Source organism: Rutidosis leptorrhynchoides, chromosome 3 (assembly GCF_046630445.1).
Source record: "Rutidosis leptorrhynchoides isolate AG116_Rl617_1_P2 chromosome 3, CSIRO_AGI_Rlap_v1, whole genome shotgun sequence".
Lineage (NCBI taxonomy): Eukaryota > Viridiplantae > Streptophyta > Magnoliopsida > Asterales > Asteraceae > Rutidosis > Rutidosis leptorrhynchoides.
Genome location: NC_092335.1, coordinates 54,984,688 through 55,056,776, shown reverse-complemented (window position 1 = coordinate 55,056,776; position 72,089 = coordinate 54,984,688). Strand labels below are relative to the sequence as shown.

Sequence of the window (72,089 nt, the reverse complement as noted above, 5' to 3'; positions counted from 1 at the left end):
TGATAGACCCAATAGCAGATGCGTATGGGACTTTCTTCATTCTCTCTTGTTCATCTTTCGTGGTAGGACACTGAGATGAACTGAGAATGGTTCCCTTTTGAATAGGTACCAAACCTTTCTTAGAGTTTTCCATCTTGAACCTTTTCAAGACTTTATCAATGTATGTACTTTGGCTTAAACCTATCAATCTCTTGGATCTATTCCTATAGATTCCAATCCCCAATATGTATTGTGCTTCTCCAAGATCCTTAATGGAGAAGCAACTCTTTAGCCAAGTTTTGACTTCTTGCATTGTGGTTATATCATTCCCAAATAATAATATATCATCCACATATAGCACAAGGAACATTATAGAGCTCCCACTAGCCTTCTTGTATACACAAGCTTCATCACCATTTTTAATGAAGCCAAATTTCTTTGCCTCTTCATTAAAACGATGATTCCACATTCTAGATGCTTGTTTCAATCCGTAGATCGATTTCTTTAACTTGCATACCTTTTTAGGATTTTTCGGATCGACAAAACCTTCAGGCTGTACCATATAGACATCTTCCTCAAGATATCCATTTAGGAAAGCAGTTTTGACATCCATTTGCCAAATTTCGTAATCATAATGAGCAGCGATGGCAAATAATATCCTAATAGACTTTAGCATTGCCACAGGCGAGAAAGTTTCATCATAGTCAACCCCTTGAGTTTGAGTGAAACCCTTTGCTACAAGTCTAGCTTTGTATGTATCCAAGTTTCCATGTATGTCGGTTTTCATTTTGAAAATCCACTTGCAATCAACTAGCTTAGAGCTAGGAGGTTGCTCAACAAGTTCCCAAACTTGGTTGTCATACATGGATTGCATCTCGGCGTTCATGGCTTCCTGCCATTTATCTTTATCAATCCTTGATAAAGCATCTTTGTAGTTTACCGGTTCATCCAAATCAACCGTATAGCAACCATCCACGAGAAAACCATATCTCTCAGGAGGATTACTAATCCTACTAGATCTTCGAACGTCTTGTGTACCTTGATCATCTACTTGATCATTTTTAACATCCTCATGTTGAGTGCTAGTGTCAACCAATTGTGTATCATCGGCTTGATCTTGTACCTCTACAAGATCTATTTTCCTTTCACCATCACCTTCCATAAGGAACTTGGTTTCAAGGAATTCCGCTTTCCGAGCAACAAATACCGTTTGCTCGAATGGATCATAGAAGTAATATCCCATGTCATCTTTGGGATATCCTATGAAGATACACTTTGTGGATCGAGCATGTAGCTTATTTGCTACATAACGCTTAGGATAAGCTTCACATCCCCATACTTTCAAGTATGAAAGAGAAGGAGGTTTTCCAAACCATATCTCATGAGGAGTTCGTTCCACTTTCTTGGTTGGGGCCATATTTAAAATACGAGCCGCGGAGCTTAGACAATAACCCCAAAATGATAGAGGTAACGAGCTTCTAGCCATCATAGATCGAACCATATCCATTAGGGTTCGGTTCCTCCTTTCGGAAACTCCATTAAGTTGGGGTGTTCCGGGTGGAGTAAGTTGCGAGATAATCCCACAACTCCTAAGATGATCTTGGAAAGCATCGCTTAGGTATTCACCTCCTCTATCGGTACGTAGTACCTTAATTGTCTTATTGAGTTGATTTTGTACTTCGTTTTGATATTCTTTGAATGCTTCAAACGTTTCGTCCTTGTGTCTTAATAAGTAGACATATCCGAAACGACTAAAGTCATCAATGAAAGTAACAAAGTATCTTTCACCATTCCTAGTCATGGGTTTAAAGGGTCCACATACATCCGAATGTATTAATCCCAATAAATCTTTAGCCCTTTCATAAGTCCCTTTGAAAGGTGCTTTAGTCATCTTGCCTTGTAAACAAGATTCACATACATCAAACGAATCCATTTCATTTGATTTCAAAAGTCCATTCTTTTGAAGTGTATGCATTCGGTTCTTGTTTATATGTCCAAGGCGACAATGCCATAAATAGGAATCACTCAAATCCCTTTTGAGTTTCTTGGTGCTAGTATGGTATATAGAGCTCGATGATGCGTCATCATGAACCAATTCATAAATTCCATTTGAAGGCGAAGCCTTGAAATAGAATACATTATCTTTAGAAAAATGGATATCATCATCAATAAAATTAACATTGAAACCACATTGTCTTAAGCGAGAAATAGAAATAATGTTTCGACATAAATCCGGTGCATACAAAACATTTTCTAAAATAAGCTTCAATCCACTTGGAAGCTTCAAAACAAATTCTCCTTGAGCTTTAACATGCACCTTTGCACCATTGCCCATATAGAGACTTGATGTTCCCGCTTTATGATCACTTCTTTTGAACCCCTGCAAAGTATTGCAAATATGAGTTCCACATCCCATGTCTAATACCCATGTATTAGAAGAAGTAATACTAAGCTCTATATATACCATGTATATATTACCTGAGGTTTGCCCTGCATCCCTCTTGTCCTTCAACTCTTTAAGATAGACCGGACAGTTTCGTTTCCAATGACCCATCTCACCGCAACCGAAACATGGGTCTTCCTTGGGGTTTGCCTTCTCGGCTACCTTTTGCTTCTTTGCCTTGTTGATGGTTGGGGTAACCATCTTCCCCTTCCCTTTGCCTTGATGGGCGGGTCCTTTTCTCTTAGTCACCTTTGGCTTAGAGGTGTTACCTTTAGACCCACCTTGATCGATTGCTAACACGGGTAAAGTCCTTTTACCCATGCTAGTTTCCACCGTCCTAAGCATACCATGAAGCTCACCTATGCTCTTATCCATCCCATTCATGTTGTAATTAATTACAAATTGATCAAACCTCTTTGATAGGGAGTTAAGGATAAGATCGGTGGCTAACTCATTAGATATGTTAAGGTTAAGACGGTTAGCACGATCGATAAGGCTCTTCATCTTAAGTACATAAGATGAAACCGATTGGGTATCGTCCATACGACAAGCATGAAGCGCCCGAACCGTTTCGAAACGCTCAACACGTGCTTGTTGGAGAAACATCTCCTTCAATTGTGTTATCATGTCGTATGCGCTATGATGCTCGAAATCCTTTTGGAGTTCGGGTATCATAGTCCCAAGCATTAAGCATGAGACTTGAAGGGAGTCGTGGCAATACTTATCGTAAGAGGCCATTGCCTCCACATCACTCTCATCCGGTTGATCAGGAATGGGGTCCTCAAGCACATACATTTTATCCTCTTGTTTGAGGACAATCCGAAGATTGCGGAACCAATCCATAAAATTTGTATGGTTGAGTTTGTCTTTCTCGAGGAGAGACCGTAATGATAGGTTGTTAAAGTTAAGTGGTGCATTGTTCATGTTGTTGTTGTTATTTGCGGCCATCTACAAAATTCAACAAAGTTCATTTAAGTATTGATTTAGATTTAATAGACAATACCCTTTAATTTGTTTTATTAAATGTTAGAATCCAACGGTAAATCAAATTTCGGTTAGGTGACCTTTATCCCGTCATTTGATTTAGCTAGGTAGTCGTAATGACAATTGCAATCCTTTTGCAACTTCTAATTTATGGGATCATGCAATCCTTTTGCATGGCATATTAATCCCATCAACGCCTATTCGTTCCTCATGCTTCGGTGACCCTAAGTTCATGATTCCCAAATCAAGTTGTCCTACTTGTGTAGACATGTAAACTTAACATGCAAGTGGTTAGGTGACCTTTATCCCACATGTATGCAAAGTGTACCTTATTCATGTTAGTTCACTCATGACGGTTAGGTGACCTTTATCCCATCAAGAGATTCCTAATATGTCTAAGTGTTTCCACAAAAGGATGGCGTTTAACTTGTTTACCTTGTTTTAGTTAAGGGATTTTAGGTTTTCTACATTCTAGTTTAGAAAACAAAGTGCTATACACCAACATGCATTTGGTGTGTAGTATGTTTATGAAAAACCCATTTTCATGTACCTTTTAGTAACCAATTACTAGTTTTAACCATTTCATTACCTTTTTAAATAAACCATTTTACTTAAGTCTAATAACCAATTATTAGTGTCATTTTGTTATGTTTTATTATAACCAATTATAATTTATCATGCAAGTTCATAACATGTGATGATCTTGTAGCAACCAAACATACAAACATACACAAACATGCATAACAAAGTGTTCACAATCAAGAGCCATTTTGGTGGACATTTGTTTAGCCAAAAAACAAATGTCACCTAAGAGGGTTAACCAAAGTAAGAGATTTTTACCAAAACCTCCCACTTAAACTTGTAACTTCATAAGCTTCATCTTGAATCTTCTTCATGAATCTTCACTTTCATTTTACAAAATCATATCCTAATACAATTTTTCTAGAAAATGAAATAACAACCTATTCTATTTTACAAACCAAAATAGAACAAATTACATACAAAATTACAAGATCAAATACAACTTTTACAAACCAAATTTACAAAATAATTACAACCATATGAATGAATATTACAAATCATGAATAACAACCAAATCATCCAAACATTCAACCACACGGTCTAGGCTCGATTGTGAACAACAACATAACAACAAACATGGCCAAACTTGAAATCCCAAACCCATTTTTGGGACTCAATAATTCGGCCATCACCTTACACCCCACCAAAACTCAATATTTTTTACATTCTACTTTCATGCATGTTGGTAGATTGTAAAGAAAGTGAGTTTACTAGCCAAAAACAAGAAGCATATTAACAAGACTTTGGCTCTAGATACCATTGATGGAATTCATGACATAAACAAAGTCACAAAACCCATTTTAAGTGTATGTAAATTCGTGTATATGTATACATAAAGCGGAAGCAATTTAAAGTTTATGCATGTATAGTTTAAGCCTTTTAAACTTGAATTCCATAAAAGATCTAGTCTTGAATAATACACTAAAATGTAAAATAGAGCTAGTAAGATGTTGTACCTACTCCAAAAGGAGGTGAAGAACAAGGATGAAGAAGATGATGTAGATGAAGAAATAAGCTCCTAACTTGAACCTTCAAGTAAGCAAAACCCTAGCCTTTGATTCACCAACAACACCCTTGAGCTTGCTAATGTTTAGGACCCTTAAACACCTTAAACACAAGCTTGAAACCTTCTTAAACTTGCTGGAAAATCAGCAGCAGTAAGCTTCAAATATGATGTTAAATGGAGCCTCAAAACAATGAGACCTCAAGAGGTTATACCCCAAGCTTGTACCCAACACCTAATACTATGGTTAGGATTTAATTATACTTGATTATCACTTGAAGAACCAAGCTTGAGAGCCCCCTTTTTCTGCCCAACAGTCACGACAGCAAGCCAGGAGGGAGCTGTATTTTTTTGGTTCTTTTCTATCACTTGAGAGAGTGTGTATGCATGTGCATTTAGTCTTTTGGTCAATGGACATTCTTATGTGTAAATGTACCATAGAAAGCAACAAGAACCTTGCACATTTTGTCCTCCTTGGAGACTTAAAATGCAGTCCACTAGGAGGTGGTATTAATTTTTTATAAAACTTGGTAGTTTTATAAAACTTTGTTAAAAGAAAATATGCATTTGTTACTTATATATTTTATAAACCAACTTATAAAATATAACACAATATAATTATTTAAACCTTTAAATAATTAAATATAAATTATCCAAATAATTTATCTCAAGTGATAATATTTTAGAAAACCGATTTTCTAAAGTCCAAGAGTCTATTTACTTAATGAACCAATCGTTAAGTTCAAGTACGTTTAAAGTGTCGGTAAGCTTGTTATTGGGTATGACCCGACTTGGATCATAACATGTTAGCCACGTTAATTTAATATGTCTCTCGGGTATATGAAATACCTTCACATGAGGTCCATGAACACAGATGGTGCGTTAGTCAATCCAAACGGCATAACCATAAACTCGTAATGACCGTGACGCGTCCTAAAAGTAGTCTTTGGAATATCATCCTCCTTCACCCGCATTTGATGATATCCAGAACGTAAATCGATCTTCGAATAAATAGAAGAGCCTTGTAGTTGATCAAATAATTCATTGATTCTCGGTAGTGGGTAGCGGTTCTTGATGATAAGTTTGTTCAACTCTCGGTAGTCGATACACAACCTGAATGTACCATCTTTCTTCTTGACAAACAAAACAGGAGCTCCCCATGGTGATGTGCTTGGTCGAATGAAACCACGCTCTAAAAGTTCCTGTAACTGACTTTGTAATTCTTTCATTTTGCTGGGTGCGAGTCTGTATGGAGCACGAGCTATTGGTGTAGCTCCTGGTACAAGGTCTATTTGAAATTCAACGGATCGATGTGGGGGTAATCCCAGTAATTCTTTCGGAAATACATCGGGAAATTCTTTTGCGACAGGAACATCACTGATGTTCTTTTCTTCAGGTTTAACTTCCTCGATGTGTGCTAGAATGACGTAACAACCTTTTCTTATTAGTTTTTGCGCCTTCAAACTACTAATAAGATTTAATTTCACGTTGTTCTTTTCTCCGTACACCATTAAAGGTTTTCCTTTTTCACGCATAATGCGAATCGCACTTTTGTAACAAACGACCTATGCTCTCACCTTTTTCAACCAGTCCATGCCAATTATTACATCAAAACTCCCTAACTTGACTGGCATTAAATCAATTTTAAACGTTTCATCCCCCAGTTTAATTTCTCTCTCCCGACATATATTATCTGCTGAAATTAATTTACCGTTTGCTAATTCGAGTAAAAATTTACTATCCAAAGGCGTCAATGGGCAACTTAATTTAGTACAAAATTCTCTACTCATATAGCTTCTATCCGCACCCGAATCAAATAAAACATAAGCAGATTTATCGTCAATAAGAAACGTACCCGTAACAAGCTCCGGGTCTTCCTGTGCTTCGGCCGCATTAATATTAAAAACTCTTCCACGGCCCTGCCCATTAGTATTCCCCTGATTCGGGCAATTTCTAATAACGTGGCCCATTTTTCCACATTTATAACAAACAACGTTGGTATTACTTGCTCCGACACTATTCGTTTCGGCATTACTTGTTCCGACATTATTTGTTCCTTTAGTTCTGTTAAACTTTGGTCCATAGACCTCACACTTTGTCGCGCTATGACCATTTCTTTTACACCTGTTGCAAAATGTCGTGCAAAACCCCTGAAGATTTTCTTCACACCTATGACATGGCTGTTTTTGGTTTTTGTTGCCGTTGTTGTTATTGAGGTTGTTGTTGGGATGTTTGTTGTAGTTATTGTTAGGATTGCGGTTATTTTTGCGATTGTTTTTGCGGTTGTTGGGATAGTTGTTGCGATTGTTGTTGTAATTGTTGTTGTTGTACTGGTGACTTTTGTCACCGTTTTCCTCCCACTTCCTCTTGAGTTGTTTCGTGTTGGCTTCTTCGGCCACCTGCTCTTTAATTCTTCCCTCAATCTAATTTATGAGTTTATGAGCCATTCGACTTGCCTTCTGTATAGAAGCGGGCTCGTGTGAACTCACATCTTCTTGAATCCTTACTGGTAACCCTTTTAAAAATGCGTCGATCTTCTCTTCTTCATCTTCGAATGCTCCCGGACACAATAGGCACAACTCTGTGAATCGTCGTTCATATGTGGTAACGTCGAACACTTGTGTTCGTAACTCTCTAAGTTCTGCCTTGAGTTTATTGACTTCGTTTCTAGGACGGTACTGCTCGTTCATCAATTGCTTGAATGCCGACCATGGTAGTGCGTAAGCAGCATTTTGTCCTACCTGTTCAAGATAGGTGTTCCACCACGTTAATGTAGTACCTGTGAAGGTATGCATAGCGTACTTAACTTTGTCCTCTTCAGTACACTTACTTATGGCAAACACCGATTCGACCTTCTCGGTCCACCGTTTCAATCCAATTGGTCCTTCGGTTCCATCAAATTCCAAAGGTTTGCAGGCAGTGAATTCTTTGTAGGTGCATCCTACACGATTTCTTGCGCCGTTAGCTGCATTGCTAGATTCAGAGTTATTGTTGGTATGTAGCGCAGCCTGTACTGCAGCTATGTTTCCAGCAAGAAAAGTACGAAATTCCTCTTCGCTCATATTCATGGTTTGTCGAGTAGTCGGTGCCATTTCCTTCAAAATAGTCAACTGAATAGAGTTAATCATACAGAATATTAAGAGTAGTCAATAGTATTTCGTAGCATAATATGAACTCATTTATAAAAGCTTTTTCTTCATATTAGCGTTTTATAATTTTAAATTCGGGTACTACCTACCTGTTAAGTTCATACTTAGTAGCTAATATACAATTCAACTACTACAATTCCATATGAAAAACTGATTATAATAATATATCACATACAAATATTCTTCAAACTTACAGCTTCGCTATATTACATTTAACATGAAATATATTACACTTTGATACAGGACAGTTTTGAAGATAAATCTAGTTAATATGCAAGTTGTTCAGCAAAGGAAATAAAGACACGTAATTCATAAGTCCAGAAACAAGTCATGCATTCCGGTTTTACTAAGACGACTTCCCATCCTTGGTCTTGTGGAAAATAACCGTTATGACCATTGGCTAGGCAGCATGTTGTAATGTCGTCAAAAAGATGAGGGTTTCGTAATGTCCAACAGCCCCGTAATAATCTAAAAACCTTGTTTCTCACCCCAACTACTGAATCCGTCACTTGTGGAAAGGTTTTATTTAAAAGTTGTAACCCAATATTCTTTTTCTCACTTTGGTAAGAAGCGAACATCACTAACCCGTAAGTATAACATGCTTCTTTATGTTGCATGTTAGAAGCTCTTTCTAACTCGCGAAATCCTATGTTGGGATATGTTGAGTCAAAATAGGTTCTTAACCCGTAGCGTAAAATTGCATTTGGGTTCCCCTCATTTAATGCTTTAAAGAAAACACGGCGTAACTTACGGTCTCCCCAATGTGATATACCCCACCTATCAAAGGAAAGCCTTTTATAAACTAAGGCATTTCTGGAAAGTCTTTCAAATGTTTGACAAGTTAATTTCGCCATAACTAAATGTGCTGATGAACTCTGACCGACTCTAGACAAGATTTCCTCAATCATATCCTCTGGTAGGTCTTCTAAAATATTCGGTTGTCTACCCTTAACGTCCATTTTGTTTTTATAATGTAAAATAGACAAGGATTAGATTCATAAAAGATAATTAACAAACAATACAAGCAATTTTTACATAGAACATAAAAGTACAAGCACACTATAATACATATAATACACAACATGATTACAACTCCCTAATCTGAATCACTGGTTTCTTCTTCTTCGGACTTGGTTCGCTTTCCTAATTTTCTAGGGATATATGGTGTTCCTCTAATACGAGCCGTCGTTTTCCACAATGGTTTAGAAAAACCTGGTGGTTTAGAGGTTCCCGAGTTATTGTTACACTTTAGGAAATACGGATGTTGCCGATACATATAAAACTCATCGGGGTTGGAATCAGGTTTCTCTATTTTTATACCTTTTCCCTTATTATTTTCTTTTGCTATATTAAATTGGGTCGAGGTGATTTCTATAACATCATCGGAATCGTCATCGGGATCCGATTCATCGGAAAATTGGTAATCTTCCCAATATTTTGCTTCCTCGGCAGAAACACCATTGACCATTTTTAACTTTGGTCCGTTGGTTGAGGATTTTCTTTTATTTGAACGATTTACTGTAGGTATCACTATTTCTTCCTCCGGAAACTCTTCTTCTTCTGGTTCCTCCTCTTCCGATTCATCCTCTTCTGGTTCCTCTTCTTCCGGTTCCTCCTCTTCCGGTTCCTCTTCGGAAATTTGTGAATCTTCCCAAAATATATTCGACTCTTCATTATTAATAGGTGAATCAATGGGATTTGTACTAGAGATAGACATCTATCACACAATATCAAACATATTAAGAGGTTAATATATCACATAATATTTACATGTTAATAATATATAGTTTCCAACAAAAGTGTTAAGCAATCGTTTTTAAAGAAAACATGGTCGAAGTCCAGACTCACTAATGTATCCTAACAAACTCGATAAGACACACTAATGCAAATTTCTGGTTCTCTAAGACCAACGCTCTGATACCAACTAAAATGTCCCGTTCATATTGATTATAAACTTTCCATATTAATTGATTTCGTCGCGAGGTTTTGACCTCTATATGAGACGTTTTTCAAAGACTGCATTCATTTTTAAAACAACCATAACCTTTATTTTATCTATAAAGGTTTAAAAAGCATTACGTAGATTATCAAATAATGATAATCTAAAATATACTGTTTACACACGACCATTACATAATGGTTTACAATAAGAATATATTACATCAAAAATAAGTTTCTTGAATGCAGTTTTTACACAATATCATACAAGCATGGACTCCAAATCTTGTCCTTATTTTAGTATGCAACAGCGGAAGCTCTTAATAGTCACCTGAGAATAAACATACTTAAAACGTCAACAAAAATGTTGGTGAGTTATAAGTTTAACCTATATATTTATCAAATCGTAATAATAGACCACAAGATTTCATATTTCAATATACATCCCATACATAGAGATAAAAATCATTCATATGGTGAACACCTGGTAACCGACATTAACAAGATGCATATAAGAATATCCCCTATCATTCCGGGAAATCCTTCTGACATGATAAAAACGAATTCGAAGTACTAAAGCATCCGGTACTTTGGATGGGGTTCGTTAGGCCCAATAGATCTATCTTTAGGATTCGCGTCAATTAGTAGATCGGTTTACTAATTCTTAGGTTACCAAGCAAAAGGGGCATATTCGGCTTCGATCATTCACCCATATAATGTAGTTTCATTTACTTGTGTCTATTTCGTAAAACATTTATAAAACTGCATGTATTCTCATCCCAAAATATTAGATTTTAAAAGTGGAACTATAACTCACTTTCACAGATTTTTACTTCGTCGAGAAGTAAGACTTACTGATCGATTCATGAACCTATACAAATATGTACATATATATCAAAGTACGTTCAAAATATATTTACAATATTTTTTAATACATTTTAATGTTTTAAGCTTATTAAGTCAGCTGTCCTCGTTAATAACCTACAACTAGTTGTCCATAGTTAGGTGTACAGAAATAAATAAATATAAATTATCTTGGATCAATCCACGACCCAGTGTATACAAGCCTCAGGCTAGATCAAAACTCAAACTATATATATTATTTTGGAATCAACCTCAACCCTGTATAGCTAACTCCAACATTACTGCATATAGAGTGTCTATGGTTGTTCCAAAATATATTATATAGATGGGTCGATATGATATGTCAAAACATTGTATACGTGTCTATGGTATCCCAAGATTACATAATATATATTAGAATACATGAATAATACAATATAAGTTTGTTAAGTTATGATTTGTATAGAATTGTTACAATATTTCCCGTAGCTACAACTGTAGCGACCCGACCAAATCATGTTTGACGGCGCCGACTACTTAGGTCCCGTTACGTGGTCATAAGTCTTTAACATGACGTTTTACCAAAATATGTCGCATTCATTTCATAAGTAAAAGGATGTTTCAAGTTTACAAAAGTAGTTCAAAGACTAGTTACATTACAATGTTTAACATACGAATGAAACCTATGCGACACAATTTAAAAGTTGTCAAAAGACACTCCAACTATGCATGTATACTCGACATCCAAGCAAGTATCCAAAAGAATGCGGAAGCATGTATCAAGTAGCGTTCAAGGACCTGAGAAAACATATAGAAAACTATCAACGAAAACGTTGGTGAAATCATAGGTGTTTTAGTAAACGTTGCATTTGAACCACAAGATTTAATATAATATGATTATCAAAATCATTTGCATTCCAAAGTTGTTATTTGTTTCGCGGGCACCCAACTATCAAACTTAACTGTTTTGCACCCTTTGCGTAGTGTTAGAACATACACTAGACCCGAAAATATATTTCATCCGCTAACGGTAGCGAACCGTCCGAATGAGGCTCGTCAAGCCCATGTGATCACATAATATAAGTTCACGTTTACACCCTGCAAGTGTAACTAATGATAACTGAATTGAGGATTTTTGTTCAAACCCGTACGTGAAATGTTCGTTTTCGTACTTGTGTTCAAAGTGTAAAAGCATGATACGTATATGTTTCTCATCCCATAGTTTAAAGCATAAAAGTTGTTTGAAAGATGGGACTATGATCTCACCTTGAGTGCACGTACGAAAAGTACTTCACAAAGTAACGTGTGCAAAGGACAATGCTAGTCTTGACCTAAACAAATAGGTCGTATCAATAACGGTAAACACGATAGGTCAAAGATGTTCAATTAGTCCTATGGCTCGTTACGACTCGATTATGTAGCATGTGAATCAAATTGTCAAGTTTCATGCAAGATACTAGTATAGAAACAAGTTAGAAAGATTGCACAATCATTTGGTTAAGTTTGACAAAAAGTCAAACTTTGGTCGGTCAAAGTCAACGAAAAAGTCAACACGTTCGGGTCGGGTCCCGAACTATTTTTCAGAGGTTTTTAATCATGTATAAGCATGTTAGAACAAGTTATATGTGAATCGGAGGTCCGTAGCATGACAAACATTTTTCATAATTTGACCAAATTGGACAGCCCACTTTGGCGCGCCGCGCGGGCATATGGTGCGCCGCGCCATTACCTGTGCAGAGAAATCTGGCAGTTTTCAAGTTTAATGCACGAACCTAACTTCAGACAATCACCATTTATGACCCGCAAACAACCAAAACATGTATCTTATATCATCGGAAAGGTATTTTGACAAGGAAAGCAACTAAACACATTTCATCAATCACATTTACTTTTACAACAACCAAATATTACATTCAAAGCTCCTCATTTAATGCATCCAAGTTCATAAATGCAATTTGATGATTCGGAAACCAATTTACATGAACGATATGCTGTTTCGAAGGTAATCAAGCATACAATACAACCTAACACTTACAAATAACATTTCATGTCATTCAAAGCATCAAAAGTTCATTTCAAGTTCATCAAACCCTAACCCAAATTCACCAAAATCACTAATCAAGTTTATGAAGTTTTCTAAAACAACCTACACATCAAATTGAAGCTAGTGATGTTAGGAACACATTTAATACATACATTTATAACATTTAACAACATTTAAGAAACCAAATCATCAATTAAACACACTAAACTTTCAAGTTCATGCTAGTTATCAAAAATAACGAGATCGAACATATAAATCATATATTCATGTTAGACTTGAGCCATAAACACTAATTAATAACTTTATAAGTTAAAAACATCAAGAACACAAAATCTAGTGATTTTAGAAAGTTACCCAAATGAGATGTAATTGGTATGGAATCGAAGAGGAAGTTGCAAGGAGTTCAAATATGTAATTTGTTTTGATTGAAGCTTTCTTGAACGAATTTAGATGATGATTCTTGGAGATGGAGTTTTAGAGATAGTTTGAAAGTGTTAAAAGAAAAGAGAAAAGAAATTGATAAAGTGAATGGAGGAGATGGAGTGTTGACCTTTGACCTAGTCAAAGGTTTGGCACTATGGCAAGTTTGGTCCCTCTAGTTTCATTCGGGTGCGGGAATTACCTAAACGAGATATTTTTAAAACGCGTATTAACGAGGGATGTCATAAACATATAACGGAATTTAAATAGTTAAACGAAAAAGTAAACGGAAAAAGGCGGGATGTTACATTACCTACTCCTTAAAAGAAATTTCGTCCCAAAATTTAAGTAGGCGTAGTAGTCGTTGTTTCTTCCTCGGAATCTTGCGTTTCCGGAACCGGAAAAAGATGAGGGTATTTCTTTTGCATTTGATCTTGTCTTTCCCAAGTAAACTCGGGTCCCCTTTTGGCGTTCCAACGGACTTTGACAATCGGGATTCAGCTTTGTTTCAACGTCTTGACGGAGGTGTCCACGATTTCAACCGGTTCCTCCACAAAATGAAGTTTGTCATCAATAGTAAGTTCTTCGAGAGGAATGACGATATCGGGTTCGGCAAGGCACTTTTTCAAGTTAGATACATGGAAGGTAGGATGAACTGAGCTCAATTGAGGTGGAAGATCTAAACGATAAGCAACGGTTCCAATACACCCCAAGATTTCGAAAGGACCAATATACCGCGAATTTAGCTTCCCGCGTTTCCCAAAACGGATTACACCTTTCCAAGGTGCGACTTTTAACATTACTCAGTCACCGAATTGAAATTCGAGGTCGTTACGTCGTTTGTCGGTATAGCTCTTTTGACGACTTCGGACCGTCCTAAGCCTATCTCGGATTTGAACGATTTTCTCGGTTGTTTCTTGAATGAGTTCCGGTCCGGTGATTTGTGTGTCGCCTACTTCGGCCCAACAAAGAGGTGAACGACATTTTCGGCCATATAAAGCTTCGAATGGTGCGGCGTTAATACTCGCGTGATAACTATTATTGTAGGAGAATTCGGCGAGAGGCAAGTGCTTATCCCAAGCTTTTCCAAAATCAACAACGCAAGCTCGTAACATGTCCTCCAAGGTTTGAATTGTTCGTTCGCTTTGCCCATCGGTTTGGGGATGATATGCGGTGCTCATGTCTAAACGCGTTCCCAAAGCTTCTTGCAAGGTACGCCAAAATCTAGAAACAAAACGGCCATCTCGGTCGGAGATAATCGATAAAGGTACACCGTATCGGGCTATGATCTCCTTGATGTAAAGTTGTGCAAGTTTCTCCATTTTGTCGGTCTCCTTCATGGCGAGAAAGTGTGCGGATTTGGTGAGACGGTCAACAATAACCCAAATGGTATCATAACTGCCCGTCGTTTTTGGTAGCTTGGTGATAAAATCCATTGTTATTCTTTCCCACTTCCATTGCGGGATTTCGGGTTGTTGAAGTAACCCGGACGGTCTTTGGTGTTCGGCTTTGACTTTGGAACATGTCAAACACTTGGCAACATAAGTAGCTACGTCCCTTTTGATGTTCGGCCACCAATATTGTTCTTTAAGGTCGTGGTACATCTTATTGGCACCGGGGTGAATCGAGTATCGTGACTTATGGGCTTCATCTAAAATAAGGCTTCACAAGTCCCCATAACTAGGTACCCAAATTCTTCCGGTGAAATATCGGAGTCCGGTTCCTTTAACTTTAAATCGAGAGGTGAGGACGTTCAAATGTTCGAGAGAGATGTTTTCGTCCTTGAGAGCCTCGTCTTGGGCTACACGAATTTGACTATTGAGGTTGGTGTGAATGGTGATGTTTAAAGCTCGGACGCGAAGAGGCACCGCTCTTTCCTTTCGACTTAAGGCATCGACTACTACGTTTGCCTTCCCGGGATGGTAAAGAAGCTCACAATCATAGTCGTTTAAAGTTTCAATCCACCGTCGTTGTCTCATGTTTAGTTGCTTTTGATCGAAGATGTATTGGAGGCTTTTGTGATCGGTGAAGATGGTACTTTTGGTTCCATAAAGATAGTGTCTCCACATTTTAAGTGCGAAGACAACGGCTCCGAGTTCGAGATCATGTGTCGTGTAGTTTCGTTCATGAATTTTGAGTTGTCGAGAAGCATAAGCAATGACTTTCGTTCGTTGCATCAACACACACCCAAAACCATGTTTCGAGGCGTCGCAATACACAACAAAATCATCGTTGCCTTCGGGAAGTGACAAGATAGGAGCGGTGGTTAGCTTCATTTTCAAGATTTGAAATGCGTATTCTTGTTCGGTTGCCCAAACGAATTTTCTTCCCTTATGAGTTAACGCGGTTAGAGGACGAGCGACCAAAGAGAAATCTTTGATGAATCTACGATAGTATCTGGCGAGACCCAAGAATTGACGAATGTGAGTAGGAGTAGTAGGAGTCTCCCATTTACTAATGGCATCGATTTTTGATGGATCGACTTTAATACCTTGGTCACTTACAACGTGACCAAGAAATTGAACTTCCTTCAACCAAAATTCACACTTGGAGAACTTAGCATAGAGTCGTTCTTGTCTTAAAAGTTCAAGCACAAGTCGGAGGTGTTCCTCGTGTTCTTCTTCGCTTTTAGAATAAACCAAGATATCATCGATGAACACGATAACGAATTTGTCAAGATACGGTTTGCACACGCGGTTCATAAGATCCATGAACATCGCCGGTGCATTAGTGAGACCAAATGGCATGACAAGGAATTCATAACTACCATAACGAGTTCGGAAGGCGGTTTTGGAGACATCTTCCCCCTTAACCCTTAATTGATGATAACCCGAGCGGAGATCGATTTTCGAATATACACAAGACCCTTGTAGTTGATCAAAGAGGTCATCGATGCGAGGAAGAGGATATCGGTTCTTAACCGTCAATTTATTTAGTTCACGATAATCAATGCACATTCGTAGGGATCCGTCTTTCTTTTTAACAAACAAAATTGGAGCGCCCCATGGTGAATGGCTAGGTTGGATAAAACCACGGTCAAGTAGTTCTTGGATTTGACTTTGCAATTCTTGCATTTCGGATGGAGCAAGTCTATATGGTGCACGTACTATGGGTGCAGCTCCCGGAATAAGATCGATTTGGAATTCAACCGGTCGATGAAGTGGAAGACCCGGCAATTCGTCGGGAAATACATCAGAATAGTCGCTAACAATTGGCACATCATCGATGTGCTTCTCATCGGACTCAACTTTCTTAACGTGAGCAAGGATCACAAAACAACCGTTACGGAGTAGTTTTCTAACTTTAATGCACGAAACGAGGTTGAGTCCGGTGCAACTCTTATCGCCATAAACAATCAAGGGTTCACCATTCTCGATAGGAATTCGGATTGCGTTAAGATCACAAAGGATGTGAAATTTCGTTTTGGCTAGCCAATTCATACCGATTATTACATCGAAGCTTCCTAGTTCCATGGGTATCAAGTCAATTTCAAACTCATTACCCAAAACGTTTAACGTACACCCCCGGTAATATGTGTCGGCACTCAATAGTTTCCCGTTGGCCACTTCAATGGTATAAGTGGTATCTAGTGGAAGTGGTGGAGTGCTAAAAGAATGAGTCAAAGTCTTGGATACAAAACTCTTATCGGCACCCGAATCGAATAAACAAGTAACATAAGTGTTGTTGAGGAGAAACGTACCCGTGACTAATTCATTGTCATCTCGGGCTTCTTCGGTGTTGATGTTGAAAGCTCGACCGCGTGTGTTGGGGTTGGCTTTCTTCTTCGGACATGCATTTCTAAAATGACCCATTTGGCCACATTCATAACAAGTACCCGATTTTGGTGCATTGGGCACTTTTTGAGCAACGAGGGCGGCAATTGTACAATCGTTGGCCACATGACCACCCCTTTGACACCGGTGACAAAAGAGATTGCTACATTCACCATAGTGGTGTTTGTGGCATTTGTTGCAAAAGGGTTTATTTCCGCCATAGCTTTTCTTGGCGTCAGAGGTGAAGGGCTTTTTGGTGAAGTTGTTGTTGTAGTTGTTGCTTGATTGGGGGGCTTCCCATTTTCTTTTGGTGCCGCCCGATTTATCCTCGGCCTTAGGTGCCGGAACTACGATTTCATCAACCGTTTCGATCAATTGACGGGCCATGTTCAAGGCTTGTTGTAGGTTAGCGGGTTTGGATGACATCACTCCTTGTTTGATGCTCTTTGGAAGACCATCCATATAGAGTTTAACCCTTTGAGATTCGGGGTTCACGAGGTTGGGACACATCAAGGATAGCTCGGTGAATCGTTGATTGTAGGCCTTGAGATCGTTTCCGACCGCCTTTAAAGTTCTTAGCTCTTGTTCGAGCTTTCGGGTTTCTTCACGAGGGAAAAATTCGACGATCATCCTTTCCCTTAAATCGGCCCAAGAGAGGGCGTGAGCTTCATCGGTACCCACTGATTGTACATACGTGTTCCACCACGTGAGGGCGATACCGGCAAAGGTGTGGGTGGAATATTTGACCTTGTCTTGGTCCCGACAACCGCTTATGCTAAAGACGGCTTCCGTTTGCTCAAACCATCGAGTGAGCACAACCGGTCCCCCGGTCCCATCAAAAGTATGAGGTTTGCACCCCATGAAAGCTTTATAGGAGCACCCTTCGCTTGAGTTACCGTCCCCTTGATTGTTGTTGTTGTGGTTGTTGTTGTTGGAGGAGTGACCGGCCATGGCCGCATCCACGGCGGTGGCTATCATTCGTTGTAGAGCTTGTTCGAGAGTCTCATGGCGTGGCACACGACGAGGAGGCATTGTTCCTTCAAAACACAAGAATACCGTTGATTAGTATTTTCAATAATACTAATCATGATATGGAATATGGATAGAGAAAAATTTTCCTTGACTCGCCTTAAATTATTTATGCCATAATTTCGGAACGTTCATATGAGTCACCGTAATATAATCCCGGAAATTATATTACCCTAATTCATATGTGCATTCGACATTATTTCACTAAGTCAAGGTGGCGTGTCAATTAAATTAAACAACGTGAGATTAAGATGAAATAAGAGTAGATATGAGTAGAAACGTTCGAGTATAAATGCACAAGTAGTCAAGTAATTCCTACTTCAAGTCTATATGCCGGTTGTAGTCTAGACTCACTAATGTACCCTATGACTCAGGGTTGACACCAATGAACTCTAAATCCCTACAACCAACGCTCTGATACCATCTGTAGCGACCCGACCAAATCATGTTTGACGGCGCCGACTACTTAGGTCCCGTTACGTGGTCATAAGTCTTTAACATGACGTTTGACCAAAATATGTCGCATTCATTTCATAAGTAAAAGGATGTTTCAAGTTTAAAAAAGTAGTTCAAAGACTAGTTACATTACAATGTTTAACATACGAATGAAACCTATGCGACACAATTTAAAAGTTGTCAAAAGACGCTCCAACTATGCATGTATACTCGACATCCAAGCAAGTATCAAAAAGAATGCGGAAGCATGTATCAAGTAGCGTTCAAGGACCTGAGAAAACATATAGAAAACTGTCAACGAAAACGTTAGTGAAATCATAGGTGTTTTAGTAAACGTTGCATTTGAACCACAAGATTTAATATAATATGATTATCAAAATCATTTGCATTCCAAAATTGTTATTTGTTTCGCGGGCACCCAACTATCAAACTTAACTGTTTTGCACCCTTTGCGTAGTGTTAGAACATACACTAGACCCGAAAATATATTTCATCCTCTAATGGTAGCGAACCGTCCGAATGAGGCTCGTCAAGCCCATGTGATCACATAATATAAGTTCACGTTTACACCCTGCAAGTGTAACTAATGATAACTGAATTGAGGATTTTTGTTCAAACCCGTACGTGGAATGTTCGTTTTCGTACTTGTGTTCAAAGTGTAAAAGCATGATACGTATATGTTTCTCATCCCATAGTTTAAAGCATAAAAGTTGTTTGAAAGATGGGACTATGATCTCACCTTGAGTGCACGTATGAAAAGTACTTCACAAAGTAACGTGTGCAAAGGACAATGCTAGTCTTGACCTAAACAAATAGGTCGTATCAATAACGGTAAACACGATAGGTCAAAGATGTTCAATTAGTCCTATGGCTCGTTACGACACGATTATGTAGCATGTGAATCAAATTGTCAAGTTTCATGCAAGATACTAGTATAGAAACAAGTTAGAAAGATTGCACAATCATTTGGTTAAGTTTGACAAAAAGTCAAACTTTGGTCGGTCAAAGTCAACGAAAAAGTCAACACATTTGGTTAAGTTCTGAGGTTTTTAATCATGTATAAGCATGTTAGAACAAGTTATATGTGAATCGGAGGTCCGTAGCATGACAAACATTTTTCATAATTTGACCAAATTGGACAGCCCACTTTGACGCGCCGCGCGGGCATATGGCGCGCCGCGCCATTACCTGTGCAGAGAAATCTGGCAGTTTTCAAGTTTAATGCACGAACCTAACTTCAAACAATCACCATTTATGACCCGCAAACAACCAAAACATGTATCTTATATCATCGGAAAGGTATTTTGACAAGGAAAACAACTAAACACATTTCATCAATCACATTTACTTTTACAACAACCAAATATTACATTCAAAGCTCCTCATTTAATGCATCCAAGTTCATAAATGCAATTTGATGATTCAGAAACCAATTTACATGAACGATATGCCGTTTCGAAGGTAATCAAGTATACAATACAACCTAACACTTACAAATAACATTTCATGTCATTCAAAGCATCAAAAGTTCATTTCAAGTTCATCAAACCCTAACCCAAATTCACCAAAATCACTAATCAAGTTTATGAAGTTTTCTAAAACAACCTACACATCAAATTGAAGCTAGTGATGTTAGGAACACATTTAATACATGCATTTATAACATTTAACAACATTTAAGCAACCAAATCATCAATCAAACACACCAAACTTTCAAGTTCATGCTAGTTATCAAAAATAACGAGATCGAACATATAAATCATATATTCATGTTAGACTTGAGCCATAGACACTAATTAATAACTTTATAAGTTAAGAACATCAAGAACACAAAATCTAGTGATTTTAGAAAGTTACCCAAATGAGATGTAATCGGTATGGAATCGAAGAGGAAGTTGCAAGGAGTTCAAATATGTAATTTGTTTTGATTGAAGCTTTCTTGAACGAATTTAGATGATGATTCTTGGAGATGGAGTTTTAGAGATAGTTTGAAAGTGTAAAAATAAAAGAGAAAAGAAATTGATAAAGTGAATGGAGTAGATGGAGTGTTGACCTTTGACCTAGTCAAAGGTTTGGCACTATGGCAAGTTTGGTCCCTCTAGTTTCATTCGGGTGTGGGAATTACCTAAACGAGATATTTTTAAAACGCGTATTAACGAGGGATGTCATAAACATATAACGGAATTTAAATAGTTAAACGGAAAAGTAAACGGAAAAAGGCGGGATGTTACAACAACAATCAAAAAATATCCAATCTTGTTTTACCCATAACTTCTTCGTTTTAAATCCGTTTTGAGTGAATCAAATTGCTATGGTTTCATATTGAACTCTATTTTATGAATCTATACAGAAAAAATATAGGTTTATAGTCGGAAATATAAGTTATAAGTCATTTTTGTAAGAGGTAGTCATTTCAGTCGAAAGAACGATGTCTTGATGACCATTTTGAAAAACATACTTCCACTTTGAGTTTAACCATGATTTTTGGATATAGTTTCATGTTCATAAGAAAAATAATTTTCTCAGAAGAACAACTTTTAAATCAAAGTTTATCATAGTTTTTAATTAACTAATCCAAAGCAGCCCGCGGTGTTACTACGACGGCGTATATCCGATTTTACGGTGTTTTTCATGTTTTCAGGTTTTAAATCATTAAGTTAGCATATCATATAGATATAGAACATGTGTTTAGTTGATTTTAAAAGTCAAGTTAGAAGGATTAACTTTTGTTTGCGAACAAGTTTAGAATTAACTAAACTATGTTCTAGTGATTACAAGTTTAAACCTTCGAATAAGGTAGTTTTATATATATGAATCGAATGATGTTATGAACATCATTACTACCTCAAGTTTAGTAGGTAAACCTACTGAAAGTGACAAGAAATGATCTAGCTTCAAAGGATCTTGGATGGCTTGAAAGTTCTTGAAGTAGGATCATGACACAAAAACAAGTTCAAGTAAGATTTTTACTCGAATTAATATAGTTTATAGTTATAGAAATTGAATCAAAGTTTGAATATGATTATTACCTTGAATAAGAAAGATAACCTACTGTAAATAACAAAGGTTTCTTGATCTTAGATGATTACTTGGAATGGATTAGAAAGCTTGGATGTAAAATAGTAAACTTGAAAGGATTTTCGAAGTGTTCTTGAAGTGTTCTTCCTAAGATGATTATAGCTTGATTCTTGAAGTAATTTTTGATGAAGATGATGATTAACTACTGGAAAAAATTCGTTCATAAGTGTGTGTGTGTGTTGAGAGAGAATTAGAAAGAGAATTGGAGTGAATGATGAGTGGTAAGTGGTGAGTGATGAGTGGGGTTAAAAGGAGTTCTAGTTAGTTGACTAGTTCATGGTAGAAGTTAAAATTGATTAGTCATACATGACATAATCAAAAGTGGAATCCCATGCTAGTTCCTATTGGTATATACACACAGTAAGTACGTCTAGAAGCTGTGTATAATACGGATATGAATACGACTAGAATTCTTGATGAAAAAAGAATGGGAATGTAATTGTACCCATTTTCGTTAAGTATTAGTGTTTTGATATATGTCTTGAAGTCTTCCAAAAGTATATTAATACATCTAAATACACTACATGTATATACATTTTGACTGAGTCGTTAAGTCATCGTTAGTCGTTACATGTAAGTGTTGTTTTGAAACCTTTAAGTTAACGATCTTATTTAATGTTGTTAACCCATTGTTTATTGTATCTAATGAGATGTTAAATTATTATATTATCATGATATTATGATATATTAATATATCTTAATATGATATATATACATTTAAATGTCGTTACAACGATAATCGTTTCATATATGTCTCGTTTCGAAATCCTTAAGTTAGTAGTATTGTTTTTTACATATGTAGTTCATTGTTAACATACTTAATGATATATATAATTATCATTTTATCATGTTAAATATAGTGTAACATTATCTTAATATGATACATATGTATTTAGTAAGACGTTGTAATAACGATAATCGTTATATATATCATTTCGAGTTTCTTAACTTAGTAGTCTCATTTTCATGTATATAACTCATTGTTAATATACTTATGGAGATACTTACTTATCATAATCTCATGTTAACTATATGTATATCCATATATATATCGTCATGTCGTTTTTACAAGTTTTAACGTTCGTGAATCGCCGGTCAACTTGGGTGGTCAATTGTCTACATGAAACTCATTTCAAATAATCAATTCTTAACAAGTTTGATTGCTTAACATGTTGGAAACACTTAATCGTGTAAGAATCAATTTCATTTAATATATATAAACATGGAAAAGTTAGGTCACTACAATAGGTTCGAATCATGTCACCTTGATGTAAGGGCGTTCCATCAACACCAAAACTAGAACGAATGAATATATGATAAGTTGAAGTTTACACCGCCATTTAGCCGTTCCATTGTTGTTTTCGATGTAGCTCATACTTGACAAACTCATGGCCTCCATCTAAATTTGTCAACCCGTCAACTTATATAGTTGAAAGTAACAATTATTCAGCAAAAGTTAAAACAATTACCGTATTCTTTAAGAACAAACAGCATCTGTTAAACTAATACATTCTATTACATAAAAATAAATAATTATCTACTGAAAACCAAAAACGTGAAATTGACATGTACAAGTAGTTTAAGATGGTGTAATGTGTAGAAGACTACAAGTAACAAAAGTTAGAAGAATAGGGTCAAATGTGACATTTTTTGAAGTTGAAGGCAAACCAGTTGACTAGAGACTAGTACTTTGTTACTCCACTGCTACTTCATAAACACATACATGAGTGAATATCATCTCATTTTAGTTATAGGTTTGTTCAATTCAAGATTCATCTAAAACATTAAACAAAATATGCTTCTAAACACCCCTACTACTCACATATTTTCTCTCAAGAATCAGCATCCCACAATCAATGCTCAACTTTTGCCCAAAATCCTTTTTCCTCCTTCTGGACTGCCCTTTTTTGGTACCAAAATCAAGGGTTTTTCATCAAATTGGGGATTCACATCTGACAGATCAACTGGGATAACAAGATTAAGCATAAAAAGCTCATTAATTGAGGCACCTGTGTTATGGGCTGGAAGGGTGTGCATCTTCTATGCTCTTTTGAAGACTGGTTTGGCTGGATCCCCTTCTAATCCCCTGTCCTCCACCACAGGTTATCAAACTTTTATTATTATTATTATTATTATTATCTTTTTATTTTTATTTTTTTGAAAAAAAATAATACTTTAATTAAACATAAACAGGACACTTGACTGTATTACTTATCTTGTATACTGATTTGTAGAGCTTGAAACTAATGGTGATGATCTGGGTTTCTCCAAGTGGTTTAAAGAGTTTAAAGGCAATTCAGGTCAGTGTTTATTTATTTATTTATTTATTTATTATTATTATTATTATTATTATTTTTTTCTTCTTTTAGATACTCCCTTTTTAGGCGTGTTTGATTCATTGTGAAAAGAAAAGGGTTTGGAACACTAACCACTCATTAATCAAATGCTTATAATATAAATTATAAAGAACATTGTTCATTGCATCAAGGTTTAGTGAAAAAGAAATGCAAAAGGTTTTAATTTTGGATTGTCCCAAATCGAATTCATATTGTGTGTTCGATTTTGATAAATGTTATCCTTGTATGTTTCATATGTTCAATCTGTACAATGTGGGATTATAAGCGAAATGTTAAATCGTTTATAAGCTAAAATCGTGTTCTCATCGACAGACAAAGAAGCGACGGACAAGCGGAAATTAGTTAGCAAATGGCACCCAACAACAAAGGGTACCCTTAGGCGAAACTACAGGATTCCTTCAAAATCCGAGGGGCGTCGTCTTCTCAAAGCAATAGCATCCTTACTTTCAGACGACGATCACTTTAGAGATGCCACCTCACACAAGGTAATCAGTCCTCCATTTCGCGCGTTCCAGTTCCGTGAATTCGATCAAACAATAATATGAAAAGATACATTTTTTACGAATGCAGGGTTGTCAAATTAGAAGGGAGAGTGCTCATGGTGAGACTGTATGCTGCAACAACGTGCGAGCTTTGTTTGATGAACTCCCGACCCCACATTTGGTTGTTGAGATTACTCCTTTTCCGGCAGGCCCGCTTACAGAAAGTGATTATGCAAGGGCTGAAAAGTTGGAGAAAGTTCTTAGATCTGGTCCTTCTGTATGATCGATCATATGTGTTGTATGTAACAAACGAATATCATGTACATATACATCTTTAAGATCAAAACTTGAATTCCGACAACGAATCTGTTGATCACATTGTGGTTTTTGTGTCAAAATTCTAACCTTGCATTGACATTAATGTTGGAATTTGTAACAGTTTAGGTAAAAGGGTAGAAGTTTGAAAATAACAGACTACCGATGAGGATATAGGCTGCACAATATCCCCAGATCAAGTATTTCCATTTCTTATGAGTCGAGCGTGATCCCAACACGTACGAAGCAAACCAATATATAGGAGGGCTGGATGACAAGAACCGCGTAGCAACATGTAATCTATCTATTCTATCTATAGTTTCCTAAAATGATGATGTCATTATTAGACTAATTCATTTGTTAAAAAAACTCAAAAAGAAAAAGAAAAAAAAATCTAAGCATGGTGGGTGATGTAATTAATCTAAATAATTTTGAATTGAAATTAAATTTTATTAATTAATTATTATTATTAAATCTAATTAATAATTATTTTAATTATTAAAATTAAATAGTTTTAAATTATTTTTATTAATTATTTTGAATTGAGTACGATAAGGTATAAAAGTTAGGCAGAAGAAAACAATCATACATTTATATTTTGATTTAGACTTTTAAAATAAAACGACAACCAATATTATCTCTTATGATTGGATGTTGATTGTTAAATATGCATTTTAGGTGTTTGATGAAATGTTCACCTGACGAGTTTCTTAGTCGGACTATGTGGTTCCACGGGTCATAAATCTAAATATTTAGCATTTTCGTTCACTCACTTAATATCTATCATTAAACTGTTTCGTTTAAACAAACCCGTGATTTCACGGGTCATTTCACTAGTATATAAATACATAAAATATCTGATAATATATAAAATCATTTTCTTCAAAAAAACTATACTTTTATGGGGTGCGATCACTGTTGCAAAAGTCGGCCGACACGTCATTTTTGGGGTTAGCCCGTCCTAACTTGCCCAAAAACGCCTTAAAATCTATCAACCTTAATAATTCGGGTCAAAGTCGGGCCGAGTCAGTCAGAGTCAAACAAAGTTAGGTAAAAATTTTATATTTTTTAAAATTAGATTTTGTGTCGTATATATTTTTGCATTATGTTTGATATATGTATGTTTAATGTATTATTACCAAAAGTGAACATTATTCAATACCTGACTCGACCGACTCGTACCTCTAAGGTCCTGACCGAGTCGTCCCCCACTTGCGGCTTTTACAACCTTGTGTGCGACTGACCTGAACATGCGTGACAAAAGATGCAGTGACCACCATAAACGTCAAGTGTATAACAAATGGTATGATGAAGATCGAAAATTTCCCCAACGTGTTAGTCGATGCACTCTCAGTGGAAAGCACAACATGAGCCTCTTCTTTGTTGCTACGTTTTCTCCTCCTACGAGCCCAAACTTTTGTTATTACATATAAATCAAGAGAAACTTCTTTATACAAACGGGTAACTTCGCACACTGAATATACATTTCATGTTTTGGATTCATACCTTGAGTTACTGTGGAATCAAAACCAAGTGAAAGGAAGACCTTAGGCTGTAGCTTTACATAATGGATGATTGTGCAGAGCGCAATGGAGAGTATTGGTGACGCGAGAAGAAAATTAAGTACTACGTATCTGTTTTTGCTGAAATCCAAAACAAATCATCAATATTACTTTCAGCATTGATTAGATCATCTATGTTAATCAGTCATTATTGAATGATAAACAACATACCACCAGTAATGAATTTGAATAAAATTGTAAATCAAAGGAATCTTTGCTTTACACCACGGCCTTAGTTTATCTGGATCATGTACGTCGCACAGAATACAGTATCCATATGCTTGAAAAGCGACGAATGGAATGAAAACAAATATGCAGCGCAAAATTCCAGATACCAGAACCCGAATCGCCAACTGCAATGATAAGATGATAATAAATATACTGTAAGTCCATCGTAAAAAGCAACATGTACACAGTTTAGTAATCGTAAGCTCGATGCATGGTCTGGAAACCGATGTACCCTGCATTAATTATCCCATTTGACCTTGCACAACCGGAGAAAGCAAAGAATAGTACTGCTAGATTAGTAATCATATAGTACAATCCGATTGATAATAGTGCATACAAGCTTTCTGAGTAACTAACAAAATAAAGTATCAGTTATAGTAGCAATCAACAATTCAGATATTAATTTTTTTTTTTTTTTTTTTTTTTTTTTTTTTTTTTTTTTGAGCTAAAGAACAATACATGGATGAGTAGAATTTAGAAGCTGGAATGAAGCAGAACAAAATTGATGCCCTCAACGATGCTTCCGAGTCCTTAAGAATGATAATAGAAAGCCTTTAGTGAGAGAAAACGAGAAAAAATGTCAGGGAAAGAACAAAGCTTGCAATGCTGATGAGGCATACAACTTCTAAAGATTTTTGGATCATTGTTGTAACTTAGAGAAGGAAATGGGTAAAGAAAAAATGGTGCTTGATTTACGGGTTAGAACAGTTACCTATAAAGCAAAAGTGCAGCAAAAAACAAATGAGATGTTGCTAACAAAATATCTAAACCAATGTGGGATTAAGTTTAGAACTGCAAATTTCAGTAGAAGCTAGTACTTTTTAGGAAGAATGAAAAGGTAATAGGACTAACAAAAGATATGCATGGTTGTAAAAGTCGGCCGACTAGTCCCTTACTAGTCGGGATTTTGAAGTAGTCTGTCCCGACTAGGCCAAGTCAGTCAAAAGTCGCTGATCAATGGGCCAAATAGATTAAAAGTCGGATTTACTTGGTCAAAGTTAGTCAAAATCAGTCAAAGTCGAAGCCCAACTAGTCCCAGAGTAGTGACTTTTGCAAACTTGGAGATATGTTGAATAAGCAATAATCAGGCTCGCAGGTACTGTCATTTTCTAATATAAAAAATATATACAGTAGTGAATTATACAGAGTATGAGGAGATCCATTTAGTCTTAGTATGTCAAACGGGTCAGTATTCAACTTCAAATATAGGTATTTAACTGGTTCCACAAAAGCTGATAGTTACATTTGAACCTTATAACAAGGACCCGCATACATGGAGTCATGGACTGCGAATTTGTTGCTGTATTGGCCTATTGTGTGCTGTAATTTGCGGGTCCCAGTCATTAGCTGTTTGATGGTTATCAATATTAATAATAGAAAAGCGACAATTTTAATGTCAAGACTCATAAAGGTAAATGAAATAGTGATCGGATTTAATGTCATGTCAATGGTCCATTCCACAGACTCATTTATTTGTCTACTGGTTTACTACTACTGATAAATGAAAATATACACCTTATAGTAATGCAAGTATGGTTTATTAACTAATGGCAAATTCGAATATATACATGGAAGATAATAGCTGTAATTGCAGGTTGTACACATATGCACAAATAGAAACAGAATGAAATAATAGCACTTAGATCATCTATAACCCTGACTGTGACGTGGAGTCACTTGGTGCATTTTTTGGTGAAAAAAGTCGTTCTCTGACTTGTCAATGTCATGGACTGAAGTTAGATAATGATGAGTGTTAAATTTGTGTTAAAAAAATTTCGAGTAATGTGGTAAAATAAGATTACAAATTTGGTGAATAAAAAATAAATTAATAATAAAGATATTACGTGTCAAAATTTGATTGAAGACGCACATCGTCCTTTTATAAATTATTGATGCAACATATGTAATAGATGCACACCGATTTATTCTCGATCTAAAAGAAACGATCTCTTCCTCGATTTTGTGCACATCTACCTTTTCTTCTTCTCCAACTCACACTTTTATGTTCAACAACACCACCTTCTTGGGTCTCTACCTTTCTAAGGTTTCAAGGTACGCCGTTGATGTCCTCTGTAACGACCCGAAATTTTCTAACGTTTATTTATTAATATTTATTATTAATGCTTGCGTTTTAATAAATGTATTTATGTACATTTACTTGTTACCATACTTGACTATACCTGGCCCGACTCGTTTTTGCGACACACGTATTTTTCACGAATAATATTTTAAATATTATTTACATTCATGATTAATTATTATTAATCATTTTAATTAACCAAGGTTAGTAGTTAATTACTTGGGCTTTATTTGATTAATTGTTACTTACTTGCTTAAGACTTAGGCTTTTGTAATTGGATACATGTTAATGGACTTGGAAGCCCACCCTACTTCTCTTAATGGACTACTAGGAGCCCATATTATGCTAATTACTAGTTAATAATAAACTTGGAATAATTAACTTAGGTGGAAGACAAATTACTTACAAGCATGCTAGTAACCTTTCCCCCATATATTTAACTTTTACCATTCAACACTAACACCACACCCCAATACAAGAATATAGCATGTTGACCACCCCACTGGGTGGCCAAAACTGTCGGCCAAGGGGAGCCTTGGGAGGGGGTTTTGTTTTAAATTTTGGCTACATATTCTCTAGTATCATCTCACTTTTACTTACACATACTTGCACACTTTCATTTGCTCTCATTTTTCTCTCTACTTGGTAAGTAACAAGGCTTATTTCCTCTTTTTTTTCTCTCTTAAAAACCGCCACCATCATCATTCTTTTACTTGTTCTTGTTCTTGTTTAATTACTTGTTCTTGTTGTTGATTACTTTCTTGTAGTTATTTGTTGTTTTTAAGAATCAAACTTCCTAGTTTGTTCTTCATATTATCTTGTTATTTCAAGAACAAGCAAGAATCTAAACTTTCTAGTTTATGGTTCTACAATTAATGTTTTAAAGATTTAAAGCTCACGAGTTCTAAAAATCATACATGCATTCATGTTGGTGAACTTAATGTTTACTTTCTTAAGGATCAAAGTCTTGGCTTGAATCTTTAAAGTATGAATAACCATGAACTTATTACTTGTAAATTTAGTATATTTCTTCATTTCATACACTTTTAATTTCGTGATTCTTGTTATAATGGTCAAAGTGTTACTAGTTAACCTTGATCTCATTTATCTTGAACTAAAGTTAACTTTACAAGTTCAAGAACATGCAAATGAAACTTTTTAAATTATAACTTTGTACACTTATGTTTGATCTAGACTTTTGGGTCTAGGATCTTCAAGATCTAACTAAGAACTATGTTCTACAACTTAAGATCTTGATTTTATAAGTTTACTCTCAAGTTTGTAGCTTAATATTACTTTTATAATTCATGCATGTGTTGAATCTATGATCTTGATGCAACTTTGGTTCATCAAACTTCATACAACTCTTAAGTGAGTTGTGCTTCATATCATAGACTTACACTAGTGTTATGTAACAACCCAACCCAATATACAATCGAACACGCATAATAAAATTTTTTATTTTTTATTACAGGGGAGTGCGCCACGCGCACCACCTCAGGGTGCGCGGCGCGCACAGGTCTATTTTCAGTTCTGTCCGATTTTTCAATTTTTCAAATAAAGATCTCCCACTTCCCGACATATTTAGACGAAACGCTTTTCACAACATGTCCTAATATGAAAAACTCATACGATTCAAACATAAAATGAGTTTTACAAAACGGAGCCCACATCGGCCGTTTTACGAGTTTCATACAAAAGTTCGAGTTTCGACCACACTAGTTTAAATTCCAAACGACACTATGAGCATGGTGTTTGGGGTTAAACTACCCATATCTCGGTCAAACTCCAAAAGCTATCACATCCCAAAAGCGTCCCCTATACAACAAGCGGGATCTCTAATTCAATCGAAGGCCCTTACCCTTGTCAACGCCGGAGCCTATAAAAAGATAAACAACGAGAGGGTAAGCAAAGCTTAGTGAATGCAATAATTATACCCATATATATATAACATACCTACTTGCAATCACTTACACATATACCGCATACACGCTAGCAATACAATTAGCATACCATCTCAAGTACAAAGCTAATAATCTCCAACAAACCGCTACTAGCGTAATAAATAACATATAATCGGCATAATATAATTTGCTACAAAACAATACACAACCATGGTTAACCATTCTCGCGTCATGGTGCTACCGGCTCTTTGGTTCACACCATACGCATTTGTCATGATGCTACCGGCTCTTTGGTTCACATCACAACTCGAGTCATACTCACGCTAGAGTGCTACCAGCTCTTTGGTTCACACTCTAACAACGCTAAGGTGCTACCGGCTCTTTGGTTCACACCCTAACAAATCGTGCTATAGCGCTACCGGCTCTTTGGTTCACACTATAACACACGTACTATGACGCTACCGGCTCTTTGGTTCACATCATAGCACGCTCGCACATACTATGGCACTACCGGCTCTTTGGTTCATACCATAGCATACAAATAAATACATTACATACATATGCATTTAATCATTCCACTCACCTTTAACGATTTGGTGACGGTTTTATACTTTCGCAAGCTTCAAAGCAAAGTACCTAATATAATAAGTACTTCAATCAACCCACATAACTAGTTGGACTAAATACCAACAATTTCACTTATGTGCATTTAATGACTTAAATGCATTAAATGCCCCATTTTCACCAAAACCGCCCTTTAAGGGTCAAGACCATCGTTAATCACTTAAAAGCTAGTGATTAAGGTCCAACAACATTAATCATTACACAATTAGGGTATTTCATACCCATATTTCCCAATTAGGTCAATCATTAGCCCTTTGACTAATTTAAAGTCAACACACCCATTTCGAGTTATCTACTAACCCATCTAATACCCATTTACTAATTAACTAGGTGTGCTAGTGATTAACTAACCAATTAGAACTCATAAACATCAATTAACCTTTTGAAACCCTAGGTTAGTTACCATTGAGTCTTTATGACTCCATTTTACCCAAGAACACCCAAAATCACCAAATATGGTTTTATGTTCATCACTAACTCAAACCCTAACCCTTACACAAAATTAAGGTAAGGAAATTAAAGTTAGAACGTACCACTACAACCAAAACGAAGCTAGAGATGAGATGAATAACTTTAATGCGCGTGATTTGACCCGAAAACAACTTCTTCCTCTTGGATTTAAGCTTTCTCACTCAAGAATCGAAGTCTCTCTCTAGATTTAAAGTGATAAGGATAAAGTAGTTGAAGATGGAGTTATGACTCCATCCAAACAGATCTGGTAGCCTTTATCCCGTCCACAAATGAAATTACCAAAATACCCATCAAAATATCTCATTAAAACAGCAAAAAAAACCCGGCTACAGTAGGGAGTACGCGGCGCGCACTAAGCTCAGATCGCTCTCTGACTTCCGTTTAACTGCACAATCATTCCCACACTTTATGTACTCTATATACTTTGCTGTACAATGAAGATTAGGGTCTTACAACTCTCCCCCACTTGAATCAGAGCGCGTCCTCGCGATCCAAGCCGCATGACAAGAGGGAAGATAAACCAACACGAATTCTTCGGGCTCCCAAGTAAACTCGGAACCCTTACTACGACGCCATTGAACTTTAAAAGTCCTAACATCTTTATGTCTCAACCTTTTGACCTTCTCATCAAGTATGGCAATCGGCTCCTCAATATACTCTAACTTATTGTTTAGCTCGATTTTGTCCAAAGGCACCCATGATGAATCATCCGCAAGACACTTACGGAGATGGGAAACATGAAATGTATTATGGATCCCCGCAAGCTCTTCGGGTAATTCCAATCGATACGCGACTTCACCAACACGAGCTAAAACCTTAAATGGCCCAATAAACCGAGGAGTTAACTTTCCCCGTTTTCGAAAACGAATAATACCTTTCCATGGCGAAACTTTAAGCATCACTTTGTCGCCCTCTTGGAACTCAATCATTCGTCTACGCTTGTCAGCATACGACTTTTGTCTATCTTGCGCCTTTTTCAAATGATCTCGAATTATATCGATCTTGCTATTCGTTTCTAAAACCAAATCGGTACTCCCGGTTTCTTTTTGACCAACTTCACCCCAACAAATCGGAGTTCGACACCTCCACCCATAAAGCATCTCGTAAAGTGGCATCCCGATACTAGTATGATATCTATTATTGTACGAGAATTCCACCAAAGGTAAGTGCTCATCCCAACTACCATCGAAATCAATAATACACGCCCGCAACATATCCTCCAATGTTTGATTCATACGTTCAGTTTGACCGTCCATTTGAGGATGATACGCCGTGCTCAATTTCATGAAACTTTTCCCAAAACCGAGATGTAAAACAAGTATCTCGATCCGAAATAATAGATATAGGAACCCCATGTCGAGCGACTACCTCCTTGATAAACAATTTAGCCAAGGTTTCTGATGATATCGCTTCCCGAATGGGAAGAAACAAGGCACTCTTCGTCAATCGATCAACTATCACCCAAATCGAATCGAATTGGGTTCTCGCAGTTTTAGGTAACTTTGTGATGAAATCCATGGTAATGTGCTCCCATTTCCACTTCGGGATTTCTAACGGTTGTAACTTACCATGCGGCTTTTGGTGCTCGGCCTTAACTTGCAAACACGTGACGCATTGCTCAACATACTTTACAACATCACGTTTCATGCCCGACCACCAATAATCTTTCCTTAAGTCAAGATACATTTTCGTCGCGCCCGGATGAATGGAATACTTTGACTTATGTGCTTCATCAAGTAGCACTTGTCTATAATCACCCATCTTAGGCACCCACACTCTTCCTTGATAAGACAACAAACCACGCGAGCCCATAGTAATGAATTCCGATTGCCCCACAATTCATTCCGCATGCTTGTTGTGAACGTAAGCTTCAATTTGAATCACACCAAGTTGTTCAAGAAAATCATTAGTAATAATCATACGTAACAATCCCAATCGTAACGCCGGGTGATGACTCTTTCGACTTAACGCATCCGCGACCACATTCGCCTTGCCTGGATGATAAAGTATCTCACAATCGTAGTCTTTCACCATATCCATCCATCTACGTTGACGATAATTTAAATCTCTTTGATCAAAAAGATGTTTCAAACTCTTGTAATCCGAATAAATTGTACACTTGACACCATACAAGTAATGGCGCCAAATTTGAAACGCATGAACAACCGCCGCCAACTCAAGATCACGAGTCGGATATCTCGTCTCGTGTTCCTTTAATTGTCGAGAGGCATAAGCGATGACTTTACCCCTTTGCATTAGAACACAACCGAGCCCATTTAAAGAAGCATCACAATAGACCATCATGTCTTCCACCCCTTCCGGCAAAACTAGCACCGGAGCTTGACACAACTTCTCTTTTAACAATTGAAAAGCAATTTCTTGCTCGTTCTCCCAATTAAATCTCGCATTCTTTCTCGTTAACTTCGTCAATGGAGAAGCAATCTTGGAAAAGTCTTGGATAAACCGACGATAATAACCGGCCAATCCGAGAAAACTTCGGATTTTCGTAGGCGTAGTCGGTCGTCCCCAACTCTTTACCATCTCTATCTTCCCCGGATCTACTTGAATACCATTTTCGTTCACAATGTGGCCAAGGAATTGAACTTCCCTTAGCCAAAATTCACATTTGGAGAATTTAGCATACAACTTCTCCTTCCGTAACGTCTTTAACACACTCCGCAAATGATGTTCATGTTCCTTCATACTCTTCGAATAGACAAGTATGTCGTCGATGAACACAATTACTGACTTGTCCAACATAGGTTGGCACACTCGGTTCATAAGATCCATGAATGCCGCCGGTGCATTCGTAAGACCAAAAGGCATAACTACGAATTCAAAATGCCCATAACGCGTTCAAAAAACCGTTTTCTCGATGTCTTCCTCACGGACCCGCATTTGGTGATAGGCGGACCGTAGGTTGATTTTAGAGAAATACGTTGTACCTTGGAGTTGGTCGAACAAATCATCAATCCTAGGCAATGGATAACGATTCTTGATCGTCACTTTGTTCAACTCCCGATAATCGATGCACATCCGCATACTACCATCTTTCTTCTTCACGAATAAAACCGGAGCGCCCCATGGCGAAGCACTCGGTCGGATAAAACCCTTTTCAAGTAGCTCTTGGGTTTGATTTAACAACTCTTGCATTTCCGTCGGCGCTAAACGATAAGGAGTTTTAGAAATGGGGGTAGCCCCCGGAACCAACTCAATGCGAAATTCAACTTGTCTTTCCGCCGGAACACCCGGTAACTCATCCGGAAAAACGTCTTCAAATTCACTCACCACCGGAATTTCACGAATGGGTGGTGGCTCATTACGAGTATCAACAACATGGGCAAGAAAAGCCATGCCACCACCAACCAGAAAACGACGTGCCCGTGCAAAAGTGCATATCGGCACAAGTCTTCTTCGTTTATCGCCATGAATAATTAACTCTCCCCTACTTGGGGTCTTCACTCGAATAGATTTTTCATGGCATGCAATATCGGCTCTATTATGATCGAGCCAATCCATACCAACAACGATATCAAAATGACCCAAAGTCATCGGGATGAGATCGATTTTAAAGTTTTTGACACCAAACACAACATTACAATTTTTACACACATCAACCACTAGCACCGTCTTGCCATCATCTATTTCAACTTCTACCGGACGACTTAACTTAGCTAACGGTTTATTAAGTTTGGGCACAAATTTTGGTGACACAAACGACAAGTTTGCACCACTATCAAAGAGTATCCTTGCCGGATTGGAATTAACCATGAAAGTACCTGAGACAACTTCGCTAGATTGCTTGGCCTCCTCATTGGTCATCAAATAATTTCGACCCCTAGCCGTACCCGCCGCCTTCTCTAGTCGCTTAACATTATCGTTGCGCAATTCGGGACACTCCGGCCTCTTGTGCCCCTCTTTGTTACAATTAAAACAAACGATTTTGTTGGAAGATGAGTTCGTACAATCACGGGCCAAATGCCCATGTCGACCACAATTGTAGCACGTGGGCCCAAAACTCTTAGAAGCCCCCTTTTTCGCACTACCGACGCTCTCAGCCACACTCTTGTTCTTCTTGTTCGAGTGGCTAGTAGCTTCAAATTTTCGTTTGCCAAAGGTGAAGTCACTCTTTCTTGGAACAAGCGACTCAAAAGTCTTCGCCGAATTCCTACTAATCCTTTCTTGATAGTTATCATTCAAGATTCGGTAGAAATCTTCTTTCAACATGTGATCGTTCCCGTCATACTCCGGGCAAAATTGGGTCTTTGATAAGAAAGTGGACTTGAGAGTGTTCAAATCCATTGACCCTTGCCTTAAAGTACGTAACTTGTCCTTAAGCTTTGTAATATTGGCCGAAGTTGAGTACTCCTTGAAAAATTCTTCTTTAAACTCGTCCCACGTCAAACTCATACTTTGTTCTTCGCCATAAAGTCGGATTTTTGCATCCCACCACAACTTGGCATCACCCCTCATCATGCTACTACCAAACCTCGTCTTTTTATCGAGAGGGCACTCACTAGTACGGAAATCCCCCTCCATATCGGAGATCCATCGAGCACTCTTGAGTGGGTCTCATTCACCTTCAAAGGTGGGAGGTTGAGCATCTTTGAAGTTTTTATAGTGGAAGTCTCGTCTTCCCTCGTTATCCTCTTTAAGAACAATCTTAACTTGTTCCTTGACTAGATTGACTACTTGTTCGTCAATCGAATCCAAGAACATCTTCTTAACATCCTCTAAGAAGGCCTCATGACGCCTTTGCATAATGGCCTCAACCTTGGCCGTAAACTCAACATCCTTGCTCGAACCCCCTTCATTGGTCTCAGGTCCGTTTCTCGTCTTCATACTATAAAACGGAAAAGGTTAAGCAACGAACGAGAAAACTTAACACATATGTATATACATATACACCACACTACCCCATCTTGCTCAACAATCGTCGTACATCGCTTGTTTGACACGATTTAAACCCGTAACAATGGTAGCTAATCATTGTTACGCGAGCACGTCGCATTAACTTGCTAGTACAACGTCTATCTTGCTTGATGATTGCTAACACAACACAAAATAATTAGCGCAAGGTTAGTTCACATAAACCTAAGCACTAATCAACTCCCGGTCCGACCCGTCTCCTACAAGTCCCGCTTAAAGTGCATACACAAATAAATCTAAGTCTAGACACCTATCTCAAGTCGCCTAAATCCCTTAGACCATGCTCTGATACCACTTGTAACAACCCAACCCAATATACAATCGAACACACATAATAATTTTTTTTTATTACAGGGGAGTGCGCCACGCGCACCACCTCAGGGTGCGCGGCGCGCACATGTCTATTTTCAGTTCTGTCCGATTTTTAAATTTTTCAAATAAAGATCTCCCACTTCCCGACATATTTAGACGAAACGCTTTTCACAACATGTTCTAATATGAAAAACTCATACGATTCAAACATAAAATGAGTCTTACAAAACGGGGCCCACATCGGCCGTTTTACGAGTTTCATACAAAAGTTCGAGTTTCGACCACACTAGTTTAAATTCCAAATGACACTATGAGCATGGTGTTTGGGGTTAAACTACCCATATCTTGGTCAAACTCCAAAAGCTATCACATCCCAAAAGCGTCCCCTATACAACAAGCGGGATCTCTAATCCAATCGAAGGCCCTTACCCTTGTCAACGCCGGAGCCTATAAAAAGATAAACAACGAGAGGGTAAGCAAAGCTTAGTGAATGCAATAATTATACCCATATATATATATATATATATATATATACATATATACATATATATAACATACCTACTTGCAATCACTTACACATATACCGCATACACGCTAGCAATACAATTAGCATACCATCTCAAGTACAAAGCTAATAATCTCCAACAAACCGCTACTAGCATAATAAATAACATATAATCGGCATAATATAATATGCTACAAAACAATACACAACCATGGTTAACCATTCTCGCATCATGGTGCTACCGGCTCTTTGGTTCACACCATACGCATTTGTCATGATGCTACCGGCTCTTTGGTTCACATCACAACTCGAGTCATACTCACGCTAGAGTGCTACCGGCTCTTTGGTTCACACTCTAACAACGCTAAGGTGCTACCGGCTCTTTGGTTCACACCCTAACAAATCGTTCTATAGCGCTACCGGCTCTTTGGTTCACACTATAACACACGTACTATGACGCTACTGGCTCTTTGGTTCACATCATAGCACGCTCGCACATACTATGGCACTACCGGCTCTTTGGTTCATACCATAGCATACAAATAAATACATTACATACATATGCATATAATCATTCCACTCACCTTTAACGATTTGGTGACAGTTTTATATTTCCGCAAGCTTCAAAGCAAAGTACCTAATATAATAAGTACTTCAATCAACCCACATAACTAGTTGGACTAAATACCAACAATTTCACTTATGTGCATTTAATGACTTAAATGCATTAAATGCCCCATTTTCACCAAAAACGCCCTTTAAGGGTCAAGACCATCATTAATCACTTAAAAGCTAGTGATTAAGGTCCAACAACATTAATCATTACACAATTAGGGTATTTCATACCCATATTTCCCAATTAGGTCAATCATTAGCCCTTTGACTAATTTAAAGTCAACACACCCATTTCGGGTTATCTACTAACCCATCTGACACCCATTTACTAATTAACTAGGTGTACTAGTGATTAACTAACCAATTAGAACTCATAAACATCAATTAACCTTTTGAAACCCCAGGTTAGTTACCATTGAGTCTTTATGACTCCATTTTACCCAAGAACACCCAACCCTAACCCTTACACAAAATTAAGGTAAGGAAATTAAAGTTAGAACGTACCACTACAACCAAAATGAAGCTAGAGATGAGATGAACAACTTTAATGCACACGATTTGACCCGAAAGCAACTTCTTCCTCTTGGATTTAAGCTTTCTCACTCAAGAATCGAAGTCTCTCTCTAGATTTAAGGTGATAAGGATAAAGTAGTTGAAGATGGAGTTATGACTCCACCCAAATAGATCTGGTAGCCTTTATCCCTTCCACAAATGAAATTACCAAAATACCCATCAAAATATCTCATTAAAACAGCAAAAAAAACCCGGCTATAGTAGGGAGTGCGCGGCGCGCTCCCTTTGGTGTGCGCGGCATGCACTAAGCTCAGATCGCTCTCTGACTTCTGTTTAACTGCACAATCATTCCCACACTTTATGTACTCTATATACTCTGCTGTACAATGAAGATTAGGGTCTTACATGTTATGATGGTCAAACCTTGGTTTAGATAATGCAAACACATCAACGAGTTGTACACTTGAAGTTATATGCATCAAGGATGAGAACCGTGATGAGCATCAAGCACCAAGAACCCACCGGAACACTTAACCTACTATTTTTCGGGTCTGATCAGAATACCTAGTGTGATGACCCAGAAATTTCGACTAAATTTAAACTTAATCTTTGTATGATTAACATTTCCGACACGATAAGCAAAGTCTGTAAAACTGAATCTCAAAATTTTTGAATTACTTTTATATATTTAAATACCCTTCGGTTGTTTTCGACGATTCGCGAACAATTATATGTAAATAGATACATATATACTATAACATGAAAAGGTAACAATGTATTAATTGTTTGATACCGTACATTAAACTTATTGGTTTAAATATCTATTTGAATGTATATGATAAGTTGAAATATTTATTATTAAAATTTATTTATAAATAACTTCCAATGTGTATTTAAAAACTGATTTATGTATATTAAAAAGATATATACATATATATAATAAACGATAGTAACATTCGTTTATTGATTCAATTGATATTTAGATAAGTTAACTAAAGCGTTTAAGATGAACCAGTTAAACACTAATTTGTTACAGTGTTTTCAAATTGCCACATTACTCAAAATGCTACAGTGTTTTCGAAAATCACTATTTACTACAGTGAAATTGACTTTGCTACAGTGAATTGCTACAGTAAAACGCTATTATAAAAATGTATTTTAACAAATAGCGAGACGATGATTTATAGAAGTAAATGACCAAAACACTCGAAAGTTTAAGATACACTTTGAGTGATATAATTAAGGGATAATTTAAGGCTATTGATAAGGCTAAAAAGGAACATATATTTCATAGCATTATCCCCCAAGAAAGACAGGATTTTAGTTGTAATTGTTCCATATTCAAGTAATATTCGTTTATATTTAATAAGTGCGAAGACAAAAGGCGAAAACGAAGAATTGAAGACGGAAAGGTCCAAAATGCTCAAATGTACAAGATACAATTAAAAAGGTTCAAATTATTGATGAAGAACGTCTAAAAATGACAAGAGTACAAGTTGCGGAACGCAAAGTACACGATATAAAATAGTACGCAAGGACGTCTGAAAATCCGGAACCGGGACCCGAGTCAAGAAGAAACGCCCGACGCAACGGACCAAAAATATCTAGTCTACTATGCACAAGAATAAAATATAATATATAAATAATTATATTAATTATTTATATATTTATATTTATTTTATATTATGTCGACAAGCTAGGAGCCAAAACAATGTGAGCTGTCCCTGGTCCTCATGCGAGTCGCATGGCTAGAAGGCCATTTCCATGCGAGTCGCATGACTCCAGATTCCAGGCCAGGTTCTATAAATTGCAACATTTTCTGCCGAGTAAAAAAAGAAAAAAAAAACACACACATACATATTACTCCGTATTTATTTTATTTATTTTTTTATATTATTATTATTATTATTATTATTATTATTATTATTATTAATAAGATTATTATTAATCTTATTATTTTTTTTATTATTAGTGTTATTATTTTTGCGATACAAAAATAATAATGTACATCAAATATTACGACGGAGTGCTGTCCAAGTAATTTTCAAAATGAGTTTTCGAGCAAGCTAGAGCTAAGGAAATTATGGGTTATTGCCAAGGAGGTTATGGGTAATGTTCGGGGGTATTTTTTGTGAATCAAACCTCGTGTTTATCATCTCCGATGCGTCTACGTGCTTTCCTGCAATATTGTATATCAATATTAAACAGTGAGTTTCATATGATCCCTTTTACTCAATATATTTTTGGGCTGAGAATACATGCGACTGTTTATAAATACTGAAAATACTAGATTTATATGCGTGAGTTTCATATGATCCCTTTTACCCTTTACATTTTTGGGCTGAGAATACATGCAAATGCTTTATTAACCGATATACAATATTTATATGCGTGAGTTTCATTGCTCCCTTTTTAATTGCTTTTGCAATCTATATTTTTGGGCTGAGAATACATGCACTTTATTTTAAACGCAATGGATACAAGTACATACTAAATTCTACACCGAGTTTGAACCGAAAATCCCTTAGCTTTGGTAACTAGTAACTGCCAGTTATAAGAACTGGTGGGCGCGAGTAGTAGTATATGGATCCATAGGGCTTGACATCCCCGTCTGTTCCAGGTATAGAAAGAAACTCTAGCCTGAACTATAAAACAGACGTATGCTATTTGAAGTTAGTACACGTTGGATTGCGTGTATTGTACATGTTGGTTGCATGTTAAACGAGGGGTACTTATTATAAACGTTAAAGTTTAGTTACCAGGGTTCTCAACTTTGTAGAACCGATTGATAAACGTTTCGGATGAAACAACTGAAATCTTGTGATCCACCTTTTATTTAAAACATAATGATAAACGTTTTGAGTAAAACAACTGAACTTTTGTAATCCACATTGATATACGGATTATGTGTAATATTAAAACTATGAACTCACCAACCTTTGTGTTGACACTTGAAGCATGTTTATTCTCAGGTTTCTAGAAGTCTTCCGCTGTTTGCTCATACGTGATACAAGTTATGTGCTTGGAGTCATACATGCTATATACAAGAAACTTGCATTCATCAAACCATTACCATGTATCTTATTTTGACTGTATTGTCAACAGATGTATTATTGTAAACCATTTAAATGGTGATTGTCTATACGTAGGAATCATCAGATGTAAAAAAACCTGGAATTTGTATATTCATTTATGAAATACCTTTTCAAACGAATGCAATGTTACAAAACGTATCACATAGAGGTCAAATACCTCGCAATGAAATCAATGAATGACGTGTTCGTCCATATGGATTTGGAGCGATCGTCACACCTAGGCTACTGTAAAGTTGATTTTCAGTTATCTCTGTTCGAGTAGATAATTTTTCGTTTAAGATTCATCTTAATCCGAGTTACGGTTTAGGATCTACGGCCCTCCGAGTGTCACTATGTCCTTTTAACGTTGTGCTAAAAATTCTGACCTACTCGCACTTAAACCGTCACCACGGTCAAACGAAGATGAGTTTGGTTCTGGAAATTGGTCAGTACCTAGGGGACTCATATACGGAGCCATGGCCACTGGTCTCACCTCATTTCAATTTGTATAGAGGCTGTGGCGACTAAACGAAGTCAGCCTTTGTGTTAAACCCTAATCTTGACTTAAAACTTACTTTACCCTTTCGACTTAATAATGAATGATGATGATAATTAAGACCTAATTTGCATACATTTACACTTTTGGGAACAACCTACTGACTTAGTACCTTTTTACCTAGGTTGAGGACTTTCGGACCAACAACTTTGCTTACTATACCGCGTAACGACTTTTACTACTTTATCATTGTGAGTTATAGCATCCCTTTTTACTTTAACTATTTTGGGACTGAGAATGCATGCGTGTTTTACGTTTTACATATTAGGCATGAGTACTTAAACTTTATATATGTGTGGGTTATACAACGGCATAAACATTCCCTTTAGCTCGGTAACGTTTAGTCATTGGTTTTTGAACCGGTGAACGCGAATCTTAGATATGGATCCATAGGGTTTGACATCCCCACTCGGGCTAGTAGCGCTAGCATTTAACGGGTGTTTAATACTTCGTAAACATATGTAATCGCCAAGTGTACTTTCAGGGGGTTAATAACGTTAAGTTAGTTACCAAGTGCCCATGGTTAAACATATACTTTATCAAACTATTTTGAAACGTTTGTTGAAGCACTGAAATCTCGTGGCCTACATTACTTTACTATTATACTTAAACTATAGCCCACCAACCTTTGTGTTGACGTTTTTAAGCATGTTTTTCTCAGGTGCTTAAGGTTAGCCGCTTCCGCTGTTGTACTAGTCTTGCTGTAGACACCCGCTGCTTTAGAGATGTCACCGCATGAACATTTATCTTACATTCATAAACATCATTACTTTTGAAACTATGATTTGTAACGACCTATGGGTCACATACTTTTATCCTTGCTTCTATTCATTGAAGCATACTTTTGAAGTAAAACATTCGACGTTAGTTATGACATTACCTTTTATCATGAATGCAACTTGTTTTGAAATAGCATATGGTGTTTGACCTTGTAATGATCCTGTTGTTGATGGTCCGTACATGATGATTTAGTACGGGGCGTCACATTTGGTATTAGAGCATTGGTTGTAGGGAATTAGGTTGCATTAGTGAGTCTGGACCGACCCGAGTAGGATTCACTAATAGGACTAATCTACAACTTGCTAGTTTACTTGTTCCCACGAAACTTACTGCATACTGCTGCTTACTTTTACTGCTATATGCCGTATACTGCTACATGTTTACTCTACTGCGTGCTACTATATGCTTCGATTGCATGATACTTCTGTACGATTTGTTATTATTGCCATGCTACTTACTGCTATACATGATCTAGACTGTCGTAGTTACTTTGCCTAATACGTGCTTGCTTTATGACTTACTGACATGGAAAAAGTTATTTTTCCTTGTTCAGATGTCGGATATTCCACCTGTCATCATTTTAGACAGCGACACAGACTCATCATCCACCTTACCGACCATTGTTGCCGATTCTCGGATGCCGTCATCGACACCTTCCAGTGACTCAGGCGCTTCATCCTCTGGAGCCAGTAGCCATACGCCCGACCCAGTGGTTACCTCAGACGGACACATGGACCCACCGGAGATACCAGCTCCACTTTCCCCAGGACCTCCGGAGCCACAGCACCATCCCGGTGGTGCTGTGATTCCCGCGGAACTTGGGGAAGGTCCGGTCTGTAATGAGCATAACCATTGGTGCCGACGCCTTCCTAATGGACGTCTCGTGTCGATCGGACCCGGCAGATACCGACAGATGATGGCCGCCCAAGGAGAGCCACCCGTTCAGCCACCCCCAGCCGATTTAGACGAACCATCATCCGCCGATTCTTCATCCGACGACTCATCCTTTGACGACTCTAGTGACGAGGATTCAGATGAGGACCCTGATGATGCACCTGTACAGCCACCCTCCACCCTGCCGAAGAAGCGGTACCGTTTCAATGGCACCGTCATTCCAGGGATTAATGGAGGTCGACCATTCGTTGACGCTCATGGTCAGTGTCGTAGGGTTACCACCCGAAAGCGGCTTGTGTCGTATCCTGCTGATCCCTTCATCCGTAAGCCTTACCGCTTCGCAGCCTCTACTTCTGGAGCTGGACCGTCTGCACCACCAGCTCCACCAGCACCACCCGTACCGACTGCATCGCCTGCCCCACCATCTCCCTCTGTCGAGGAACTGATGAGGGAGGTGGAGATCCTGCATGCTCGGGTAACTGAGCTCGAGGACCAGATGTCCCACGTATTGGACATCCTACACCCACCATCACCGTAGGGCTTTTGTAGTAGATTTCATTATGTAATCTCATTTGTAGTTTTATGTTTCACTTATGTATTGTACGAACCTATGCGGATGTATCCAACTTATTATTAATGAATGGAACTTTATGTTATTTAATTCTTGCACAGTGTTCTATTTACGTTACTGTGTGATGACTTTGTGGTATCTGAATCTATTTGCGTTACTTAATAAACATGTGATGTGCTGATTCCATGTTGGTTACCATATACTGTATTATTATTTATTGAATACTGGATTTTGACTTGAGTCAAAATTTTTGTTTAGAACATCAATGGCCAACGGAAGATCAACACCCACCGCAGCCCAAATCGAGGAAATGATCAATGAACGAGTCGCCGCGGCTTTAGCGAAAATGAACCCCCAAGCTCCACCACCACCGGTTATCTAGCCCATTCGTAATGGGTGTAAATACAAAGAGTTTCAAAGCTGCAAGCCCCACAACTTTAGTGGAACTGAGGGGCCAGTTGGTCTCACTAGGTGGTTTGAGAAATTAGAATCTGTGTTTCGAGTTAGTAACTGCTCAGAGGCGAACAAAACCAAGTATGCTTCATGTACGCTGTCAGACGGCACACTAACTTGGTGGAACACATTGGCTCAAGCAAAGGGTATTGATGAGGCGTTTGCTACCCCATGGGAGGAATTCAAAGGGGCCCTGATTGAAGAATATTTCCCTAGGACAGAGATCCAGAAGATGGAGATTGAGTTTATGCAGTTGAAGGTTGTGGGAAACGACCTCAATGGTTACAACCGTAGGTATCTAGAATTAGACCTGATGTGTCCTACCATGGTTACCCCGGAGTTCAAGCGTATGGAAAGGTATTTGTGGGGACTTCCTAAGTCCATTAAGGGAAATGTCACCTCGTCTAAGCCACCCAATGTCCCGGAAGCAATGCGCATGGTGCATACCTTAATGAATCAAATCATCATCGATGAACCGGAAAAGGGAAAATCCGAAGCGGGTGGTAGTGATAAGCGTAAATGGGATAATAACAAGAGTAGAGCCTATGATCAAAACCTGGTGAAGAGACATGAGGGTTTCAAAGGAAACAACAATGGTGGGAATCCCAACCCAAACACAAGCTCAAACCCGAACTACAAAGGTACCCTACCATAGTACAAGAGGTGCCACAAGCACCATACCGGGTATTGTAATGTAGTTTGTGAAAAGTGACAACGGACTGGGCATATCGGTAAGGACTGTAAGGTCACCACCCTGAATGTGAAGGCAAACCTCAATGGGCCGAAAAAGTGCTACGAATGCGGACAGATGGGCCACTTCAGAAATGCGTGTCCCAACAAAAGAAAGGACGACGGACCACCGCGTGGCAGAGCTTTCAATGTTAATGCAAGGCATGCACGTGAGAACCCCGACTTGGTGACAGGTATATTCACTATCAACAATTTATTAGCTTCTGTCCTATTTGATACTGGTATCGATAGAAGTTATGTATGTAGACACTTTTGCAATAAGATTAATTGGTCGTTAGTCCCTTTAAAAGAGAGTATGCTTGTCGAGGTCGCCAATGGAAAACTTGAGAAAGTTGACCATATTAGTCGAGGAGCTATTATCAACATAGCTGGTGTAGATTTCGAGATTGACTTGATACCCATTAAGTTGGGAAGCTTTGATGTTATTGTCAGTATGGACTGGTTGACCAAGATAAAGGCTGACATTATCTGTGGAGATAAAGCTCTTCGTATACCACACGGAGAGGGCGAGCCACTGGTTATTTACGGGGATAGATGTACCTCGAAGCTGAATCTCATTAGTTGCTTGAAAGCGCAAAAGATCATGAAGAAGGTACGTCTTGCTATCCTAGCATATGTGAAAACATTAGAAACCGAGGTGAAGGGTGTGAATGATGTTCGAATTGTGAACGAATTTTCCGATGTCTTCCCTGAAGAATTGCCTGGATTACCGCCGCCGAGAGCAGTAGAGTTTCAGATCGATTTAGCACCAGTAGCTGCACCTGTAGCTCGCGCACCTTATCGACTCGCACCTTCCGAAATGCAAGAGTTGCAGAGCCAATTACAAGAACTGCTAGACCGTGGATTCATCCAACCAAGTTCCTTGCCTTGGGGCGCACCTGTTTTATTTGTGAAGAAGGAGGATGGATCCTTCCGTATGTGTATCGACTACCGTGAACTCAACAAATTGACAATCAAGAATCGGTATCCACTTTCCCGAATTGACGATCTTTTTGATCAACTACAAGGATCAAGCGTTTATTCTAAGATCGATTTGTGATCTTGTTATCACCAGTTGAGGGTAAAAGAAAGCGATGTGATGAAGACTGCATTCAGAACTTGTTATAGTCATTATGAGTTCCTCGTGATGCCATTCGGATTAACCAACGCACCTGCCGTGTTCATGGACCTCATGAATCATCTCTGCAAGCCGTACCTGGATAAGTTCGTTATCGTCTTCATAGATGATATCCTCATCTACTCCAAGAGCGAAGAAGAGCATGAGCAACATCTTCGATTAGTGCTTGAACTCTTGAGACAAGAGCAACTTTATGCGAAATTCTCCAAGTGTGAATTTTGGTTGAAGGAAGTCCAATTTCTGGGTCATGTGGTGAGTGACCAGGGTATCAAAGTTGATCCCACCAAGATTGAAGCTATCAGCAAGTGGGAGACCCCCACTACTCCGACTCATATCCGCCAATTTCTAGGTCTCGCCGGTCACTACCGAAGATTTATTGAATGTTTCTCTTTGATTGCGCGTCCTTTGACCGCGCTGACTCACAAAGGGAAGAAGTTCATCTAGGAACCCGCACACGAATCAGCATTTCAAACCTTGAAGAAGAAGTTAACCACCGCACCTATCTTATCACTTCCTGAAGGCAGTGACGATTTCGTCGTTTATTGCGATGCTTCGAAAAGTGGTTTTGGTTGCGTATTGATGCAAAGATCGAAGGTTATTGCCTATGCTTCTCGTCAACTGAAGATTCACGAACGGAACTACACTACTCACGATCTCGAACTTGGAGTCGTTGTCTTTGTGCTCAATTTATGGAGACACTATTTGTATGGGACTAAGAGCACTATCTTCACTGACCACAAGAGTCTCCAACACATATTCGATCAGAAACAACTGAACATGCGACAGCGACGATGGATCGAGACATTGAATGACTATGATTGTGAACTTCGTTATCATCCAGGCAAGGCCAATGTTGTAGCTGACGCTTTAAGCCGAAAGGAGAGGACGACACCTCTTTGTGTTAGGGCTCTGAACATCACCATCCATTCAAATCTCAACAGCCAGATCCGAGCAGCCCAAAATGAGGCTCTCAAAGAGGAGAATATATCTCATGAACACTTGAACATACTTGTCTCTCGATTTGAGGTTAGGGAGGCTGGACTCCGATGTTATGCCGGAAGAATTTGGGTACCTTGTTATGGAGATCTACGGAACCTTATACTAGATGAAGCCCATAAATCAAGATATTCGATTCATCCCGGAGCGGGCAAAATGTACCACGATCTTAAGGAATAGTATTGGTGGCCTAATCTTAAGAAGGACGTTGCAACTTATGTTGGTAAGTGTTTGACTTGCTCGAAGGTTAAAGCCGAGCATCAGAGGCCCTCTGGATTACTTCAACAACCGGAAATCCAGCAATGGAAGTGGGAAAGAATAACAATGGATTTCATTACCAAGCTACCAAAGACGGTGGGTAGACACGATACCATCTGGGTTATTGTTGACCGTATTACCAACTCTGCACACTTCTTAGCGATGAAAGAAATGGATATGATGGAGAGACTCGCCCAACTATACATCAAAGAGGTTGTATCTCGTCATGGTGTACCTTTATCGATCATCTCAGATCGCGATCCCCGTTTTGCTTCTAGATTTTGGCGTTCTTTGCAAGAAGCCATGGGAACCCGTCTCGACATGAGCACTGCCTATCACCCACAGACCGACGGTCAGAGCGAACGAACAATCCAGACTTTGGAGGACATGTTGCGGGCATGTGTCATTGATTTCGGAAAGGCCTGGGAAAGGCATTTGCCACTAGCCGAATTCTCATACAACAACAATTATCATTCGAGTATTAACGCCTCACCTTTTGAAGCACTGTATGGCCGCAAGTGCTGATCTCCTATTTGTTGGGCCGAAGTAGGCGAAAAATAAATCACCAGACCCGAGGTAGTCCACGAAACAACGGAGAAGATTGCTCAAATTCAAGCAAGACTTAAGAAGGCCTGTGATCGCCAAAAGAGTTATGCCGACCTAAAACGTAAAGACATTGAATTCAACGTGGGTGACCGTGTAATGTTGAAGGTTGCACCTTGGAAAGGTGTGATCCGTTTTGGAAAACGTGGAAAGTTAAACCCACGATACATTAGTCCTTTTGAAATCTTAGAACGTGTTGGACCCGTTGCTTACCGTTTGGATCTTCCGACTCAATTGAGTTCCGTTCATCCTACTTTTCACGTATCGAATTTGAAGAAGTGTCTTGCTGAACCGGAACTTGTCATACCACTGGAAGAACTTACGATTGATGACAAGCTCCACTTCGTGGAGGAACCTGTTGAAATTATGGACCGCGAGGTTAAAACTTTGAAACGCAACAAGATTCCAATCGTCCAAGTTCGATGGAATGCCAAGCGAGGGCCCGAGTATACCTGGGAACGAGAGGATCAAATGATGCAGAAGTATCCTCACCTTTTCCCAACTCCTTCATCTCCCTCAGCTTAAAATTTCGGGATGAAATTTTCTTTAACAGGTGGGTAATGTAACGACCCGAAATTTTCCAACGTTTATTTATTAATATTTATTATTAATGCTTGCGTTTTAATAAATGTATTTATGTACATTTACTTGTTACCATACTTGACTATACATGGCCCGACTCGTTTTTGCGACACACGTACTTTTCACGAATAATATTTTAAATATTATTTACATTCATGATTAATTATTATTAATTATTTTAATTAACCAAGGTTTGTAGTTAATTACTTGGGCTTTATTTGATTAATTGTTACTTACTTGCTTAAGACTTGGGCTTTTGTAATTGGATACATGTTAATGGACTTGGAAGCCCGCCCTACTTCTCTTGATGGACTACTAGGAGCCCATATTATGCTAATTACTAGTTAATAATAAACTTGGAATAATTAACTTAGGTGGAAGACAAATTACTTACAAGCATGCTAGTAATCTTTCCCACATATATTTAACTTTTACCATTCAACACTAACACCACACCCCAATACAAGAATATAGCATGTTGACCACCCCACTGGGTGGCCAAAACCGTCGGCCAAGGGGAGCCTTGGGAGGGGGTTTTGTTTTAAATTTTGACTACATATTCTCTAGTATTATCTCACTTTTACTTACACATACTTGCACACTTTCATTTGCTCTCATTTTTCTCTCTACTTGGTAAGTAACAAGGCTTATTTCCTCTTCTTTTTCTCTCTTAAAAACCGCCACCATCATCATTCTTTTACTTGTTCTTGTTGTTGTTTAATTACTTGTTCTTGTTGTTGATTACTTTCTTGTAGTTATTTGTTGTTTTTAAGAATCAAACTTCCTAGTTTGTTCTTCATATTATCTTGTTATTTCAAGAACAAGCAAGAATCTAAACTTTCTAGTTTATGGTTCTACAATTAATGTTTTAAAGATTTAAAGCTCATGAGTTCTAAAAATCATACATGCATTCATGTTGGTGAACTTAAGGTTTACTTTCTTAAGGATCAAAGCCTTGGCTTGAATCTTTAAAGTATGAATAACCATGAACTTATTACTTGTAAATTTAGTTTATTTCTTCATTTCATACACTTTTAATTTCGTGATTCTTGTTATAATGGTCAAAGTGTTACTAGTTAACCTTGATCTCATTTATCTTGAACTAAAGTTAACTTTATAAGTTCAAGAACATGCAAATGAAACTTTTTAAATTATAACTTTGTACACTTATGTTTGATCTAGACTTTTGGGTCTAGGATCTTCAAGATCTAACTAAGAACTATGTTCTACAACTTAAGATCTTGATTTTCTAAGTTTACTCTCAAGTTTGTAGCTTAATATTACTTTTATAATTCATGCATGTGTTGAATCTATGATCTTGATGTAACTTTGGTTCATCAAACTTCATACAACTCTTAAGTGAGTTGTGCTTCATATCATAGACTTACACTAGTGTTATGATGGTCAAACCTTGGTTGAGATGATGCAAACACATCAACAAGTTGTACACTTGAAGTTATATGCATCAAGGATGAGAACCGTGATGAGCATCAAGCACCAAGAACCCACCGGAACACTTAACCTACTGCTTTTTGAGTCTGATCAGAACACCTGGGCTACCGTAAAGTTGATTTTCAGTTAGCTCTGTTCGAGTAGATAATTTTTCGTTTAAGACTCGTCTTAATCCGAGTTACGGTTTAGGATCTACGGCCCTCCGAGTGTCACTATGTCCTTTTAACGTTGTGCTAAAAATTCTGACCTACTCGCACTTAAACTGTCACCACGGTCAAACGAAGATGAGTTTGGTTCTAGAAATTGGTCAGTACCTAGGGGACTCATATACGGAGCCATGGCCACTGGTCTCACCTCATTTCAGTTTGTATAGAGGCTGTGGCGACTAAACGAATTCAGCCTTTGTTTTAAACCCTAATCTTGACTTAAAACTTACTTTACCCTTTCGACTTAATAATGAATGATGATGATACTTAAGACCTAATTTGCATACATTTACACTTTTGGGAGCAACCTACTGACTTAGTACCTTTTTACCCAGGTTGAGGACTTTCGGACCAACAACTTTGCTTACTATACCGCGTAACGACTTTTACTACTTTATCATTGTGAGTTATAGCATCCCTTTTTACTTTAACTATTTTAGGACTGAGAATGCATGCGTGTTTTACGTTTTACATACTAGGCACGAGTACTTAAACTTTATATATGTGTGGGTTATACAACGGCATAAACATTCCCTTTAGCTCGGTAACGTTTAGTCATTGGTTTTTGAACCGGTGAACACGAATCTTAGATATGGATCCATAGGGTTTGACATCCCCACTCGGGCTAGTAGCGCTAGCATTTAACGGGTGTTTAATACTTCGTAAACATACGCACTTGCCAAGTGTACTTCCAGGGGGTTATAAACGTTAAGTTAGTTACCAAGTGCCCACGGTTAAACATATACTTTATCATACTATTTTGAAACGCTTGTTGAAGCACTGAAATCTCGTGGCCTACATTACTTTACTGTTATACTTAAACTATAGCTCACCAAACTTTGTGTTGACGTTTTTAAGCATGTTTTTCTCAGGTGCTTAAGGTTAGCCGCTTCCGCTGTTGTACTAGTCTTGCTGTAGACACCCGCTGCTTTAGAGATGTCACCGCATGAACGTTTATCTTGCATTCATAAACATCATTACTTTTGAAACTATGATTTGTAACGACCTATGGGTCACATACTATTATCCTTGCTTCTATTCATTGAAGTATACTTTTGAAGTAAAACATTCGACGTTAGTTATGACGTCACCTTTTATCATGAATGCAACTTGTTTTGAAATAGCATATGGTGTTTGACCTTGTAATGATCCTGTTGTTGATGGTCCGTACATGATGATTTAGTACGGCGCGTCACATCCTCTCCGACCACTGGCATCTCGCCGGTGGTTCGGTATTTCTAAGCTTTTCGTTCTAAATAGGGGTCATTCGTCTCTCCTTCTCTGACAATTTTTACATCAAGTTGCTGCTCTGCTTCTTCTCTGGTTGTAATGCAACGAATCCGGGTCTTTCTTTCTCAGATTCTAAAAACATATTGGGTTTGGAGTGTTGTTTTGGTGGCGATTCCGGCGGAGGTAGGTTTTCCTTGCCGTTTCTTGTCTCTTTCTCCTTTGTTGATGCTCTTCTTTGTTTGGTTTGTAGGCGACGAGTTCCTGTCTATAACTCTACAACTCACTAGGTTGGGCTTCGTTTTTGGGTGAAGATGGGTTTGATTTGGTAGGGATAAGATGGATTGCATTTTATGTTAAAGGGATAAGATGGATTGCATTTTATGTTAAAATTCGACAGACCTCGGTGGTCCGACCGCCGCCGGAGATTCTTGAGGGGAGGTGGTGGCAGCTCACGACCATGAGTGGCTGCTAGCATCCGTTACCGGTTCTCGGCGGTTGAAGGAGATGGCGCAAGTGGTCGGCGACCACCGTTAGCTGCCATTGGTGGTTGTCTGGCGGCCGTTAGTGGCTGATGTCGACTGCTTTTGTTGATGATGGCCCTAGTGGTTGTTGGTAACTTAAAATGGTGTTGGTGGTGGTTGGTTGTCGCTGGCGGCTTCCAGTTGTTGATGGCGGCTGCTGTTGGACTACTTGAGTTTGGGGGTTTGTATATGTCCTTAGAAAATTGATGAAGATGACTAGTTCCTTTACGATTTGATTTTGCATTAGGATCTGTTCGGTTGCCGCGAGTTTGGTTCATTCATTCCAATTTTCTCGTCGTTGGGTCTTTTGTGGGCTTGATGTTGTTGCCGGCGTTGTTGACTTAGTTGACTTCAGTAAATAGGCATCGGGTTAGGTGTTCTTGGGTTGTCAGGTGATTGGTTTGAGTTTGCGATTTCTGTGGGGTGAAGATGCAAGGTTGGATACATGTTCAAGTTTATATGTATGTTTGTAGGCTTAGGCTTGGTGGTTTTGTTTTTATGTATTCTCAATTGCATTTTCAATGTGCTCGCTCTGGTGTCAATGTTGTCGTTCATATTGTTTAGAACGAATAGAGCTAGTGTTAATGTGTTCCTTTCTAAGTGAATATGTTTATTCATTTATTAGGTTTAAAATTGTCATTTATATTTACTTTCACAATAAAATAAATTTAATGTTAGAAAACATCACACATGGTCCTTTCATAAATTATTGATGTAACAGATTATGAAGAAAAAAAAATTGGTATAACTTCAGCTTAATAAAAAGCTACTACTGAAATAGATGTATGCTAACCCAATACAACTATTTTTTATATAAATTCATGCAAATCGAAAATAACATACCTACATAAACATAATAGTTGCTAACATCACACATGGTTCTGTTTTTTAAATTAATTGTGTAATGTGTAACAGATTATATAAAAAAAAAACAATTGATATAACTACAACTTCATAATACATTAACACAATACTCCGTATTAACAATTGGTATAACTACAGCTTAATACTACGTACAAAACTACGACATGCTGACAAATATAGATGTATGCTACCCGATGCAAATATTTCTTTTTATAAATTTATTTAAATCGAAAATAACTACCTACATTATTAACATAATTTACTCCGTAGTTGCGAACATGCAATTACGTTCCTTTTCTTTATTTTAGCTTCAATAACTCACAATAAAATTACATAAGTAAATAATAAATGAAAGTGGGACAAAACCATAAAAGTTTCCTGAAAATTAGGCAATTTGCAAGAGAAACATTATTATAGTTAGGTTTAATAACCACCAATATTTCTTTACTCCCAACCAATTCTTTCCTCTTCCAGCGTCACTTTTTACACCACCATTTGATGCCACTTTTCCATTGCTTGCGTTAGCTTCAAAAAATAAATTTATTTAATATTTAATATCACTGATATACGAATAATAAATACGGAGTATCATGCACAACCAATTTAATGCGATTCACAAGTGCATTGAAAACATTTTCAATTTGTATTATAAGACTGTTTCCAACCCTGACTGTGATGTTAGAGTCAGATTGTGCACTTTTTGGTGAAAAAGTGAGTTTTTGACTGTGACTGTACTTGACCTCCGTTAAACCAAAATGTCAAATTTTTGTGTCAAATATTTGAAGGATTATGTGGTAAAATCTGATTGGAAATTGGGTGAAAAAAATAAATAAATAACAAAAATACTTTTTCTCTCTCATGCTCATTGGTCCTTCCCTCTCCCTCACTCTTCTCCCTCTTTCGTTTATTGACTGACCTTGTTTTCCGTCAAAATTTGACGCCGGTATAACGGCGTCAGGTGCCGTCAACACCGTCCACCTCATCTCACGCCTCCCATTTCACGCTGGGTTATAACCAGTCTAAGTCTTCTTTATCCAATAGGTTTGGAAAAAGACCTAACTGAATTATCCACTATTCAGAATTCACCATTTACATTTACATTTACCTTTACATTTATTTACATACATACTAAAAATAGCGTGTAGCTGTCGTTTAATTTCTTGTTAAGTCTTGTTTGGAATTGTTGGGATTCTATATTGAGGAGTCACTAAAGTTTATCAATTTGAAAACGATTTTATATACCGCTCAAATTAATATACTGATTAATAATTGCTAAATTCAAATAAAAACTCACCGGACAATATAAATACATTCGAATTCTTAGTTAAGTTGTCTCTATTACTTCAATTTTCTCTAAATATAAATTTATTTTCATTCTTTTACATTTTTATAATGATTTTTCTATGAGCATTTGGTTTGTATGAAACAAAATGAAATTTTTTAAGGCCAAATCACGAATTAGTAACTATATACAATTTCGAAAAATAATCCCAATTGTTTTTATTTTTGGAATGAAATATTTATGGAATCTTCATGAATAAGATCAAAGCTTATTCCATGATATTTTAATGAGGTTCTTCTTTCTTATTCTTAAGAAAATCCTCAAGAGGGCTTAATTGATTTGTGATTTATATTTCATCTTTCATTTTCTTTTCGTTTGTTTTGAAAAAAATATATTGATCAATTCTGATTCTTTTTACAAATTTCTTACTTAACATTGTATCGATTTATTGATTAAATTTTCTCCAAATATAAGTATATTTGCATTCTTTTACATTTTTATGAAGATATCTTAGCATCATTTAGTCTGTAAGAAATAAACTATAAATACTTGTTATTTACAAAATTATTTTCAAATACGATTGACCTGCAGACACAAAATGATATACTTACATGGTTTTCTAATGTGTAATCAAATTAATCCCATAAATTTATTAGAAAAGTAATAATGTGATTAATGATTATATAGTAGAAGACCATCTAAATATATCATTTTATAAATTGTGTATTATTAGGGATTCTAAGCATTTTTTTGATATCAAATGTACACAATCTTTTCACATTCCATAAAATTATAATGACAGAATAATAGGAAATTTATTGTTAGGATTAGAAAATCCTAATAGTTAAGATGTAAGTGTGTGATGAGTTTAACATTCTAAGGGACTTGTGTATAGTCTATAAATACCAAGTTTCCATACTACTCATCTTAGAGCTTTTATTGTCACACACACATTATGTGTTTTATCCCCAAACTCTCTCAACACATTGTTGAGAGACTTGAGCTAAAGCGTGATCATTCATACAATTATGAATGAGTCCAAGAATTGAAGCTTAGACTAGAAATTTCATTTATATTTATATTTATATAAAGCATCACACATATCTTGTACTCAGTATAAGAAATACGTTAGGCCATTTAACAATGACAACGTAAAAAGACGTTGTCAAAAGTTAAAACGTACGCAAAGAAACGTAGTATATTGTTAAGGTACGAGTAATCTATTTCATTATTTAAGGAGAAATTAGTTTAATTTAGTTTCTGTTACAAAATAACTTTATGTAATTACCTGATGGACCATCAGCAGTGGCGTTACTAGTTTTTGCATTTTTACCCCAATCCAAAAAAATCTTAGCTTCCGGGGAGTTGGGTGGCAAATTCATAAGCACTGAAAAAAAACATTATACAGTAACAATCAAATATAAAAAATAAAAAAAAATAAAAAAATTCAAATAGTAGTAGCAACGACAATATTAATATTATCAATCCCTAATAATAATATTTTTTTTATAACTTTATCAGAGAGATTAATGACGATCATGGATGTAAAATATTTGGTTTGAACTCACAATCGACTCGAAATAAAACTATAAAGTTTAAATTATAACTAACTAGCACAAATAATCAACCGAGTAACATTCTTTTTTCGAGCTTGACTCGAGTTTGAAAAGTGTCAAGCCCCTGAAAGTGCTCAATTCGTTAACGACCCTAATCATGTTACAATAAATATTACTTACTAGGACATTCGGTGATATTAGAAGGCGCTTTGCACGTATCGGGTAAGCCTAATGCGAGTGTCGCATTAATCTTGACGGGAAGATTAGGATCATCACGATCTTTGATCAAAATGCATAAACAAACCTTACTTTTTTGCAAGACTGTTTTAAGGCTATTACAACAGTTGACAGTTGGAGCCTTAGACTGACTAGTTACATAAGGAAGGCAAGTGGATAACCCAATAATAATTTGAGCACAATTTGCTTTGTCTTGTTCAAAGTCTCCTTTTGACAAATTCACAAGAACCATAACCATGGCTAGCCATATAAGCAATGTTTGTGACATAATTTTTAAATGTTGGTATGAATTGAAGAAGGGGTGTTAGAAAGATAATACTGGTTGGATGGCCTTTTATGCAAAAAAAAATATGATGAGGGGAGGTGTTAAATGTTACTCGTAATTGGTACGAGTAATTATTTCTAGTGTAAATTAAAGAGGAATAAATGAGGTGTTAATTAGTTGGCAAAGTTGCAATATATCACTGATCCGAGATGTTTGGTTTTATCCGTTTATAGAAATAATTTGCACAATGATATATTGCAACTTTTTAAAGAAATTCAGTGATTTACTTTTTAAAAGAAATTCAATTAAACTCACTTTTATTTTTGGTTTTATATATTTCTTTAAATTTATAAATCTTCATCTAAATGTCCTTATAATCTATATTTTATAAGCCAAAAACATTCACAATCGTTTAAAAATCAGTGATAAATGATAATAATTGTGATGAATTATCATTCATCACTCGTTTTGATGAATGATAAATTTATCATTCATCACCGATTTTTGAATGATTTGATTATATTTTTTTTGTTGTAATTTTTGCGTTTTGTTCTATTTGTATATTGACCATAAAAAGCTAATTTTTAAGAAAATAAAAAATAAAAAAAATGAAATTTTGATTATCCCGTTTCTACCATTTTTAAGTTTATCCATAGATGTCGCCCTTATATATAAAAGGGTATAATTGACTTTTATTAAATATATCTAATTTAAACTAAATATTTAGGATGTTATGATCAACTGAAATAATCAAGTAGAAAAATAATAGTAAAACTAAGAATTAATAATACATAATTAATAATTAATATACGGAGTACGATTGTTTGTTTAAGAAAAAATTGTATCATATTCATGTTTTGGATGTTATTTTCACTCCGTGTTAGACACAACAAAATATTTAATTGAAATGTATACAACTAATCATGTGATCGTTTCTAACACTTTAATTTATGTGAATATCTATGATATGCTTTTTTTTTTAACGGCCAAAAAATTTATAAAAATAAAACGCTCCCTAGCAAGGCGCTAAGGGAGAAAATACAAAGGCGTAGAAAGCCATGAGTTCCAATTAGAAACTAAATGACCTCTATTTTTTATCCAGCGAAAAGAAAATAATCTAATTACATCAAAAATACTACTTTTACTACAAAACGCCTCGTTAAACACGACCCCGTTCCGAAATCTCCAAATAGCCCAAAGAAGAGTAATCACTGCCGCGACGATCCGATTCTTGTTTAAAGCCGACAATTGAACACCTTCTAGCCAGACAATAAATGTATCCCATGAAGAAAAAGAGGGCATCGAACAATCTAACCATAACCGCAATTTAAGCCATACCTCTAAAGCAAAATTACAGCCGAAAAATAAATGGTTCATAGTCTCCACCCCATTCGCACATACCGGACAAACAACGGAGTTTATCTCAATGCCTTTCGCGGAAAGATTCCAACGAACCGGAAGAGAATTTAAACGAAACCTCCACAAGAAGATATTAAGCTTTCGCGGGACAAATTTAAACCATAATGTAGGAACCGTATTCGACGGAAGACTGTACCTGTCTATATGTTCGCGAGCAGCTTTCACTGTGTATAAGCCATCGGATTTGATAGTGAACTTCCAACAATCTTCTCCAACCGAAAATTGGACAACATTTACCTCATCGAGAAGAGCATTAAAAAGTTGAGCATTTCTACCACCAATAATCTCCCTTGACCAAACCCAATGCCACTCGCCATTGTACCATTTATCCGCGATAGAGTCGTCCTTATTAACATCCAAATGGAATAAACGATGGTAACGGGACGCTAACGAGGAGCTCCCACACCATACATCGTGCCAAAATTTTATACTCGAACCGTTTCCAACTTGCAAAAGAAATGCATCATGAGTGAGCTGGCCATTTGAAGTCGACGAAATGCAATCAGAAACGATGTTAGACCATATGCTCGAGCAGTCTGTGGTCTCAAAATAATGTCCATGAATCGATTTGATGATAGAGGCCCATAAATCGTTTGAGTTGTTTAAATATCGCCATCGCCACTTATTGATTAAGGCAATATTAAAAGCTTTGAGACTGCCAATGTTTAAGCCTCCTTGAACGAATGAAGCTAAAATTTTATCCCACTTCACCCATGGCATCTTTTTAACGGTGTCACTCCCGCCCCAAAAGAACCTCGCCCGAATAGATTCAAGTTTTCTTAAAATCTTTTCTGGGCATTTGAAAAGGGACATAAGATAAATGCCAAGACTGCCCATAACTGATTTCACCAAAGTTAATCTACCGCCCGAAGAGATTAAACTAGCCTTCCACGAAGCTAATTTAGAACTGAATTTAGCAACCAAAGAATCCCAACTTGAGATACGATTCATGTTCGCACCAATAGGAACACCTAGATAATTAGTCGGGAAAGACCCGACTCTAGCCCCCGCAGCAACCGCATAAACCTCGACGTCATGGGAGACAACCCCAACCCCGAAGACATGAGATTTATTAACATTAATTTGTAAGCCCGATACCAAGTGAAAAACTTTTAAAATAAGTAGAATACTACTTAGCTCTTGTATGTTCCATTCTGAAAGAATTATAACATCGTCCGCGTATATAAAATGAGAAAGATGAATACGCTCCCTCCCAATTTTAACACCACGAATAAAGTTCGTTTCCATGGCCCGTTGTAATGCAAGATGAAGCCCCTCCATGACCATAATGAACAAAAATGGGCTTAACGGATCACCCTGACGGAGACCTCTCTTAATAGGAAATTCTCGGGTCGGACTACCATTTACTAAAACAGAAGTTTTAGCCGAAAAAAGACAGCCTTTGATCCACGCGCACCACTTGTTACCAAAACCCAAAGAAGATAACATGAATAATAAGTAATCCCAATTAACAGAATCATATGCTTTCTCAAAGTCCACTTGAAAAAGGAGCATTTTCCTATTTGATTTTTTAAACCATGAAATAATCTCGTTCAACATAAGAGGACCATCAAGAATCTGACGCCCTGAAATAAATGCGGACTGAACAGGACTAATTATCTTATCAATTACGAACAGTAAACGATTCGTGAGGATCTTCGTAACAATCTTATAGAAAAAACCAACCAACGAAATTGGCCTGAAATCTGTAATAAGGACCGGATTCTTTACTTTCGGAATAAGCGAAATAAAAGCCGATTTAGCACCACAAGGCATCGAATAATTGTCAAAAAACGACCGAATATCCCTGCAAATATCAAATTGAAAAATGTCCCAGAATTGTTTAATAAAACGAAAGGAAATACCGTCGGGGCCAGGGGCCTTTGAACTACCACAATCCCACACCGCACGCTTTATCTCTGCGTCATTAACTTCGCGCTCTAGAAAATTAGCTTCATCAAGGGACAAGGTGTAATTAGGATTAATGTTTCCGAAATCAGCACCAGACTTGCACTCCTCAAGTTTGGCTTTAAAGAAATTATAAAACTTATCCTTAATAGCAATCGGGTCATCTACCCAAGAACCATCAACCATAAGGCCCTGAATGTGTTGCGAAGCTCGTTTATATTTAAGAGAAGCATGAAAAAATTTTGTGTTTTCGTCACCCTCAACATCCCATTTGATTCTAGATTTTTGCAAAAAATCAATAGCTTCCAAATTATTAATTTCCTGTCGTTCCGAAAAAAGATCGTTACGAAGGTTGACCATATTCTCATCCGCGTTTCCTGCATCAATGACAACATCAAGCTCATTAATTTTTCTAATAATCTCTTTTAACCGATTAGACTCCTGAGAACGGGAAGAATGAATCCAGTTCTTTAAGTGTGACTTTAGCATACGGAATTTAGCAACGGAATCAAGTTGACAATCTGTACTTATCGATTGCCAAGCATTACGGAATCAAGTTGACAATCTGTACTTATCTATGATATGCTTGTAGTAAGGTTTGATACATATTTTAAATTTTTTGTGAACGTCAAACTAGTAGACCATCTTATAACAATTACTAGTACTAGTATTAAGCCGTTAAAAAAATAATTACTTGTACTAGCTAGTATACTGATAATCCTTAAATATATAACTACGTAGTACAATTTTCCCTTCATTAATTTAGTGCAGCTGTAACAGCTAATGTGTCTATCTGATAACCCTGAAATGGTTTTTTTGTGATTTTTATTTATTTGTTTAGACTTATCTACTTATCTAGAATTGTTTTGAAGTATATTTAGCGACTAATTGATAAATATATGGATAGACATGAACTGCAATATTGTTAAACGATATAACCCGTATTAATTCTATAATAATAATTATTAGCTTTTGAATTATAATTATCATGAAAGAACGTTCAACCGAACTTTATGTCCTGACAATATGTCATCCATTTTGATAATTCTTTACCTAATGAAAACGGGTTGATGATTAACCAAATGCTAATTTTCTCATTAATTATCATCCATTTTGATAGATCTGGACATTACATGCGCACATGTGTCTATGAAGGGAATAATAAATATGCCCAATGAAAATGAGAAATAACAAAATTTTTCCTACCAAATAGATCGACATGAAAATTGCAATCAATTAAATTCATATTTCATCACAAAAAAGTACAAGCAAACACATAAAGATGCTGAAACAAAATTTCTAGTTTACAAAACACATTTCAGGTTCCAACAAAACAGATAATAGCTCACTTTCAAAAACTTAATTTTAATTTATATGATACGAGATTTTCATAAGTTATTTTCTTGCATCGCTAGTACGTTTGCGCGTACCTTTGATATACACGGGTGTACGCGTATATATTGAAGTTGGCTTAATATATATACGACTATACTATACCTACCATGCAGTACATGATATATTTGTTGAATATAAGTGTTTAGATATTTAATACGAGTATATCTTTGTTATTAGTTAAGTGATTAGATTAGATGTTAATCACACACAATAAGTGATATAGGAATCGTAATCACTTATAACACACAACGATATAAATAATCCATTCATTACCATACTATCTAATAGACTAAAGTTATGAATAGTAATTACGGGCATTTTCGACTTTTCAACTTTTTTTTTTTAATTTATCTAAATTTCATTCTACCAACAAAGTCCCCCCATTTTTTATAAAAAACAAATCAACCCCTAAACAGGGGGTAAAGTGTCAAATAACCATTTTCATAAAAAATCTTAAATAAACTCCATCTAAATATTCAACAAGTCATATGTGACACCGCTAAATTTTTTTTTTTTATACGTGGCGTAAGCATTTATTTATTAATTACATAATAAACATTAACTATTGTTAATACAACCAGTGTCACGTGTCATTACAAAATACTTGTTTATATGGAGAAGACGTATTTACAATACATTTACAAAGTATCACTGTTTAAACAAAACAAGACAACATCAGAGTTGACTCCTGTCAAACATAACATCACCATGCCCGTCTTCTCCCAAAAAGCACAATCTACAAAAGCTATCAACCTGCGGGGAGGAGATGGAGGGGAGTTAGCACGAAGCTAAGTGAGTACAACTAACTACAGGCCATAGCATACATAAGTGTTATACTAATCATGTCACATAGTCTAACACACAAACATCACCCAAGTGCCGTCTACAGAGACTCTGGCGGCTCGGCCAAACCATTAACCACCAGCTGATCGGACTGGGGCTTACCAGAAGTTCCTCCACCACCGTATGTATATACATAATCCACACGCGACGGACGCGTCATTCACATATATATACACCACGGTTGTCTAGGCTACCACAGAGGAACCCAACCCGCAGGATGATCTCTTCTACCGAGGCTACCACACAATAGGGACGCACTGGGCTCCAGCAGACAAGCATCAACTAACATGCAGTCATCACAAAGTACTAACTAACCACAACAATAAGTATATCTAACAAGCATGGCAATCATAATATAACATGCTTCTATATACTATATTCTCCAGTTAGTCCCACTCACCAAATACCAACAACCAGCTCAGATAATCTACTACTGAGCGGCTTCCTTATCTTTTTCACCTGAACATAAAGCAAATCAAGTTAGTTATTGTCTATTAACACCAAATAACACAATATATAAATTTTTGTCAGAAAAAGTATCCGCTAAAAATTTTTGCTTAACACTTGTTCACTTTCAAAATTTACATCAATATCATCAAAATACAAACGGACAGCATAATGGCTAAAACTCAACACTTAGTAAAAATTTCTACTGCATAGACCATCGGTCGATCGTCAGAGACGACCGGCCGATCGTCACTACACCATCAGCCGATCGACCACATTATCAGCCGATTGTTAAAATTTCAACCGTTGGTCGAAGGACTTCCACCATCGGTAAATAGTCTAGTCCATCGACCGATCGTCACACACCATCGGTCGGTGGTCAGAGACCATCGGCCGATGGTAGTTCATCTGCAGCAGCAGCTACCAAAGTGACGGGTTTCTCACCAAACTCACCAATTCTCGATCTAGAGCTCGTTTTTAACCTCAAAACTTACTAAATCGAAGACACTAAACATGTAGGAACATAAACCCACAAGATTTGGACTCAAAACATCAAATCTAACTCTTTTGACTCAAAATACACACTTTGTAAAAACTAACACAAAAACTCCATTTTCTCAAAGATTAAAGCATGAAAACTTGTGATTCTTACCTTGATAGAATCAGTAAAACACAAGGAACAAGATAATGTAAATGATTTGAGCTCTAAAACAAGAATTAAACATTAGGGTGAAAGGACCCGTTCATATACATTATAAACGATTCACAATAGTTAATTACATCGCGAGGTATTTGACCTCTATATGATACATTTTACAAACATTGCATTCATTTTTAAAAGACAAACTTTCTTTACAACGAAAGTTGACCGCATGCATACCATTTCATAATACATCCAACTATAATTGACTTAATAATAATCTTGATGAACTCAACTACTCGAATGCAACGTCTTTCAAAATATACCATGAATGACTCCAAGTAAGATCTCTAAAATGAGCAAATGCACAGCGGAAGATTTCTTTAATACCTGAGAATAAACATGCTTTAAAGTGTCAACCAAAAGGTTGGTGAGTTCATTAGTTTATCATAATCATTCATTTCCATCATTTTAATAGACCACAAGAATTTCATTTCCAGTTCTCATAAATATACGTCTCATGCATAGAGACACAAATTATTCATATGATTGAACACCTGGTAACCAACATTAACAAGATGCATATAAGAATATCCCCTATCATTCCGGGACATCCATCGGACATGATAAAACAACATCGAAGTACTAAAGCATCCGCTACAACGGATGGGGTTCGTTAGGCCCAATAGATCTATCTTTAGGATTCGCGTCAATTAGTAGACTGGTTTACTAATTCTTAGGTTACCAAGCAAAAAAGGGCATATTCGGCTTCGATCATTTACCCATATAATGTAGTTTCGATTACTTGTGTCTATTTCGTAAAATATTTATAAAAGCAGCGCATGTATTCTTAGTCCCAAAAATATATATTGCAAAAGCATTTAAAAAGGGAGTAATGAAACTCATCTATTGTATTTCGTAGTAAAAATACATATAACGTCATTGAACAAGTGCAAGGTTGGCCTCGAATTCACGAACCTAAATTAATTATATATATTTATATGTTGGTCAATATTTGTCTAACAATTAGGTCAGATCATAGTGTACCACAATCCTAATGCTCGAGACTAATATTCAAAAGTCAACAAGAGTCAATTTGATTCAAAAATGATTTCCAAAATTTATACATGATTATTATATAGTTTAAATATCGTCGTTTTATATTTTTAAATATTTTTAAATGCTTTTTTAAAGTAAATAATATAATTCATTTATTAATAAATAAAATTTTATATAAAATATACTTTTATATATCTTAAGTAATAAAATTCATAAGGTTCATTTAATATCATAAAAATATTATGATAGGTTTTATTAAGGTAATTATATTACTCGTGTTACATATTTATTTGATATAATAACATTGATAATAATAATAAGTAAAAGTTGTATTATTTTGTAATAATAATTATTATTATCTTATTAGTAAAAATATTAATTTTTATATTTACCAAAAATGATATTATGATAAATCGATAATAATAATAAAATTTTTGATTAACAATGATATTCCTCTTAATAATAATAATTTTCGTAAAAATAATATTTTTAATATTAATAATACTTTTAATAATAATAGTGATAAAAATAATGAAAAACGATAATTTTATCTAAATCAATGTCTTACAATATTTTAAATTTCATCATGATACTCATACTCATTATTTCCTAATCGATTTGTTAGTAGCTTTTAAATCGTCTTTTATATCGCGTTCATTTTAATGATAATAATAATAATCATAATAATTAAGTGTTACTAATATTAGTTTTAGTTATAATAATACTAATAATAATAAATATTATGATAAGGATAATACTAATAACTATTTTAATGATAATAATAATAATGATACTGATTATAATAATATGATTAATAATAATAATAATAATAATAATAATAATAATAATATAAATATATATGAAGTAATATATGTGATATAGAGAGATAGAGATTATGTGCACAATGAGCTAAACGAGTTCATTTTATAATTGATTTCCAGATTTTGACTCCATGCGATCGCCCATGGAGTCCCAATGATATTATCATGCGATCGCATGATGTTGGTTGCCAGCTCATATGCACTAATCTAATCTGCCGACACTCCTTACATTACACATTTACACATGATACGTAAATATATATATTATTTAATATATATTATATTTAATCTTTAGAATTAATTAAATATTATATTATATTCTCGTGCATAATTAAAATGTAATTTTTGTTCAAATGAGTCGTACGTTGTCACTCGACTCATGTACCACTTTCGGTTTTTCGAGCGCACTTTCGTACGTTTAGAAAACTAGCCTTTTACGTTACGCGACGTGTACCTTTAATAATAGTTTGATTTATTCATCAAAAAATTACCTTGTAAAAATGTATCTTATAAAATTTGAGCGTTGTAGTCATTTGCTTCTATAAATTAGTGACTCGTTGTTTACCAAGCTATATTATTCTAAATTGGGACATTTTATGACTAAGTTAAAATATATATATATTTTTATTTAAAATTGTAAATTTGTACCTAATAAATATTTTTGAAATATTTTAACTAATGATATAATATTTAGCCTTTCAAAACCAAATAGATTTCAAAGTTCGTTTTAACTCGTTTTTAAATAATAGTAGTTATTTTACCAAATAATGTTTTTAATATGAAAACTAAAGAGTTGCTTTATCGAGGGACACGAGTTAATCAAGTAAAGTATATTTTTGAAATTTAAACGGAAATGATTTCTAACTTTTGACTAACTCTTGTAAATGACACTTTTGTAAATCACTTTTACCAACAATTCCGGATACCGTTAAAAAGGAAAGGTTTCTCAAATCACAGTGGACCTCTTAACAGAGACTCATAATTATAATTCAATGTATCTAATAATTCAATCATTTGATATTATCTTTTAATTCCATTGATAACTATTAGAATATATTTTGAAACAAATACGTTTATATAAAGTATTATACGTCTAATATTTTGTTAATGTTTTCAAGTTATAATATATACACATATACATATATAATCATGTTCGTTCATATAATAGTTCATGAATCATTGGAATTTGGTCGAGGTTAAATGAGTGTATGAACACAGTTTAAAATTCTTGAGATTCAACTTACAAACTTTGCTTATCGTGTCGGGAATATATAAAGATTAAAGTTTAAATTTGGTCGGAAATTTCCGGGTTGTCACAGTACTTACTCGTTAAAGAAATTTCGTCTCGAAATTTGATTGGGATGATCATGGCTGACAATAAGTATGTTTTCATGACGCATATAAGCTGAAGATTAGGGTTTTATCATCATTGAGTAATATGGATAAAACCATTTGATTTTGTGAAGAGTACGAGTGAAGCTATTACCAAAAGAGTGAAATGAGTAGGTATAAATTCGTCATATCTTTTGACGTAGATAGGATTGATTTCCAACTTCAAGAGATTTGGAGAAAATCTTTGTAATAGGATTTGATTAAGGAAATTAGGATCCGCTTTAAATGCGATCATCCATTTTGATTGCTCTGTCGGATATTTTACTATAAATCCACTCCCTTCGCTTCCTTACAACTCACACCTTCTCTTCTTTCTCCCTCAACTCATATTTTAAAGTATTCATCAATATGCTCCATCCAGTTATAATTCTCGATATACTTCTAACTTTCATATCGGTCATTCTTCTTTTTCATCTACCGCCGGAAGAATCTATTTACTTCTACTATACTCTTGGGTTTATAGTGTTTCTAGTTCTCCCGTGTCTTTATATTGCTATAAGCATCGATATATATGGTTTATAATTTCTGGTTTGTCGTTGGGCTTTATATCTTCCCTTATATTTCAAAGTCTCTGCTTCTGTCTTCTATAATCATTGTCATCCACAGTTAATGCTCTCTTTTATTTGCTGCAATTTATACCCTAATTTCTATTTCGAAGTTTTATCCTTTCGTTTCTTCTTCTTGCGATTAAGCACCGCTTGTAATGGTCCAGAATTCGCAGATATGAATTTCGGAATGAACATTGTTAATGTTCTAGGAAGGAAATTGTGATGGCACGATCTTGACCTGTCAAATTACTAGAATACCTTGGAAAAGGCCGAATCATCAAGAAATATTTTCTTGATATTTTAGAGGTTAAATAGAATACAATGTGATGACCCGGGAATTTCCGACCAAATTTAAACTAAATCTTTATATGATTTCGACACGATAAGCATAGTTTGTAATGTTGAGTCTAGAAAATTTTGGAACGATGTTCATATATTCAATTGACCTTTGACTATTCCCGACGATTCACGAACCATTATTTGCAAATAGATACATAAATATTTTAATAACAATTGAAAATATAAATTGAAATATTATATGATGTAATTATTGAAGTAATGTTGTAAAAATAAAATAATATGTAATAAATATTATTAAAAGCATGTCTATACATAATAAAGAAGTATATTGAATATATGTTTAAGGTTTCGAATTTATTTAGTGAACGACGGTGACACTCAAATATCATTCTGTTATCTATCATTATCCATCTTTATATATCTTTATCTATAAATTTCATATATAATCTATATATACATATGAATATAACATAACACCTCACTTCACACTTATATTGTTTCTTTCTTTCTGTCTAATATTCGATCCCTTCATATATACACAAACAAACATATAATTGTAATCAACTTTAAATTAAAGATATCACCAAACTAGTACCATTATTTGATTTATTAACTATTACTAACTTTTGTTTCCTATCTAACAATCAAACACCATATTCAATAATATCTAATTTAATAGATTTATATACATATAGTAATGTAAAAGGGAAAACCATTGAAAAAGACCACCATAACAACTCAAACCCAGCATTTTTTTTTCTTTCTATTCTGTGTCCAACTTCAATCCAAAAACGTCACCATGAAACATCTACCTACTACAACTGAGATTTCTATTTCATATCTTAATCACATATACTTTTACATATTCAAAGATATTAGATATAAATATATACATAGACAACTCTTATATGAAACACCACTTATTGACTCACTTTTCTTCCTTGTTCTTCGGTCACCATTAGAACACCACCACACGCCACTCTCCTGCACCACCTTGCTTCTTCTCCATCACTACTAAAGACCACTATCGGGAACCACCATTAAAACATCACTAGCAACACCCTGCAAATCACCATGAGAGAACCACTATCACCATTTCATCATCACTTAAACTACTACTTTACTTTTCCTGTATTCTGTTAACTCGCTTCAATCTGCTACTGCAGTGAATTCTGTTTCAGTCTAGGAATGACCCAAATAAAATCACTTCAACTGTCAATTACCACCATCGACACAACACCAACTACAAGGGTCTGATGTTAACCTTCTACTTTTAAACCGGCCACCACACAGCTCCACTCCATTGTTGCTGTTATGCTGTCCTAGACCCATATCACCATCACCATTAGAACTTTCATCACCCATCAGTATTGACTTGCAAGCTAATAGTCCTGTTCTTATTCATACTACTACAGAGGTAATTGAAATCAGATTACAAACTCAATCTTTATTTACTAATTTAGTATGAAACATTATGTTTGCATTTGAGTCATTACCTGTTTGAGCCACACTAATACAACACCGGTTGCCAACCCCAATAAACCCCGCCTGTAAAACCATCGAAACCCAACCCATCTTCAATCAACACCCTGCAAACAACCCTGTATCACTGTAAATTACTACTACTATTATCGACCACCAAGTCCACTTTTATTACAATTAAATTATTATGTTTGCTGAACCACTCATCAAGAAACCATCATAACACCACTAGTAATTTTATGTTTCTGCTGTAAATTGAAGCCCTACAACAAATTCACACGATTAACCTTTAAAACCAAATACCATTACCTTCAAACAAATCAAAGCATTGTTACTGTTGATCATCTCCATGCTTCAATAACCTGAAATTGATAAATGGTAATGATAGCTAATAATGACGAACGTATTGATAAACCTATTTGTTTTCGTTCGATTACACCACAACCGGTTAATTTCTGTTTCCTGATTGAAGACACTCAATCCAAAAACCATTAATTACTGTATGAGTTCAATCCATTTAAAAGATCAGAATATATATATAAACGAATTAAGAGAAGCAATGAACCAATTACCCACTTGATTTATTGTTGAACCGATTACATAATCGATTGAAGAAGGAAGATGATTAACTATGAGAATGAAGACCGATGATGATGATTGCACGATATTGGTGATGAATCGATGACCTACTATACTTTGATCGATTGTTTGAGTTATGAATCGAAGAAATCGTGAGCTGTGTTACTCTTCTGCCTTTGATTCTGCTAGCTCGATCTGATTTGAAGCAGTCAACAAGATACCTAATTTCTTTTATTAGGTATAAATATTATTGTTATATTATTATTATTATTATTATTATTATTATTATTATTATTATTATTATTATTATTATTATTATTATTATTATTATTATTAAAAATCATTATTATTATCATTATTAATAAAAATAAATAAATAAATAAATAAATAATATTATGGATATTATAATTATAATTATAATTATCATTACTATTATTAACAATAATATTCTCATTATTAATATCATTATTTTCATTACTAATATTATCATTATTATAAGTACCATCATTTTATTATATTATTATTATCATTACTATTATTTTGACAATAACATTATTATTATTTTTTTTATTATTATTACTATTAATTATTATTGATAATATTATTATCATGATAACTATTATTATTATTATTGTAAAATAAAACAAATTTTTATTTATTATTATTATCAATATTTTTTTTTATCAAATAACTATTAGTTATATAAAATCATATTTATTACATATAAAATAACTATATCAATACTTTTATAATAAATATTAATAAATATAATTAATTAAATTATTAATGAAATACATAATTAAAATAACAATTAATACACTAATAATATATAAATTTGTTCGACTTCAATTATATGTATTAATATATACATAAATGATATAGGTTTGTGAATCCAAGGCCAACCCTGCATTGCTCAATATAGTCAAATGTATTTTTACTACAAAATACATTAGGTGAGTTTCATTGATCCCCTTTTACTCTTTACATTTTTGGGGCTGAGAATACATGCTAATGCTTTAGTAACTGTTTCACAATAATTATATGCGTGAGTTTTCATTACTCCCTTTTTAAATGCTTTCGCAATATATATTTTTGGGACTGAGAATGCATGCGCTGCTTTTATAAATGTTTTACGAAATGGACACAAGTGATCGAAACTACATTCTATGGTTGGATTATCTAATCGAATATGCCCTTTTTATATAGTCTGGTAATCTAAGAATTAGGGAACAGAAACCCTAATTGACGCGAACTCTAAAGATAGATCTATCGGGCCCAACAAGCCCCATCCAAAGTATCGGATGCTTTAGTACTTCGAAATTTATATCATGTCCGAAGGAGGATCCCGGAATGATGGGGATATTCTTATATGTATATTGTGAATGTCGGTTACCAGGTGTTCATATCTTTGTCTCTATGCATGGGACGTATGTTTATGAGAAATGGAAATATGAAATCTTGTGGTCTATTAAAATTATGAAATGATTATTTATGTTAAACTAATGAACTCACCAACCTTTTGGTTGACACTTGAAAGCATGTTTATTCTCAGGTATGAAAGAAACATTCCGCTGTGCATTTGCTCATTTTAAAGACAATATTTGGAGTCGATCATCGCAATGGAACCAGTTGTTGGTGACTTCGTCCAGATGGATTAGGACGGGTCCTTTCAGTTGGTATCAGAGCGATGGTCTTAGCGAACCAGGTCTACATTAGTATGCATAACTGATAAGTCGTTAGGATGCATTAGTGAGTCTGGACTTCGACCGTGTCTGCATGTCAAAAGTTTTGCTTATCATTTTTGTCAAAAATCATCTGCTTATCATCCTTAGGAAATTACATGCTCATTATTCTTAGTCTAGACACGTTTTACTGCATTGACTGCATAAATAGTGTATAGACAAAATTCATATCTTAGCGTATCTGACAATTCATATCTTAGCGTATCTGTTACTGTAGACCTTTCCTGATATCTCTCATAAATTTCTCCTTAATTTAAGGGATCCTGGTACTATATATATCTATGCAAATTATGCATTGAGAATACCATCCAACTATAAATTGCTGTCACTAAACTCTTCATACCAAAAATCTTTCCTGAGATCGCGTAAGATGGCCTCTACGAATCAACCAAGTTCCTCTGACTCCGAAGACAGCGTGACAGGAGCACACCAACCAATCAACTACCGTGATTACTGGAGAAAATGGGGGTGGGTTCGCGACATACTCACCCTATGGAGAAGGGAAGAAGGTACTCCATATCATGAACCGAATCTACCACCTAACCTTGGAGTACTTGACCCGCTCACCGGCGAACCCGTTCGCAACACCATTTATACCCTTTTTGCCAGAATTTTTCGTCTTGAGACTACCATTAACGGAACTAGAGAA

At 36.2% G+C, this 72,089-nt stretch overlaps 2 protein-coding genes and 1 pseudogene across 2 annotated transcripts; 1 reads left to right on the top strand and 2 right to left on the bottom strand.

The window, feature by feature from the left end:
* The first annotated feature begins 23,429 nt into the window (after positions 1 to 23,429).
* LOC139896134 (uncharacterized) lies at positions 23,430 to 24,981 on the top strand. Its single transcript, XM_071878720.1, has 4 exons — positions 23,430 to 23,823; positions 23,956 to 24,021; positions 24,391 to 24,563; positions 24,649 to 24,981. The coding sequence occupies exons 1-4, from the start codon at positions 23,517 to 23,519 to the stop codon at positions 24,841 to 24,843; spliced, it is 741 nt and encodes a 246-aa protein (XP_071734821.1). The 5' UTR covers positions 23,430 to 23,516; the 3' UTR covers positions 24,844 to 24,981.
* Positions 24,961 to 52,939, bottom strand: LOC139899991 (uncharacterized; annotated as a pseudogene).
* An 835-nt stretch (positions 52,940 to 53,774) lies between these two features.
* On the bottom strand, positions 53,775 to 57,077 carry LOC139896133 (non-specific lipid transfer protein GPI-anchored 6-like). The gene is made up of 3 exons (XM_071878719.1): positions 56,544 to 57,077; positions 56,096 to 56,194; positions 53,775 to 54,050 (listed from the first exon to the last, which is right to left on the bottom strand). The coding sequence occupies exons 1-3, from the start codon at positions 56,866 to 56,868 to the stop codon at positions 53,911 to 53,913; spliced, it is 564 nt and encodes a 187-aa protein (XP_071734820.1). The 5' UTR covers positions 56,869 to 57,077; the 3' UTR covers positions 53,775 to 53,910.
* Between the last annotated feature and the right edge of the window lie 15,012 nt (positions 57,078 to 72,089).

Coding starts and splice junctions, on each gene's coding strand:
- LOC139896134 (XM_071878720.1), top strand. CDS start 23,517: ATGCTTCTAAACACCCCTACTACTCACATATTTTCTCTCAAGAATCAG. Junction 23,824..23,955: donor TCCCCTGTCCTCCACCACAG/GTTATCAAACTT, acceptor ACTGATTTGTAG/AGCTTGAAACTAATGGTGAT. Junction 24,564..24,648: donor GAGATGCCACCTCACACAAG/GTAATCAGTCCT, acceptor TTACGAATGCAG/GGTTGTCAAATTAGAAGGGA.
- LOC139896133 (XM_071878719.1), bottom strand. CDS start 56,868: ATGTCACAAACATTGCTTATATGGCTAGCCATGGTTATGGTTCTTGTG. Junction 56,195..56,543: donor TAATATCACCGAATGTCCTA/GTAAGTAATATT, acceptor GTTTTTTTTCAG/TGCTTATGAATTTGCCACCC. Junction 54,051..56,095: donor CACTGCTGATGGTCCATCAG/GTAATTACATAA, acceptor TATTTTTTGAAG/CTAACGCAAGCAATGGAAAA.